General features: G+C 31.9%; 2 protein-coding genes and 1 pseudogene across 2 annotated transcripts; 2 read left to right on the top strand and 1 right to left on the bottom strand.

Annotated features, from left to right (window-relative positions):
- The first annotated feature begins 21396 nt into the window (after positions 1-21396).
- On the top strand, positions 21397-23744 carry LOC139498560 (uncharacterized). Its single transcript, XM_071286997.1, has 2 exons — positions 21397-21549; positions 22260-23744. The coding sequence occupies exons 1-2, from the start codon at positions 21521-21523 to the stop codon at positions 23137-23139; spliced, it is 909 nt and encodes a 302-aa protein (XP_071143098.1). The 5' UTR covers positions 21397-21520; the 3' UTR covers positions 23140-23744.
- A 14913-nt stretch (positions 23745-38657) lies between these two features.
- On the top strand, positions 38658-55982 carry LOC139498559 (RCC1-like G exchanging factor-like protein). Its single transcript, XM_071286996.1, is given in 12 exon segments — positions 38658-38783; positions 45957-46178; positions 46695-46792; positions 47757-47886; positions 48338-48466; positions 50783-50901; positions 51324-51408; positions 52641-52910; positions 53740-53789; positions 53791-53914; positions 54939-55024; positions 55890-55982. Coding segments are annotated over 11 exon segments (1383 nt in total). The 5' UTR covers positions 38658-38783; positions 45957-45964; the 3' UTR covers positions 55968-55982.
- A 2147-nt stretch (positions 55983-58129) lies between these two features.
- On the bottom strand, positions 58130-63776 carry LOC139498558 (perlucin-like; annotated as a pseudogene).
- Between the last annotated feature and the right edge of the window lie 8313 nt (positions 63777-72089).

The following is a 72089-nucleotide window of genomic DNA, read 5'->3' as shown; positions in this document are numbered from 1 at the left end:
ATATGCATGATTGCCAACTCTCCACAAGAGACCGAATGACACAAAAATAAACAACCATAGTTACCGCAAAGCCTTCAACAACGAGCTAAGCCAATAGCGCATAGTCAGCTATAAAACACACCGAAATGATTTTTTTTTGTCCAAACAGTTAATTGAAAAATAGACGAATAATCCTCAAAAGTTAAAAGCAAATGCGAACTTCTTAAAATTTGAATTTTCTAAACCAAAATTAAGATATGGTTCTTGAGAAAAAAAAAGTTTCTATTTTCACTGTCGCTAAACAGCACAATCCGCCGAGCTTTATGGTTTCCCTTTCAGTATCTCACCATGAACTGGACACCATAGAAATAGAGTGACTGTGTTCAGAGTTTCAATGGTTGAAGCCCCATATGACAGTTGGTTCTTTACTCGTGAGCCAGTCTGCAGAAATAGTCGAACAAAATCACATATAAAGACATAAAGCGTTTTGTTGTAGCGTAAAAAAATAATAAACAAAAAAAATAAATGCATAAAAAAAAGTTCTTTAACATCTTCGAAAATATTTCAATTAGAAAAACCAATCTTCCAAGAAAGAATTTGAATCAGATGATACCCATTAATCAATGTAACTAAAGAATTCGTAAAAGTATACAAACGATATCATCAATGGACAGCGGACATTTCAAGAATATTTTCTCTTCTTTTCTAATCTTTTATCAGATATTGCATTAATATGCTGTTTTAAGCTCCCACTGTTACGAGACGAGTTTGCTTTATTTATCAAAACGCACGTGTCAGCTGTGGTGCACTAACTAGCTTCTTCACATGTTTCCGGTCATTTGATACACCAAGGCTGACCAGGATGAAAAAGCAGTTGCCAAATTACTCGCATATCAAAAATGTCCACGGCACAAATAATCAACAGATATCTTGCTGAGAAAATAATATTTATTATAATAACTAGACATATCAAAAGAATCTTTAGAAGTGGAAGAAAAATAATGAAAACCAAAATTAGCACTGCACACCTTTTTACGTAGGAGAAAACATTTCCGTAAAAATGTTGTTTTGAACTAAAACATTTTGCATTTTTTATTTAGGAGCGTTGTGATATATAAAGAAACTCGTATCCAATTAGTATTCAACTCAACGAATAAAAAGACAGTTTACGATTTTGTGTTTGTCAAATGGTATTTTTTGTGGGGAGACTATATTTCACATTTACATTTTTAGAATCAAATATACTAATACAAGGTCAGCGAAATCTATTCTAGTACTCAAACTATTCTGACATCACACCTCCCCATGAAGAATAGTGATAATCTATATTATATAAATGTTTTGAATGTGTAATGAATACTAGAAAAGTGTGCTCCCCTACACCTAAAGAGGGACCACATGTTGAAGCCATGCTGTTAAATAATGGACTTATTATTATAAAGCACGTGTTAAATGGTATGAAATACACTTGTTCCTGTAAACATTTACACAATAATATCTTAAACTTGGTACCAAATTGGAATCTAATATTTAAATCCTAAATCTGAGCTTTTGACAGAAATTGGTGACTTTATAAAGCAATCATTAGAATTGCGAAAATGAGGTCCATGTTCATCAAAGGCTACATTAGTTACCATTTATTACTATGTTTTTTTTTTTTTATGTTTATATTTGTAATTCTTCACTGTCTGTATTAAATGTTGTATTTGTGTTTGCTTGACCCATATGGGTGTATTTTTACAAATAAAAATTATTATATAATATTAATGATGATTTAATCGACTATTGTCAAGTATTGAATACAACGGTTTAAAAAAAAATCAGATACAAAAAGGAGGCGGATGAAGCAGAGCGAGAAAGGACACTATCGTCGTTAAAGAATTATTTTTACCAAAGTACAAATAATGGTTTACTCTATTCCACACCGAATGGTGCATACTAATATACCTTCCAAAACAACATACACTACTCTATATGATTTTTTTTTAATTTCACTATGTATCTAGTATAAAACTATACTATAGGGTTTCATTCCCCATAATAGCCATGCATGCATTTAAACTTCGTTTATAAAAGTTTCTGAAAAAACAAAGACTCTTTGGATTAAACATGAATTGAGCTCAGCTGCTAACCAGAAAGACTAAAAATACAATGTCCGTACATTCGAGTAGCGCGGGCTAACATTGCACATATTCTAATAATATTTTTTTATAAATGAAGAATTTGATTGTACGTTTAAAAACAGTATTCAACATAGGATTAAAAAAGAAAGAAAATGTGGATTGTACAAAGTGAGATCCATAGTATGCTTAATAAATTTATTTTACACATTCAATACGTGTTTGACAGATATCGAATTAACTTAGCTATATTTTTGTGTTCTTCATTGTAAAGAAGGAACATTTATAACTACTTCAAGGAATCGCTAATGCTACTAATACACAAAGAAATTGTCCTTGCTTTTTAAGAACATGACATATATAACTGCTTTAACTCCTGTTGTATTTTATAAAGAAACACCGATTATATAAAAATAATAAGGAAAGCAATAGAAACTAATCTAAAGCCAACTTTCTAGTTTATTACAATGTTCTTTTATTTAACCTGAAAAGACGATATATATACATGTGGTGTGATACTAAAATGGCAAAGCTTATTATTGTTTTCTGAACAGCACTAGCTTGATTCTTATATCCAGATATTGGTCTCTGCTTTATTTGATCATGTGTTTCAAATTCCACAAGAAAAAGCTGCCATGATATTTGTATTTTAGACCCAATTGATTCGACCAATGTTTGCTTGGGAAAAGACATTGCTGGATGTCCGACACCCCTCGTCACTTTCCGATGTCATCTGCCTGCCATTGTTGACTGATTGACGCACCTTATCTTCCGGTCTAATTAATATCGAAATATAAACAAACCGTAAATCAGATTCTTAATGTAGTAAAATTAACTTCATGATTATGTACCAATATCATTACAATGGTACATGTACGTCCAATTATCTGGAACCTTGATAACTATGATATGCTATCAGTATTTATCGAGACGAACGACAAGTTAGCCATGATTATTAGATAGTTTAAACAATTAGTCGTTAGTTGGCGTAACTGACTAGGCGGAGAAAGCCATAAACCATACGGTCATTAGTGATTGTCAATTCTATAAACATTTACCTGAAAACAGGTTACAACAAGATACTTTTAACATGTCAATACCCTTTCCCAATATGATTTTGGGTTATTCTCCCCATCTGATTTTCTATAATAAATTAAGATAAAGCAATAATAAAATATTAAAGGAGATAAAACGATATTTTAACAGTCGTCGTTTTGAGAAAAAAGGGAAACCAGAACAAGTTAATTTAGCACTAAAATTTAAAAGAATAACTTTTGCACATAATTAATTATATAATGACTAAAAATGGAACCAGCTCTATATTGTATTGCGTTACAATTTCATGCATGAGAGGGTTAAGAAGAAGTTTGTGATCGCTGGTAGTTTGAAAATATTCGATAGAACTTTATGATTATCGTTTGTTCATGTTGTTGTAGCATTTTTTCCTGAGGTATTCAGACAGGTCCTAATGATACAGAAACATTATATTTGTTCCAAAGAACTAATCAAGGATCCATTGATACACCTAGGAAGATGATTTTTCAAAGGTTGATTCTACAATCCTTAAAAGAAATTATACCATATACTGTATATATATATATAAATAAATATATCTTTTTAACTATTTTATGTTGTTGCTTTAGATTGCTTTTTATTGTTTCAAAAACATGTGACATTTTCTATAATCTTTTAAAAAGATGCTATGCAACCGTTTTTTTTTTATGTTTTTTAATAAGCATTCGAAACCCAATGTTTTTCAAACTGACTCGAAGCCAGTTATTAAGCGTCTTCGATTCTTTTTCATCGACTGCATACAGGAATTGTTTGGAAGCACATTTACATATACAAATTTTAATGTATGCAATATAACTTGCTGGACATCTAAAATATATATATATCTGTAAATGAGGGTCTGAATGGGGGGTCTGTTATTCTGTAAACATTTAATTTTCACCCCTTATTTTCTCTAATCTTCAAAAAGTTAACCCCTTTTTTCTCTAATCTTCAAAAAAATAACCCCTTTCTTCTCTAATATTCATTTTTTTCCCCGTTATTCTCTAATCTTCATTTTTTAGGGGCATTATTCTTTAATCATTTAACCCCACCCAAACCCTCGTAAATAGACTGGACTGCTGTGATGGAAGATATACATAGTAAGGAAAGCAAAATGCTTTACTGAGTTGAATGATTTAACGTACGTTTCCAAATATATTTCTAGTTAATAAGATTAAGATAAAATTTTGATTTCGGCGCCAATCTTTGACAGTGGACACAATTTATGCTTGACATTTTTGATAAGAGGTTATGAAACTTATAATGACCGGTGATAAACATTTGATACATGAAACGTTATACGAAACATTTTGTGTTGTGGCATGTTAACCTAAACCATGAAAACAATATCTTTTCTTTTAAGCAGTGATACGCCGCGCTCGGAATCAAACCTTAAGTGTAATCCTTGATATTGCGATAATGACTACCGTAGTTTAGTTTAAACATATTTATTTATAGTGGATTGGGAAACAAATTTTGCAACTTATATTAATCCCTTTCCACTTTGCGGGTGCGAGTGCTGCCTTGTAGTGGCATTAGCCTACTCTTTTTCGAAATCTACAAGGGTGTCTTTAACGTGCAAGAGATATGGCTCCCTCTTAACACGGGTCAGCCATTTATCGCCCCCTTCCGACGGACTATCATCGTTTCCTCAAGACTTCACTCGCAAATGGTGTCAAGGGAGAGCCGAACATTGAAATCCTGAAATTTTCATCCCATATGAGAATCGAACCAGGAACCTTTGTGTTAGTAGTCCGATGCACTAACCACTACACCACGGCTCTACCGTATATACCGTTATATTAAAAAAAAAATACATGTTGATACTTAAAATGTATTTTTTTTTGCATGGTTATGTGAAAAATCCCTTTTCAGTGCATGATCATTGTTAAATACAACATACATTTGTTTATTTTTATTGATACATCTTGTTTTATAGTTTTTCAATGTTCACATATATAGTTGCAAACTTCTACTGAAATACATTTTTTGTATACCTTTAAGTGTCGGTAAATATTAAGTTGAGAAGTCCCAAGTCAGTAGCCTGTAATTCAGTGGTTGATGTATGTTGCTGTGTATAATATATTTTTTTCGTTCATTACATTGTTGAATTATAGGCTGTTAGTTTTCTCGTTTACATTGTTTTGTATTTGTAAACCTCGGTGCCTTTTAAAGCCGTTTATGCAATATTGATTTTGCTCATTGTTTAAGGCCGTACGATGACTTATAGTTGTTAATTTCTGTATTATTTTGTCTCGCTGGTAATCATACCACATCTATGTATCTTTGTAATTAATTGATTTTTTGAAGAAAAAAAGGATAGTGACATTGGTCGTTGGCCTCAGTGAATAATATTTTGCCAATAAAACCACATATTTACCTGATCAAAAGACAGTACTAGCTGTTTTTGATTATTATTGAAATTAAATCGGACATGAAAAGCAAAAAGTCGAAGAAGGCCGGAGTCAAATATATGTATTATAACGCGTTCGAAGTATACGATGCAGCTTCAAGAAACAAAAATCTACATACAGTATATATGTCTACAAAATCTTTCAAAATAGCATTGTTTGATATATTTATGCTTAGTTTATACCAAGCACAACCCATAAATTATATTTTCATCCAAATTAAAACTGACAAAAATGACCACTTTGTAAATAATTTATGAGCGAATGATGAATTCGTATCATTTCGCTAGAGATTTCTGAAAGCTTAACACGCTCATTATCCCTAAAATCCTTATCATGCCTTCAAAACTTTATCTTTTGAATGAAATATTCCATATCTAAAAGGTTTTACTCTTCAAAGAAAAGAATATCATTATCTATTGAAGCTGCGAGTGAAGATGTTAATTAACACATAATTCTTGTAATTATAACGTTTGTTGTAAAACTGTCCAGAGAATCCATTTGTCTTGGTCACTTTATACGAGGAACGATGGTCATTATTGACTTTCTGTTGTGTCTTTGATATTTTGGCTCAAACACACTGAGAAATTAATGATCATTTTGTGGGTATGTTGCAATTTATAGGCGTATTGCTACCCACAGTCTGTTAAAGTATAAAAAAAAACGGAGTCATGATTGTTGTCCTGCCTAAATACACCCAATATCTTCCGAACCAATCCCACTTGCAGTCACCAATTATTTTGTGCTTCGCCTCTTTAATAGTACTAAAACAACATATAGTGTTGTTTTTTTTCGCTTTGAATAATGATATTTGCAACACACAAATTGGGCCAAACAAGATTTACAAACGAAACAACAAATAAACAAGCACCCCTTAAAATAAATAGATAAAAAATATTAACACCATATGAATTAAAATAATCCAGCCGCAAACAACCAAGGGTTTCTCTGTATTTATATGTTTTACTTTGAATTGTTTGGCTTTGCAGTCACCATGTGAAGTGCTTTGTGTGAAAAATGAAATAAATTTAAGTTTCTTTTTTCATTTGAAAAACAGAAAAAAAGCACAATTTTATAAAAAAATATAATGAATTCTTTATTGCAGCGACGTAAAAATATATGAAAAGATCTGATAGAAACGAATATCAAAACTTGAATAGGTAAATCTACAATGACCACAAACTTAATATACTAAATTTATACCATTCATGAAAGTGCCAACAAATGGAGAAAGTTACCAGATTCCGTCTCATTAATAAAATAAATAGCCAGATATATAAACTCGACATAAAATCATCCCTTGATGATTAAATTCCCCATTAAATTCACAAGTTTGCTTATTAAAGCGCCGTGTTAATTTGCCGAGAAAACAGTAACCTTGTTCCCTGGGGAACGTTGTGGTTAATAAGCAGAGTTGAAGAATGAAAAGGGACAGGAACTAGTTTTAATTAATGTGCAATTTGAGGGGTGTCGCTTTACATAATTGCTGACATGTGTTTTTAGTTTGTGGCGCGAAATTGAGAAATGCTTCGAAGGTAATAAATTTGCTTTAAACAAATAGAAAGTCACGCGCATTGTATGTTAGTATATTGAAATACGTGGTTCATGTACGATGACTTTTTGATTTGACATTTTTGGCATTTATTTGCTTTGATAGGAAATTGAGCATATAACAAGTATACAAATTAAAATATTAGAAATAATAATTGAAAGCAACGAAAATAACTAGAAACCCAAAACGTTTTGTAAGTCAACGTTAAAAGTAAATTTGATTTTAACTGTATTGGTTTTTAATGCATTTCAATTACTTTAAAAGAAAACCATAGAAAATTTCTAACAAAACTAATACACAAATTTATATAAATATATATACGAATATAATACATTCGATTTTAGAAGCTAGAGTTTCTAACGAAAATTAAAACGAAAGTAAGACGCTGAATTTTCCATGAAATTTGCGAGTATACCTATACATTGTATATATTTTTTTCTTCCCTGATTGTAATTCTATACTTGATTTTAGTCAGGGTTTTTCTTCGGCTGAACTTCCTTCTTCATTGTACAATGTAAACAAAATAATAATAAAATCTTCTAAGATTCCAAATTTCAAATCCTTATTCCGAACGTGCATATTTCATTTGATGTTTAGTGATTATACATTTCTTAGCACCCATCAGTTTTTTGGTTGTGTATGTGTTTCAAGTAATTTTGACCTCTAGCTTACTACAATTCAGTTGCTAGTGCATACTGTTATATGTATAATATACTAATCGACCAATAACAAACAAATCAGTAATATTATTAAGTCACAGAAAAAGCTAAAAAAATTAATAACCGTGTCGTTTTTTATCTGATAATCTAAATGCAGATGATGCAACTACAAAAAAAAAATAAAAATAAAAACCAGTTAACAATTTTAATCCTTTGATTATCGAAAGGGACATGAAATTCCATACAATGTGAGCGAGAAACGTTCTCTATACGAGTTGAAAAAAAAAGTCAACTACAGTTTTATAAATATATATGCTGTAGTCAAATCCTTTTTCCTATATATGCATGAAAAGCAATTGATAATTAGGATGAATAACTGAATGCAATAAAATAAAATAAAAATTGATCGGACGCAATACAAAACTGTTTACCAGGGGACCACACGTTTTTTGAAAGAAATTCTTAAAAATGCTGTAGACAATTCGACGAGAAGCAAAAATCAAATTTAGAAAAATCGAATCACTCTATGGTTGAACAGTACACTTTATCAAATCAATTACAATTTCAAACATTTAATCGGTTAATTCATTTGAGACCCCCTTAAAACAAACTATCATGCAAATTATCAAAAATTTTAACCGACATTCATTGTTGCGATTTATAAAATAATGAAGATGTGGTATGATTGCCAATGAGACAACTATCCACAAGAGACCAAATGACACAGAAATTAACAAATATAGGTCACCGTACGGCTTTCCATAAATTTTAATCAAACCAATATAATTATTGTAAAACTCTCAATTCTGCAATACATTTATTAGCAACATTACCCATTTTTACACGAGGGGTTCTCGCTAAATAGAGAAACAAGACAGAACCATGGCATGGGTTTATTGGCTTTAGAAATTACAAGTTGATTGTACTAGATCTAGACAAAAAACTGACAGCACTAAATGACTGCCTTGACTGACAGTCACAGGGGTTCCCTATCTAATCGAGATCTTGTTTGCTCCCGATATTTATGTACATAGTTTATATCTAATTTGATCAGACAAAGATCGATTTGATAACATAAGTAAATTTATAATTAAGGTGAAAAACGTGCATCGCCCATTTATGAAAACATTATATTATTCGAGACCCAAAATTACAGTTGTGTCTCCATGGGGTTCTAGGAAATTGAGTTATTTATTTAACATAGACTCCCTTGTCAAAATAAATTTAGATTTCATCATGCAGTTTAGTTGATTATGAAATTAAATAGTTATGAATTTTTTAAACCCATTTAATTTCTAAATCTTACACTGCAATAGTTGTCAGAGAATATCAAATTTTCATTCATATCTTTTAAAGTTACATAATAAAACTCATATCTTAAGATATTAAAAGACAGTTAATGTAATTCATGATCAAACTATTAAAAATCTGCAGCTGCACAATACGTACGTCTTAGTGCATTAACGAGATCGAGGCTTTCCTTAATTCTTCCAAACTCACTAGAGACCATGTTTGACATTTGTGAGGACTGTAAGACAATGAAGATTTATTGAAGAAATCCGTGAAGACATTGATAATTATGATAGTTTTTGCAGGCACAATATTTGAAAATTTGCAATTTGTATCATTAATTATTGCAACAGATGTAATTTTTATACATCAAAATGTTAGCATTTTTTAAAAAGAGCCCAAATACATTCAGTTCCATATTCTTATATTTTTTCGAAACAATAGATTGTAGATTCACAGCTTGTTCGTCGTAAATATTTCTCAACACTTTCAAACCAAATACCTGAATTTCTCTGAGATTTTTATATTTAATATCTACTATCATAACCATAAATGTTAGTCATGAAAAGATGAATTTTCCTGTTTCTGTCTTATTAACCTATATCCGCCTACTTTTTTCGTATTTGATTATAATTGGTTCTTTATCTAAATGCTACTTAACATTTCCAAAAATATACAATTGTTGCCTATATTTCAGTTGCATACATAAAAGTTAAAAAAAAAAAAAAAAAAAAAAAAACAACAAAAAAAAAAAAAAAAACGTGTAAGACCTAAGAAGAAAATTTCTTTGAACTATTGATACATTTTTTATTTATCATAAAAGGATTTAACTCTTTTCGTTATGAATTCGACACTAAACATAGAGCTCGTATGCATACACCACAAGATAAACATGTTCAGTCTTGTATTCATAAAAGAAAAAAACTCAAAACTAATCCACTAATTTCTCGTGCATGAGTGTGCCTTCACTAAGTATGAATTATGAAAGACACATTCATTTTACGTCATTTAATCTAGTTGATATGATAATTGTTTTCTCGTATCTGCATAATATTTGACTATCTTATATTTATATTTTTTTGTCCTCCGCGATTTCTAAAAGAAGGAAGCTTTTTGTCACAAAGGTAGATTTTGAAACAAACCCTAACAAGGAAACATTGACAATTAGATATCCGAATTCATAAACAAGATAATTTGTTTCTCAAAGTCGGATACGTAGGGAAGATTTTTCTATTTGTCAAAATTCGAAATATCCAATGCATTGACAAATAGTAAAAATCTTCCTTACGCATTAGCAGCAAATCAATTTAAACTGTTGGTTCTTATCAGTATTATAAACTAAAATTGAGAAAGGGAATGGGGAATGTGTCAAAGCGACAACCCGACCATAGAGCAGACAACAGCCGAAGGCCGAAGACTAAACTGTTTAGTTTATGAATTCAACGTTGAACGTAGTCCTCGTATTAACATGTCAAGACCTACATGTTCCATCTTATATCTATAAAGGAAACAACGAATAAAAATCAAGAGCATGAAGCTGGAATGAAACATAGTAGCTTTGTACGCGGTATATGGCAGCAGCTAGTACTTTCCATTTTTCTGATATCACATTCATCGAATGAATATTTAAAGCTGTAAACCGGGAGAAAGCCAATAGCATGAATACGTGCACATGAATATACTAGTAAACTCTTTTTGACTCCTTCGATTCAAACATACTTACAAGAAAACAAGTTTGAATATTGTGTATATTATATCCAAAATTAAAATATATCCGATATGATAAGGCAAGTTAAGGAATGAAATAATGTATTAATAGTATCCAGATCCAGAATAAAGAAGGAAGAAAATATATTGAAATCTCAAAACTTCAAATAATCAACTGAACAACAAAACTTTTATACACAAATTGACAAGAACCCCCATCTCATTATTATTATATTCTAAACTTTTATCAACTTTGAATAGATATAGGGAATCTATAGTAATTTGAGTGTATGATAAAGGCAAATAAACTGAAGCAAATCTGATATATTTTTGATAAATTTATCCTATACCTGCTACAACTAGCTCATATTATAATAAAATGTTGTCAAATATATGATAACGCTCATTCAGTATCATGGATTTGTGTATCTACAGACAAGAAATACACGAACGCACTGATACCCACTGATATCCACTCTAAAATTGGATCCAGTGTGCGCTATTATCTCAAGAGTTATCTCCCCGCTCAGGGATAACGCCAAGAATTTGGATAGAACGAGAGTACCAAGCAGATAAGTTACATCCCGGTTATCACGTGACATTATCTAAGTCCGACACCCTATATATCTACCGATAAACAATATCTATCACGTTATTTGTAAATTATTACTTATATAATGATCAAAGATCACAAATTACGTAAGCAGGGATCGTATGATAATGGCGTATTACTATTTCAAAAACTCTTTTGAATGAACGTGCAGGTGTCAATATAATGATCTATTGCAAACATTAATTTTACTAAGAAGTCCATTATTTTTATCTCATCTTTTCCATTATAATTTATATCCATAAAACATATTGATTTTCTAGCTGGTTTAATGTTTTAAAACAGAAAGGGACGAATAATTCTTTAATTCCAACTACAACATAAGTAGAAAACAAATAAAGAATTAAGACGTTACTAAGTTGTAAAACTTGTGTCGGATCTATATGTCATTTGAACAATAAAATATGTTAAAACTATCAAATAAAGCAATTCAAATGCACAGTTTTAGACCTGTGCGTTTTATAAGGAGTGTAGTTTAGGTCTAACCCAAATTATAAAATGTAATTTTACTCTTCTAGTTAGTTGTCAGGTACCAGACTTCTAATTTAATATGCCAGACACGCGTTTCGTCTACATAAGACTCGCATCAAAATAGTTATAAAGCCAAACAAGTTAAAATTGAAGAGCATTGAGGACCCAAAATTCCAAAAAGTGATGCCAAACGGCTAAGGTAATATATGTCTGGGAAAAGAAAATTCTTAGTGTTTCGAATAATTCATAAATTTGTAAACAGGAAATTTATAAAAATGACCGTATAATTGAAATTATTGTCAACACCGAAGTGCTGACTACTGGGCTAGCGCAGTTGCTGGTGGACTATTTGTATTAAGGATACCATAGGCAAGTATTCTGTGCCTCGATCGTAACTGGGATTGCTTATATCAAACCTTTATAACATGTTTGTTATTGGTTAACAAACTCCTTAAACGTTAAGGTTTCAATTCCTTCAGACAAAGTTGAACTTAGATGGGTCTAACTGTTCTTTAAATTTATCTCTATGGTCTATATATATCCCTGGCTTTGCAATGATTAATGTAAGCGTTCGTTGTGATGGTAAATAAAAGTTCTAAAGACACACAAAATTTGTTTAGTGTTAATTTATTATTCTAAAACTAGCAAACTGTTTTGGGGCCCTTTATAGCTTGTTGTTCGGTGTGAGCCAAGGCTCCGTGTTGAAGGCCGTACTTTAACCTATAATGGTTTACTTTTTTAAATTGTTATTTGGATGGAGAGTTGTCTCATTGGCACTCACACCACATCTGCCTTTATCTATTCAAAAATAGACTAAAGTCGATAATTTCAACAACAATTTCAAAGAATTTCTATCAACACCAAATTTCCACACAATCAAAAAGGAACAATTCACAAATTTCCTCTTTTGGATTTGCTTTCTTCTCATACTTGATATGCCTAAAAGTTATAAAAAAAAAATCAAATTTAGTTACATGTTTTATATACTAGTACTTGTATGGCAAAGTTTTACTATTAAAATGTATTCAAATACATATATAGATTTTCTAATAAAACTTTTCAAATATGCACTGCTGTAGAATTATTGTCTTTCCGTATGCTTATTCACCGGGCAGTTTTTCCGCTAGACTGAGATGCTGGTTCACTGCTCGACTATCGACGAAGTATGAGATTGGGTCATGACTATCGACGAAGTATGAGATTGGGTCATGATGCTTTTTTTCAGCATACAGTGATTTTTATCAAGACATCTTTTGCTAGAACTTCCCACAGCGCAAGTGCAAGGTAAAAACTGTGATATAAGAAAAGGTAAACAAACTTGATAGAAGATAGTATTAACCGATTCTGAAATTTAAAACAAAAACACAAAGTTCTTTATCAATATTATGACAAAGTTTAATCAACAGATATGTTCGCATTGACCACATGCAAAAACAAATCTATATCGCTCTTTCGCCTCACTTATTTTCCATCAGTCTTTGATTCGGCGTTCTATGATTGCTTACTAGTATCAAAAGCTAACGATGATGGGTGCACTTCGTCACCATAACCCAACATTCATGTGCAGGTGAAAATTTCGTTGGATGAAATACAATATTATATTGTATGGATTGGTAATAAAAGCGTGCGCATGTATAAGCATTTAGTGGTTAAATAATTTCCTCAGCATAATGATAACCAGATACTTCGTTTCATATGACTTTGATAACACGATGGTTGCCTTTTGTGAAACGGAAACTGTGTATATATACATTTGGAAAAAAAGCAACATGAGTTTAATTCAGTAGTTGGCGTTGTTTGCATGGCGTAAGTCATATTTGTTGGCTTTCTACTTTAAATTAATCTCGTTTGTAACTTTTACACATTGTCGAAGTTCACACGATGACCTATAGATGTCTACATCCTGACTCTTTTGTCTCATACGGATAGTTGTGTCAATGACATACATACCATACCTCATTTTCAAAATGCTTTTGTGTTATCCTTTAAATTGATATTGCATATTTCGTGCATTCGAACTATTATAAAGTAGCTTTCATTTCTTTCTATTTTATTTTATTTTATCTCCTTTCGAATTCACGTATTCTTTGTGTGCAACCCTACCGTATCATCGGGGTTGACTTCCGGTTTTAGGTTAGTTTCGTGTAGCTCTATCTTTAGATGCCGGAGTTGTGTTTTGTTACTGTTTGTTGTCTTTTAGTCGTTTTTGCGTTTAGTCATTATATTTCTTGATTCAATATTTTGCACTGCCCTCTTTTTGTGTCGATTTTTCATATTCCTCTAGGCTTGTTTCGATCTTGCCCTTTTCCCAAGATATCACTTTATGTCAATCAATCTGTCTTTAGTGAGAATTTGAGATCGGAATTATATTTAAATATGAAAATTAAAGAGAATGGGATTGCATATAAACCATATATTTTGTTGCACTTCAGTGTTTCTGTTGTTTTGTTGTTTATCTCTTATTGTTGATGTTTTTCCCTCGGTTATAGTTTTTAGTTCGGAATTGTTTTTCTCTCGATCGATTGATGTAGTTTGTACAGCGGTATACCACTGTTTCCTTTATTTATAGATATGTTTTATCTGGTCTTATACGGTTTTGAAATCTCTCATGTTAAGATTTATTTTTTATCTTATACTCTCTTACTAGTATTTGTTTCAGACATATCTGATCTGTTTCCATCATGCTAAATGTTGTAGTATTGATTCTATAATATCCCAAGGAAATAAAAAAAAAAAAAAGATATGAAGTTGTGGTATGATTGCTATTGAACCCACAGATACAAATATAGAACAGCTATATATAAAACGGAGTGTCTATTGTTTCGGCTAGCCGTATTCAATGAACGTTTTGAGAATTTGAGATCGGAATTATATTTAAAAATGGCCTAATGAAAATAAGAGGGAATTGGATTGCCTATAAAACAAATATATTTGAGACAGACCCCAGAACAATAGCGTATGCAATTAAGTGAGAAACAAACTGTAATAGAACGGCGAACTGTAATATGATAGTACATAACTAAAGCAATAACTAAAAATCATGGAAACGGTGCTATACGTTCCATTTATTTCTCAACCCGAGCCAATGGTCCAACACTCATGAAAATGGTTATTCGAGAAAAAAATAAAATACATCTGGCTTATCATTTGGCAGACCAGACCTGCTTAAGATCCACCAGTGGCTCTCGAATAAAAGCAGTTAGAAGATCAAATCAAAGACAGAGGTGATAACATCGGGTACATTAACCCAAGGGATCATTTGAAGGAATATTCTACCCGAAATGTAAATGTTTAAAATTCATCCATAACGGACATTAATTAAGTTAGTAACTGTGTCAAAACAATAATTTAAACTTATGAGTGTTCTTAATCTAGGTAGAAAGGGCCTGCTAGTAATTGAAATTGAGATTTGCCAACTTTATATTTTTATTTTCAATGCTGGTCAACTTATTTAGCTTTTCAAAATGGTTTAAACGGATCACCATTGACAATACTCATTATGAGTTTATATATGAATAAAAAGAGCGTTTTTTTCCTTTTTCCCTATAAAATATACCCATTAAGAATATCTTGATTCAAACCTCAAAATATGGAATATAAGAAATTGAAATTTCTAACTATACAAATTCAACTGGAATGCAGAATGTGGCACAGTTGTTATCCATTCGTTATATATATGAGCTTTTGAAATTGCCATTTGGTTCAGGACTTTCCTTTTTGAATTTTTCTTCGTGATAAACATGTTTGATTTTGACTTTTTTCAAGTAAACATAACAAAAGTAAATGCAATTGTCAGCATTTCTAAACAATGAAACTATCCAGCATAAGACGTCACAAATGCTGCTCAAATGTGAACATAAGGTCCATGATTTTTAGAAAGCTCTTACGAAATAACGGTAAGTTCAAATTATTGTTATCATTATAATTTCATCATCAGTTAATTTAATTACAATTCATGCAGGTTCTGAACGCTTCTTTTGGTGACTTATGATACAAATATTATGAAGTAAAAGCATAAATATATGATTATACTTGATTTTGTCTTGATTAAGTCGAATTCTCGTAACAAGTCTTACGATTTTCAGTTATGACATTTTTATATATTGTTAATGTTCACATTTATTCAGTTTTTATTTAACTTTCCCGTTTTTTATACTAAAACAAAAGATAAACCATTGTATTGATAAAAAAAGTCTAAGAAAATCAAACAAAAAATCAAAAAAATAAATAAAAGTTCATAAAGCCCTACGCAGAAATCGACAGATTAAGCAACATGCATTCGATGAAAACCGATTGACACCTTACGTGTAACTCAAAGTTTTAATAGCAGTAAGTTGAATATCTGTAAAGGACATCAAAGCATAATGAATGCGTATTTCATGATCCGTTTTATTCAAATACTCCGAATGCTTTTCATTTGCGCCAATTGGCATTTCATTTGCGCCAAAAAAATCTTTCATTTGCGCCACAAACCATATTTCAATTGCGCCAAAAACTAAATCTTTCATTTGCGCCAATATTACAGGTAAGTACAGGTAAATACAGTTAATAATAGTATAAAACATAACATTTTTCAAAAAGTCTTTTAATAATGAAGAAACATACTCCTCAGAAATACAGGTAATAAGATTATACAACATCATACAAGTTATGTAAGATTATACAACATCATACAAGTTATGCTAAAACCTCGATAATAGTATAAAACATCACACAAGTTATGCTAAAACCTCGATAAAATCATACAAGTAATGCTAAAACCTCGATAAAATCATACAAGTAATGTTAAAACCTGAATAAAACCTTGGTAAAATCATGAAAGTAATGTTAAAACCTTGATAAAAACAGAAAAGAAAGCACTATACACTGGAGTACATTACTGAGACATTTGTTAGCACTATAGTAAAGTTACAAGTCTGTTCTGGCACAAAATTTATATGCAACGGTCTTGATGTAGTCATGCCTTGAAATTTCCTCTCTTAGGTACATGCCATGTTTCTCCATAAGATAGTCAGTTTTCTCTTTCTCCCATCGTCGAACTGCAGCCGGTGTGTCCATAGATCGGATTTTGATGTATGTTGTAGCCTGAATCTTCTTTACAACGTCAACATAAATAAACATGTTTGGATGTTTTGAATAAAATTGTTCATTAAAATGTGCATGGAATGACTCCGGTCCATTGTTGGTTCGTTTAAAATTAGCAGTGGGTGTAGCAGCCCAAAATGACGGTGGATATCTAGATTCCGGGCTTATATAAGTTTCCAAAACATAATCAGCAAATTTTATGCATCTGCTATCAGTTGGAGATTCAGTCATAATACCATCTACGAAGCAGTCTTCAATTTGATCAGGCGGTAGATATGGTAACCCAAAAAATGATGATAACCATTTACCAATTTCGCAGGTCTTTTCCTTATACTCGGTACTTAATCCAAGATCTTGAATTTTCCGCCACCAATTTTGGCCAAGGTGAAATCTACAGCAATCGACTCTCAGTTTTGTATTAGAAATGAGTATGAACTCACACATATATTCAGGGGGAGTTATGTACAAACAAAAACCAAATAAATCGTAAATAATATTTAACTTGCCGTTATATTACCTGTCATACCTGTAAAATGGCGCAAATGAAGGTGTTTTTTTTGGCGCAAATGATATATAACCTTGTGGCGCAAATGAAAGGTTTGATTTTTTTAAAATTGGCGCAAATGAAATGCGCCCCCTAATTTACTACCATTGCACCAATGCATACATTCGAAACCATTTGAATGTGTAAAGTTCCATTTAGATCAATTTACAAAACACTTGCCGTGTGCGATGATCTCATATAGATTTTTTAATCACTGACAGAACAATTTTATTATTATTATTTAACCATAGACGCAAGGCGGACTTTGAGACAAAAAGGTATTTAACAAAAATACCGAACTCCAAGGTAAATCTGTATGTACTTGCTGAATTAATGATTCGCATTCTTTGTATTATAATCTTATGAATACATATTCATTTTTCATACGACCGATCAGAGGGTATGATACTGCAGAACATTGGAAAGTTGACACCTGGAAAGTTGAGATCATCAAGTTTGTCATAGATTCTATAGTTTATAGAACAGAGGCAGAATACAATATACTAACACAGTAATTCTTCTTATAAAATAATCGACATAACGACATAAATGGACAAATATATTCAAGTCAGTAACTCGTACCAATAAGAAAATGAATTCTAATTTGGTACATTTATTCGTACAAAAACATAAGCTACGGAGTTTTTTTTTTATTATTATCGAAAACATCTAACATCGGTAAATAACATAAATCAAACTAGCATTCAGATTAAAGATTAAACAGCACAAATTAAAATGCATAAACTACAGATCATATCAGAACAGTTTTAATTGAATAACATTCAAAGCACTAATACAATTTAGAACAACAACTTCAAGAAAGATACGATCAATTCCAGGACTGTGCAGGGATTTTAATGTGTGGAAAGCTATTCTCAAACCTAACATGGCCAGAAAGGTTGTTGCAATATTAACAGTTTCTCACACAGCTATGCATGCTAATTTTAGCGGTTGACTTTTCGAGATGTATTGTGAAAAATTAAAGCAACATTATTATACAACTGTTTAAAAGTAATCGATTCGGAGAAAACAAATTCGGGATACAAACTAAAACCGAGGGAAACACATGAACCATAAGAGGTAAACAACAGAACAACAGAAACACTGAACTGCAACAAACACGCTATTAACAGGGTTTAACATTTAATTAATACCATGAAAAAGCACGTATTGATTCATCAATTACTTCGATCGGAAGTTTTAAACGCTATTGTTGTCGTCTTTTGAAATACAGTGAATGCTACTAAAAATAATTTTCAAGCAATCATTCGTAAAACTTCGACGGTCTTCAAGCACAAACCTAAACGCTCTTTTTTTTGCTTTATTTTGACAAGAAACTTTAATACTAGTTGCTTTTATTTCAATGAAATTAATGATAATTAACACCGATAATTTTAATAACATAACTAAAAGCTATGAGCTCCAATTGAAGTAATGAAAAGTGTTTAAGCCCTTGTAGTACTCTTAAAGTTCTTGAAAGGTGTAAAAATATGAAGAAGGTAAGTAGAGTGCAAGTAATATATACAAAGTGCGTGCTTAACCTGTCTCACTTTTCATAATTACAGGCATCTTTTATTTCATACTTAATTGATTTTTATTAAATATACCAAGAGGACTTAAAATGCACTACGATATGGTGCTCCACAATCAGCAGGAGTCCATATAAAACACACACAACACAAAGTGGTCAGCATAATCAAAATTTGAGGGGTTGAAAAACTATGAATAAAAAGTTACCGATCTTGTTATAAATGATACTTTGGAACAGCTGTAAGTAGAAAAAATAACCATGTTCATTAATACTTTAAGATGTTTTTATATTTTGACATGGCGGCGCGCGACCATATCTTCAACGATATCATTTTATCTTACACCTTATCATTGTATCTTGATTCATGTGGCTTGATTAGAGATTTTAGGAATTTCAAAAGATAACCGATCTTAAATTATTTCCTCACGTGTACAAGCACCTCGTCATTTAAAATAAACGTGAAATATTTCATTACGAACACCGGCACGATTTTAATAGGATATGTCTATAAAACACTAGAATCTGAACGATCTAAAAATCCAGTGCGGTTCAACAAAAACCTGACGAAACACAGATTTTCTTCATTCATATGATTGAGTACAAAGTTACGTTCATGGCACTGTTTATTCCAACTCAAAATATCTTGTAAATAAAAAAAAATGTTCTGTTTTCATTCATTCATTCAACGAACAACAATTATAAACAAAAACGTTTTCGATGTTGTTTCATTTTTTTGCACAACAATTTTACAGGATTAAGAGACAATTTTTTAATAGAAATATTTTCAATATCGCGATTACGTCCTAAACTGTCTTTTGGTTCCCTTAAATGCAAGTATGCTTCTTTCTTTCTTTTGAAACTCTCTTTATGTTAAACGATTCTATTTACATGTTAGATTCATGTACTGTTTGATAGTTTTTATATCAATTGGGATGCTTCGAATTATGAATGATAAACTGATATTTGTAGCGCCATGTATTTTTTTTATATGCGAGGCATCAAAATGTATGCAGGTCCAAATCTTCCAAACAAGTTTATACTTATCACTCTACCTGAGATCGTTAACCCCATTCACAAGTTTTTGGTGGATATTTTTGTATGCTCTGATTTGTGTTTTGCGGTCATAAAATCAGTCTGTGTCGTTGTTTGTTCTTGATTGGCAACGATTTCGATTGTGACTATTTTGATTTCAAATAATTTTGATTTTTTTTACTTTTTCTTTCTTTTCTATTTCCACTTGGTAATGGTTTAATCTATAGCATCATCTCTTGGATCTTTCCTTTTGTGAAAATTTCTCTATTTGTTCCTGTGTGGTCAGCTGTTTTGATCTTTCAATTTTGTCTGTGACTTAAGATTTTGGTGGCAACTAGTGACGATGTATTTACTAATGGTTGATCCTTTTAAATACATGGTTTTGTCGGTGATCTGTTTTATTTCTCAACTTGTTGTCTGGGTTATTCGTCCATGAATTTTTAGGCTTTCATATTTGTTTCTGTCATCGTCGTTTGTTCGTGTTATTATCAGCTGTTTAATTATTGTTTTGTATTTGAGTTAATCGTAAGTGTCGATTTTTATCTTTTATCTGTGTGTTAAAATTCACTTCCGTAATAATGTACTCTCCTTCATTAAAGAATTCTATTTGTATTGTCCTTCGTAAATAATTTCGTCAATGTCGTGCAATACTTGTTTCTTTCACCTTCATTCACATATTTCAGTGATTGCATATACATGTATATGACTAACTATTAATGATCATGTCTTGAAAACGTGTATTTGTAACGTTTATTTGTGAAAGAGTAAAACAAATATACGAAAGGGGAGGAAATAGAAAAATTACAAAAAAATACAGAACTCCGTGGAAAATTCACAAAAAGGAAAGTCCCTAATCAATTTGCAATATCAAAAGCTCTAACTTATCAAAGGAATGGATAACAACTGTCATAGTCTGGACTTGATACAGGCATTTTCTTATATAGAATAAGGTGGATTTATCCTGGTTTTATAGCCAGCTAATCCTTTCACTTAAACTTAAACTTAAACAGTCGCATCAAATTCCATTTATATTGACAACGGTGTTATTATCTAAATAACTATAAAAACAAACATATATATGTAACAAAGAAGCACTAAAATGCATATTGACAAAGCACAATAACACAATGGCGTGATGTATAAGTACAGAATATGCAATTCAGTCACTCATAATGTTAGCATGCAGTACAGTGCATTAAAATTAGGGGGGAAAATCAAAACAAAATATTAGAAAAGAGATAGTCTTCAGTTACATTTAGTATAAATTTGAAAAAGAAAATACACGAACTTGACATACTTTAATTTGCTGTCGGAAGTATTTGCTTGATACAGGAAGAATCATATATAGAAATAGGAAGTAAGCCATGTAAATTAAGGTCATATGATCAGTAAATAGTATATACTTTTATGTAATACAATTCACATTTGGTTTGCTTCAATGTAATATCAACAAAACTTATATACTGAAAATCTGTAATGGAGAGGAAAATTTCGTCAAAATGCAAGTATGTATTCTGTAACTTACGATTGTGAATAAGAGTTAGCAAGTTGAACACATTTTGAACGCTTAACAAATACCATATAAATGTCGGCACAACAATTAGCTTTAAGTGTATATATACGTAATGTAATAACTATGCATGTCTTCTATCCTATAATAAAAAGACAGGTCTTGATGTCTTTCCTACCCCACCCCAACCCAATCGAGCTGGTTTTTTCTTTTTTAAATTGGTCACACATTTTTCATATTAGGGTCTTCTATAGCTTATGATAGGGTATTGGTTTTTTACATTGATGAAATTTTGTATACATGTATCCTCATTCTTGCGTCTGGTGCATGGATATTTGTTTTTTTTATTCCTCATTGGTAGTCTTTACACGTCTCCTTGATTTTTTTACAAAGACCCGATGAACGTGAAAAGAGAGATAGAACACATTATAAAAATAACGCGCAGCTGAGAGGGCGATAGAACAGATTGTTACCCCTCGACACAAACATCGTCAACATTGGCACTGGATGTTCTGTTGTAATTGTCTTTCAAATTTTTAAATGACAGTAATAAACTATGGGTTCATGCATATTACGAACATCCGTTGGACGCATCAAACTTAGCAAAAGCATAGAGTATAGTGTATGTAATATTGAACTGTTTTGAATTCTGGATTTCAGGCATTCATAACATCGAACATTTTGATATCACAATTCTTATTGCAGATTTGGACCAAATACAAAGAGAATAGAAATAAAACCAACAGCAATAATAGATATGAAGATAATCCCAGGTGTAGGAATTATTGTTGCCGATTATAACAAACGCTTAGTTGTATGGGACATTAATCAACCTGGGATACAAAAGTCCGAAATAATCCTTGATGCAAAACCATATGGCTTAGCAGTTATGAATGAAAATACTATAGCTGTTTCAGTTGATCATACACACATTCAAGTAATAGATGTTAGCAAAGAACAAGTATTACGAACTATAGAAGTTGTTTCAAAAACAATAGAGAAACCTAGAACTCATTCACAATCGTCTCGAAACAGTAGGTCTGAGCAGGAAGAAACCGAATTACAGCCGATAACTTATAAAAATTCCGAAGTGAGATTGTGGGGTTTAGATTATTACGCGGGAAAGTTTTACATTGCTGCAACAGATCGAATAGTTGTGATCAACGAAACATCGCCTCCTTTTGAAAACATAATTAAAATCCCGAATGGTTGGATATTTTACCTACAAATTCACGATGAAAAAATATTTTTTACGAACTATTTGGCAAGTTCTTTTGTGTGCACAACAATCAATGGAGATATTGTTTTTGAAGTTAACAGTTCTGCACTTAAAGGTCCTTATGGGTTTGAACGGATAACACAAAATACTTTTATGGTGACCGACTGGGTTGCAAATAAAGTATATAAGATTAAGGAGGATGGAACACATACGGAGGCCGTCTTATCAAAAGTGGACGGCATATTCAAACCTAGAACAATTTTATACGCGAGAGAAAATGGAATGTTATTAATAGCTTGTGACGGAGGAAAATCACTTCTTCAAAGAAAATGTCGGGAAAGTTTTATCAATATAAATAAAAGATGAAGTAAAATACCGTTTTCGTATTCTTTAAATCTACCAATATCGTAAGAAGCTATTTCGTCACAAGTAATATGCAGTGATTAATCTAATAGTCATTTGCAGCGGATTCAGTCTGAAAATTGGACCTAAGAGAAGTTTGAAAAATGTAAAACTTATGTAAAGATAAAACGCCCCTCACGTCAATCAACCGAAAACACCAGACAACAGCGATCCGAAATGATTCCATGGAGGCTAACAACAATTGAAAACACTCTACTGGTTATAAATTCACACGATAACGTTGATAATAACTTGATTGGAAACACATTTGTTAGGTTTTCAACCAATAACTGGCATTCCAATGGAAACCAACTGTGCCCATCTTCTCGTTGATTTTTCCTTTAATCATATAAGGGTGACTACATACTGGAACTTCTTATGAAGATAGAAAAGTAGAAACAGTATTTTTTTTGTCGTAACTACAATTCCGTTCCCTTTCCCCCGAATGTGACATTTCCACATGTGGCGCAAGATCGGTTGAATCTCCCGGAGCATCACCCCAGTTTTTTTGGGGTTCGTGTTGCTCAGTCTTTAGTTTTCTATGTTGTGTTTTTAAAGCGTTATTCGTTTGTTTGTCTCATTTTTTAGCCACGGCATTTTATTTTATTTTCGACTTATAAGTTTGAATGTCCCTTTAGTACCTTTCGCCTCTCTTTCGTAAAGGATTTTATGTAAATAAAAACCGAAATCTCATGTGTTCCTCTTAATATAGCAGATGAGAACGGATGACTTAAAAAGCTTTGTGTAAAATAGACTGAAGTGTAACTTTAATAATACATCTTGTCTAGCTTTTTTCCTCACGTACCAATCGAAATTTATCTCAAAGTTCTACGAACTATATACGTCTCTGAAAATATTCAATTGTACGTATATATAAGCTGCTATTCCAGTGTATTCCAATGTAAACATGTACAATGTAAACACATCAAAAAAATCTACAAAAATGAACAAAAAATAATGAATTATTATGTTGACGGATAATACATTTTGAAAAAGTATGTTCCTTAAAGTGTTTGACCTGAGCAGTTTTCAATCGCGTTATATTCCTACAACGACAACATGCACCTACCAAAAGCTCCCATGATAATGATCATACTCTCAAGCAAAACTTATTTTAAAATCAAAATGTGTTCATAAATATCTTAAATGTATTGCATTTGAGTTTGATCACTGAATCCTCATTAAAATTCAGGCCAGTATTTTATATTACCCAGTATTGCCCAGTATTATCCAATAAAACCCGGGTTTTCCCCGTATTTCCCACTGCCAACCCTGATGCTTAACGACGTAAAGCAACTATTGATTTTGTAATCTTCATTATAAGAAGAGTGTTACTTTTTTAATGTTCCCGCTTTACCTCTGAATAAATCAGTTTCGCTGACACAGCTAAAATTTGGTCACTTATTATTTTTCTTAGTCAGAGTTGTCGTTCTTAGCCATACGTAATATTTTAGGCAAAACCAATAAATTCTGTAGAAAAAATGTTTTGATATTATCAGTACAAATATATAGCTGCAAATACTTTGTTTAACTACCATAAGTTAAGAAGAAGTCACGCAGCTGAATTAGTTTCATAATATATTACTTAATTTTAAACATTTTTACTAAATCATGATATAAAACACCTTCTATCACATTTCAGTATTTTTTGTCACTCCCTCTTAATGTGTCTCTTAAGAGGATACGAAATATCATGCATCTGTTATCATCGTAAAGACGTTTTCATTAATCTTTCTCTAGATCTTAAAAGAAAAACGTTATCGCTCCTAATGTTCCGTAAATTACATATGTGAATAAAAATCAACACATTTCTGATGGAAAGATTGCGAGACGGTAACGACAAAAATTTGTTTAAGCGTTCAATTAACGTTTTATATAAAATGCCACGTGACGGAATGCTAAGACCAAAACATATCGGTGTGGAGATGAACCGAAAGCACGGAAATCTTATCTTCCCTTAGCGATTCATTTACTTGCAATCACCTCCAAGGTGGTAAACCTGATTATCTTAACAGATAAATTTCTCTTACTTTTGCTGAAAATGCATTCATGTAATATACATCTTTGTCAAAGTCATTATAAAATAATGTATAAACATTGATAACTATAATTTATCATCATCTTTACAATAACTATGATGGGTTTTTTTTTCGATAGTAATTTACAATATGAAACTCAGTTGAAGAAAAACTTGATGAGATAAAAAAAAAAAAAAAGAGAGAGAAAAAGACAGACCTTATTTATTCAACATGGAAATGTGTCGTACTGCTAATACTACTTTCTTTATTCTTTCATTTTCTTCATTTCAGTCATAAAAGGAAAAACAGATCGGAAATGTACCTTATTAAAGTGAGAAGATGTTGTATGAGTGCGAATGAGACCCTACCGACCAAGTTCAATTGATGTGGATGTAAGCAGTTATATATATAGGCAACAGTTCAATTTTAAATAGTATCTGCTTCTGATTCAGATGGCTTCTTATTGTATTACAGAAATGGAATTGAAATTAAAATTCAATTTGATATTTGTTAATATATTTTTGTCTCGTTTTTCTTTCGACTTTTGTATTTCTTTTTTTGATACTTTTCTTTCTCAATTTCTTCTAGTTTTGCGGTTTTTTTTTGTTTTTGTTTAAACATTCATGGTTTCCAATTTTTTCTGGGTTTATTCGGTAGCGTTCAGTGTCCATCAAGTGATTATATTACCAAAATTGCATAACTGTCATATTCCTGACTTGGTAGAGGCAATTTCTTATTTATAAATTTGTGGATTAAACCTGTTTTTTTATTTTATTTTTGATGCACTTTAGTGTTCCTGTTGTTCTTTTGTTTTTTCTCTTGTAGTGGATGTGTTTCTTGGTTTTAGTTTGTAACCTGGGTTTGTTTTCTCTAAATCGAATTATGACTCTTGAACATCGGTATACCACTGTTGCCTTTATTTATAGCTAGCTAACTTTAAACCTCTGACTTGTATGTCAGTCGCATAACATTCCATTATATTGACAACGATGTGTTAACACAACAAACAGATATAATAGGTAAAAATGTCAAAAATAGGGGTACATCAGTCATCATTGTACTCTAATCATAATCACTATACAAAGAAACAAATATGTCAACAAAGATATGAAAAAAGCATATGGACAAAGAAAATAAGAAGAAACGAATGACAAGAATACAAAATCTTACCATACCACAATAATACAATGACGGGATGTATAAGTACCGAGCCACGTCAAATGGATACCGCCAAATATAGGTTAAACAGTAAAAGTAATAATTTACAAAGACAAATAACAAAATACTATAACACGTTAAAAATTATAAACAACGAAATTACCATGGATCTATAATTCAAGACGAACGTGTTTTATTAGAGAAGGTGATACGGAATATTTAGCAACAAGGTCTTGGTACCTTCAGATAAACTTTTTTTATACATCTTATTTGACATCTCCCTAGTTATTCAACTGTCTGCTCAGACACTGGTGATTTTTCAAAGTCTGAGTAGCAGCTGCACGCTCCCGAATACCGAATGAGTTGGAAATGTATATCCCATGTACAGCTGAAGTTAGTATATTGCTACTAAGGTTGGCCAAATTGGTAATTAAAAATTATAATTAGTGGATTCAATTAAACATACCGTTGTTGAACTTTGTATATATGTAATTTGATGTTAATTTACTTGTATTATCTCATCTGTTTGGGTTTATTCATGATATTGTTTATATTGTCGATATGAATCTAGCTCATCGTGTGTTGTTGTTCCAACCTTGCTGAAAGGAATAGTCATTGTTCCATAATTCCATAGTGACTGTATTTATTTCTGAGTTTTGCGTTAGGTAAAACATAATATATTAATTACACAAATCAGCTGTTTCTTTACCAATAAGTAAAATATTCTAGAGTTCTAATTTAAAACCGTTAAAGCTTTGTTTTATCAAGAGTCGGTTACACATGTTCATTAACAAAGACGACGACTTTTTACCGTTTTGAAATGTCTTGCCGATTGCTACTAAAGTGAGTTTCATCAACTTCATACTTTATTTGGCCTTTTAACATTTTTTGTATTCGAATATCAGTGATCAGTCTTTTGTAGACGAAACGGGCGTCAGGCGCAAATATAAAATTTCAATCCTGGTATCTATGATGAGTTTATTTGAATGATTACTGACCTTGTCCACAGTCCCAGTCAGTTTGCAGTATATTCACACCTCACACGACCATGTTAACGTTGTTACATGCACACTACCGTTTTTCTTTTCGTCTTGTTTTGTACAGACTGGCAGGTACAGGAACTATAAATAACTATTCACAACAGAAACATACACAGACAGCACTTACAAAAAAGAACCCCTTTCTACATACTAGTATAGGTATATCCTTTTTTAATTAATAAACAAAGCTGTGTGTTCTCTATCAGTGTTGTGATTATGATGGGGTTGTTAAATAGGACTACTTACAGTGGCGGATCCAGGGGGCGGGTGTTGGAACCCTCCTTTTTTGACCGATCAATGCATTTGAATGGAGATAGTTGAATGGAGACATATAGTTGGAAGCCCCATCCCTTTTTAAAATTTCTGGATCCACCCTGACTTATAGTTAACAGCACGTAAAACTTAATAATATGATCCGTCTGTACATTCAATAGTATTAAAAGCAGTTTTAGAACTTTCCATTTCTATGTGGAATTATAGCAACGGCTCCAGCATAATGGAGTATATATCTCAAAGTGATATTATACGATATGTAAGAGCTTGTTTATCCTCTAATGGTTTCCTCGATATAGGGTTACTGCTTGCCCATGGATATTTTCCAATTGTCGTCACCGAACTGATATCAACGCAACTTACACTTTTATATGTGTATTCAACAGAAAGTCGGTAGCTTTTTAATGAGTAATGAAAGTTCATCGTATTGGTGTATTATTATACATCTAAATACGCTGGAACTATCCTGTTGGAGTCTATTGTTGCATTTGTGTACATGCATTGAGCTTGAAATAGTTAGGTATAGATTTCAAAGTCAACCTGACACCTTAAACCACAACTTGAAATCCAACGAGGGTCGATTTAAAATTTAATCTAATCGACGAAAGAAACAATCTTCAAGTTTTCCTTGAGGACTTTCTAAATATAAATAGGATATGCATCAGCTTGAATTATATTCTAGAAATGGTGTTTTCTATGATTTAGCTAATGTTCATGTTGCTCATTCTTTTGTTTTCTATGTTGCGTTTTGTATACTGCTGTTTTTCTTTTTCTTTCTTTCTATTTTGCCATGGTGTTTTCAGTTTGTTTGAGTTTATGAGTTTGTGTGTTCCTTTAGTATCAAACGCCTCTCTTAATTCTACTGCAGAACCAAAAAAGAGACTCTAAGAGTGTTCAATCTAACGCCGTTAAAAACCTTGTCTATGTGAAACTGCATTTGCATAAAAGGCTTGAACGATAAGTATTCACATTTAATTGTATGATTCCGTTTCAATTATTAAAGGAAGCCCAAATTACCCAAAAAGGTTTTTTTTTCACAGATAATTATTCCTTTACAATTTTCACAAATTTGAAAGCAAATAGGGATCACTGTTTCGCATTGAATTCTAAAATTGACAGATGCAAGCAGTTTGATTTCTATTTATTGTATTTTCCAGTAAGAATGGCCATTGTTAAGCAAATGTGAATACATTCAAAACAATCAGTTTCGCAAAAACATCAAGTAAAAGTACAAATTTATTCAGACAAGCCATTTCATAAACTCATGTAGATGTTAAGAGCTTAGAAAGGTAGGCCACACATTGCATCTTCCATTTTAAGGAGATATTTAAGGCATTTGACTCTGTATGGAGAGATGCTCTTTTGTACAAACTTTATAATATGGGGGTAGGAAAGAAACTTTTTAACATTATAAAACATCAATATGATGACACTGGGTCTTCAATTAAATACAAAAACATGGTAACTGATATGTTTAATATTACAAGAGGGGTAAAACAAGGTGATTCACTGAGTCCTACTTTATTTAATATATTCATTAATGACATCACAGAGGTCTTTGAAAATGACTTGTGTTATCCTCTAAAAATCATAGACTCAAAACTAAGTTGCCTGCTTTTTGCAGATGACTTGTTAATTTTTTCAGAAGAAACTAAAACAGGGCTACAGAATAGTCTCAACAATTTAGCTTTATACTGTGATAAATGTCAGATAGAATTGAATATTAAAAAGACAAAATCTATGATATTTAATAGGACATGCTCTAAACTAGAAAAATCATTTTTAAATTTTAAAAACAGTAACATTGATAATGTATCAGAATACTCATTTTTAGGCTTATTATTTAAATGCAATGGCAACATGTCTCATAGTACTAAAGAACTTGTCAAAAAAGCCCAAAAAGCATTATTTGGGTTGAAAGCTTACACAAAGTCTTTGAATAATTTACCAGTCAAAGTTGCATGCCACCTCTTTGATTCCCACATAAAACCAATAATGATATACAACTCTGAAGTTACATATTTAGACACATATATATCTCTTTTTAGAGCAAAAAATAGAGCTTTAAATTCTGGAAAAGAAGTAGATAATTTAAGTTTTGCAGAAAAAAGTCCTATTGAAAAATTACACTTGCGTTTTTGTAAATTTTTTACTAGGAACTAGAAAGAATGCATCTAATCTTGCAACTAGAGCTGAATTGGGGAGACTTCCTATAGAATTTAATATTAAAACACAAACTTTATTATATTTAAAAAGATTTGAATGCTGTAAGTTAAATCCTCTTTTGAAAGAAGCTTACACGCTTGGTAAAGACTCAGAAGGAGTATACTCCTGGTTTACATATGTAAAAAATATTTTAAGTGAACTTAATTTAGATATAGCACAAATTCAACAAAATACTAGTTCAGACAAAAAAATAAATAATTCATTTAAAGTTTATATAAAAACAAGCTCTAAAAACTACTTTGAAAATTTGATACATGATAAGATGCAAAACATTGATGAAAAAAGTAAACTTTATTTAAATAAGAATCTTAAACAAAATTTACGTTTTGAAGACTATTTAAGAACATCAAACTTTACATATAGAAAATTAATAACAAAACTAAGAATTAGTGACCATAATTTAAATATAGAAAAAGGCAGACATACTAATATTCCTAGAGAGCAGAGATTATGCCTTAAATGTAAAACATTAGAAAACGAAAAACATTTTATATTAGATTGTAAATTAAATATGGAACTAAGAAATAACTTTTTTAACAATTTGGATTTTAATTTTTCTGTTAAAGATTTATCTGATGAAGAAAAGTTGATTTTTATACTCAATCCATCAACACCATCACAAGTAAATAAATTGGGGTCCTACATCTAAATGTCATTAGAACTGAGGACAGGGGACACTGGAATATTTACTGTAAATGAATGATTGTGTATATATATATATATATATGTGAAATATAGTATATTGTTTATTATTTTGTATGTCACAAACTTAATGTTTAAAGTTACATGGCAATAAATATTTGAATTTGAATTTGAATTTTATATATGTGATCATTCAATTGACTAGCCACACGAGGGCGTGTCCTCTAGATACCACGGAAGTACATTGGTACATCTTATAACCAGGTAGGTAGATATAAGATAAACAACAGAGTAGTACTTTGAATTCTCCGTAAATGTTATGTATCCTAGGTATTAAGATAAACTTAAGCCCATAAATACTAAATTTGTCAATCAAACACTGTGCACTCTAGTTGTATCAGGTGACATTTTAGATAAAAATACTCAAAAAGTATTGTAATTTCACACACCTCTCTTCATTATTATGTCAAGTATTTTAGGAGTCGAGGGAACAGTTATTTTGTATACGAATTTTCTGAAAAAATACAATTACTATTAATATGATTTGTCCATGCATACTATAAGCAAGGTACTCCAAAGATTTCTGTACTGGATTCTACAGATAACAAAACATTTAAACAGTTTTTTTTAACTAGATACCAGAAGAAAAACATAAAGGATATCCCTCTAACAAACATGCACACACTTACACATTTTATATTAAATCGAACTTGCATGTAGGTTAACTTTGAGTTGGAAACGCAGATGCCTGTCTTTTAAGTCTTGTGCTAAAAGGCTAATTTCAAGCGATAACCTTGATGGTTTTTTCTAGTTTAAAGACGTATTAAAGAATATCAGATACTTTTTGGACAAGAACTTTCCTTGTACTATTTGATGAAATGTATTGCAACAAAAAAATGTGTTTCCATGCATTTTTTTGTTTAAACAACATTTGATACCGATCTAATTACGTGCATTGGAAAAAGATGGCTCAGATATAAGAACACATATAATTGAAAATGAATATGCACGTATATGAATTTGTATGTGATCTCACTCTACATGAAAAGAGTCAATTTCAGATTGAGTTGTAGCTAAAAGCGACGAAGACATTATTCAATTGCGTCTTTTAAGTGTCTGCGAGAATTCTCATCAGGACGGCATGATGACAAATTAATTATAATTATATATATATCGTTTGAAATCAATTGCATGGTTTCCCAGATGCGTATCCATCAGGATTTTGAAAAGGGGGCCCGCTGGTTCCTCAACTTGACAAAATATGAAGTGGAACAGTACAAAGTCTAGCTTAACTATAAATGAAGCTCCATAAAGGGGACGGGCACCTAAATCCACATCTGGATCCATACCGTATTTTGAACTGGGACATCCAGTCGTGCTTTTATTTTAATTGCATGTTCATTCATGACTGTATTTTACACAAAACGCTTTAAAAAGAATTCTTTGTAAAATAGAATTGCTTGAATGAAAATATTTCAAAAATAATAACAAATATTTGTAATCACAAGGTAGTCCAGAAAAGAACATATGTATTTCCTCATTTTGAAGTGTCTTGTCATGTTTAGATAATACATTGATGATAACAAGACTTAAAAAAGTATACTTTGTACTTATGTTTAAAATTAAAGTATACTGTTTTGTATTAACACGTTGATAGTAAAAACAATTCTTTCCTGCTTCGGTCCATTTACTTTTTGGGGAAACGGTCCATATACTGCCATAAGACTTTCAGTGTTTGGAATCATTTGTGTCTCATTTTGCTTTTAAGTTTGTGTTTGTTTTTTTTATCATACTGTTACCATTCGGTTGTATGCCTTTTTGAAACGAATTTAATTACAAAGGGGGTTTATGTTGCAGAAACTATGATAATAAGCCTGACTTAAGTCAGGAGCCTTGTCATTTGTTATATACTATTTTGCATTATTTTGGAGAATTAATTAAGGTAATGATGGCATTTCTTCAACACGGTGCCTAGGCTCACACCGAACAGCAAGCTATAAAGGCATTATGTATGTCTTAATTCTACGCGGCTCGAAACCCGATAAACTATTATTATTTAAACTTAATATTTAAAGTTTGTATGGCAATACAAATTTGATTTAATTTGAATTATATTAGTTTAAGAATAATGTTAAAAATAGAAATACAATAAAAAGAGTAAAGCGGTACTGTTAAAAGGTAAGAATGTATATAATAACTTTGATAGGTCCTTAATTGGTTTAAATGTGAACATAATAATAAGAACCTTTTGACAATATAGACAAATGCTTCCACTAGAACATACATCTTCGAAAAAGAACCAGCAAATTGCATAAACAGCTCTAAGAACGATCTCAAATTATATCAAACACCCAAAATACACAACCATGGCGTTAACTTATTACTGATTTTAATTGACTATTCAGGCAGAACCTATATCAAATAGAAGTCAACACTGGACTTTTCGACAATATGCAAACGTTGTTTATGATTAGTCGTTATTAAGATGGTGACTCAAGCAATGACATCTATATACTGGACGGTTTCGTATGGACATGCTGTTACTCATTCCGGCTCCCTTTTATCTATTTCTAGCATGTTCCTGGTAGGAATATTATTTCTTTCCGCATTTTACCTCATCAGTTTTGCATGATTCTGTTTATGATGTTTGTTAAATAGAATTTGATTTTTTTTCGTTTAAGCATTTTCAAGATTTTGCAACCGTCCGTGAATTCTATATACAAAATTGTTTATTCAGAATCAAGTTTGACATCACGTAAACGTGAATGATCTATCTATAAATATTATATACATTATGTCAATGATATGGACAACACCAGGTGAAATGATTACCTATCAAATTATCTTTTATGTTTCATTTTTTATCAGAGCAAGTTTTACAAACTGTTTATTTGTTTATCTCCTTACATGACCAACTATCATGTCAATTACCATTGACGTAGAGTCTAAGGACCGATCGATGTCTGAAGAGTTCATAATAACAATGCTCTAGTTACATACATATTGCATATTGCAATTAACGAGTCTGGAGATCAAATGTTACATGCGTTTTCTAGTAAGCAAGTTTTGTTTGCTTGTGAAAAAAACCTGTAAACTTAAATTTAAGAACCAGACTTTGACGGTGTATATCATTATTATTTAAAGGGTTTATTTCGTTTATAACATCCACAAACATTTGAGAAAATGGGCATATGTATATACATGTACAAATATTCTGTGCACCTGAAAATAAAATCTATCAAAACTATACAAAATAGATTCTAACCGTTTTTTTTCATATTTGACAGAAACGAGATAAATGATTTTCGTTTTCGCTTTGTTTCATTTCATTTTGAACTAAACTTTTTTTTTAAATTTAATTATTAGAATGTGCACCTTCATCCAGTTAGTCTGAACTGAAAGACTAAGGTGCACATGTATGATAATTGCTGGATAGCTTTGACACTATAAATTAAATTATGAAGAAACAAAAAAGAAAACACTGCATTAACGAATATTGTTAAAGGTTTGAAGTCAGATTTATTAAAACTTAACATTAGTTCTGTACTGGACGGAATTGTTTATCTCCACTGAACATTTCTCGCTGCTTTGGCATGAGACCCGATGATGGCCTTCGGCTGTTGTCCGTCAGCCAGTGCTCTTTGGTCGGGTTGTTGTTTCTATGAAATATTCCCCATTTACATTCTCAATATTATAAGTTTACTCTGAGACTATTTTTCTATAGATCACGTAATAAGATCTAAGTCATCTAACTAGAACTGCGGCTACAATAACTTTTTAATAAATATAAAAAAGAAGATGTGGTATGATTGCCAATGAGACAAATCTCCACAAGAGACCAAAATGACACAGAAACTAACAACTTTAGGCCACTGTAAAGCAATATTATGTCCCAGCTGTTATCATATAATCAAGTTACGTAATGATTTGTGCTTATTTTTCATAAATTATTATTCAAATTAATTTGATTTAAGTGGAGTAAGAAGATGAAAAAGTTTCATCCTGGATGACTGGTGAGACAAGTGTACAAAGGGAAATAACTCATTTTCCCCAATCCGGATATCCTTAACAGTCAACGAACATAATTTAGAATGCGAAAATGGCTGGTAAGCGGAAGAAGGGATCCCGTAGACCGCCCTACGTCACGATTCATGAATTATGCATATTCTATTTATAGGCTATTTATAAACGATTCTGAAAATACTTATTCTAAAAATAGAATATTCTCAACATGTACAACTATTAAAAAAAACCAATTCAAAATCATTAACTTTCATGAAACACGGTGAATTTTGCTTTATTTATTTTTTTATCACATGAAAAAAAAGGAAAAAGTACCGCATTACAGTAGCATATCATGCATATATCATAGTGCAAATATATATACAGATTCCTTTTTAAAATACACATGATACATTTCATATAGATATGATCAACAGTAGTATTTAGTGCCTTAATTATGTTGTAAAGACCTGCAAATGTCACATGCACGTGGTCCCATGGCTTTGGATATACTATGGAGTTACTAATATTTTTATTATCCGTTTAAAAGAGTATTTTTATGTAGGCAAATTTAAAAAATGTAGCTTACACATGTTAAACATGTTACACGTACTAAGGCTTTACAGGAGTGTCAGAGGGTGTTAAAACTGGTCTGCGTTTAAAGAAACGAATCTGTAATCTGACCCCCTGTTGTCTGACCATTCTACTATAGCTGGACGTTCTATAGGAACCATTGTTACTTGTTTACAATAAAGCTACTGTTAGCATGGTTAGGGCGTTCTACAGGCTCCCCTGGTCGTTCTACATGATCCCCTGTAGTCTGAACCTCATATATCTACTGCAGAACGTTCTATAGGATCCCTTATATTGTTTGTTTATTATGTATACACTAAAGGACGTTCTACAGGATCCCTTGTTGTCTGAATATTTTATATCTACTATAGTATACAGGGGCGGATGCAGGAATTTTCGAAAGGGGGGGGGGTGCTATCCCAGGGCACCCAGGGCAAAGGGGGGTGTAAAACATATGTCCCGATACGAATGCATTGATCGGCAAAAATAAAGGGGGGGTGCGCACCCCCGGAACCCCCCCCCCCCCCCTGGATCCGCCACTGAGTATAGAACGTTCTCTATAGGAACAAGTTTTTGGTCAGGATTCTTCTGAAAAAGCTCATACCAAATTTATGAAATATATTTTTGGTGTAAACAGAAAGTCAAGTAATATAGCTGTAATGTCAGAGATTGGTAGATTTCCTATGTATTTTACTATAATTTTATCAATGTTAAAATATTGTCATAGACTGGAATGTTTGAAAGAAGGATTATTATTTGATGCATTTATATGTTGTAAACATACAGTTACATAGTTCTTATATAAATACATGGTATTCTATAGTATAGATTATATTCAGAAAGAGATTGAATTACCAAATTTTGACCAATCAATAGTATGTTAAAAATAAACTATGTAAAAGTTCTTTCATATTTTGGAATAAACTGAAGCATCAACCCATTAACTCCGAAAAAGGGAAAAAATTGTTTTAAGAAAGAAAAATATTTAGAATTACAGGACTTCAAAAAAAAGACAGTCAATTTGTAAATTAAGAATAAGCGCTCATTTAAAAATTGAGACAAACAGATATTCAAAAAAACATATAGAAAGATCTGAGCGTCTTTGTTCTAATTGCTCATTCGGTAAAGTTGAAGATGAGCTTCATGTTTTATTAGAATGCCCTCTTTATGATATTCAAAGGGACGATTTTTTCCAAGACATTTCTAACAATTGTTATTATTTTATAAATTTAAATAAATCTTCTAAATTTTTATGGCTCTTGACCCAAGAAAATGTTACTCTATGGAAAAACTGGTCTGTTATATTGGTGACTGTTTAAATGAAGGAGATCAGGTATGAACACTGACACTAAGTCAAGTAAACAATTTGAGAATAAATACATATATAATGTAATTTTATTATTCTTTTATTCACAATATATATGTGGTTTTTGGCTTGATTCTGACCAATGCTTATATTCCAAATATATATGTATATGCCTCTATAATTGTTGTTGTTACCAATTATGTAAATCAATTGTATCTGATTTTATGCCCTTTATGGGCCCTGTAATTTTGGGAAAAAATATATATAGGATCCCATATTGTTTGTTTATAATGTATATACTAAAGGGCGTGTTCTCCAGATCCCCTGTTGTCTGATAAACAAACAACTGGGGATCCTGTAGAAGGTTCTATAGTAAATATATAATGTTCAGACAAAAGGGGATCCTGTAGACTGCCTAGGGGATCCTATTGAACGCCCTTTAGTATATAAATGATTAACAAACAACATGGGATCCTATAGAACGTCTTATAGTAGATATATTATGTTGAGAAAACAGGAGATCCTGTAGACCACCCAGGGGATCCAGTAGAACGCCCTTTAGTATATGAATAATAAACAAACAATATAGGGATCCGATAGAACGTCTCATAGTAGATATATAATGTAAAGACAACAGGGGATCCTGTAGACCGCCCATGGTATCCTGTAGAACGCCCTTTAGTATAAACATGAAAAACAATCAAAAGAACGTCCTATAGTACATATATTATGCTGAAAAACAAAGATTCCTGCAGACCGCCAAAGGGATCATATAGAAAGCCCTATAGTATAAACATGAAAAACAATCGACAGGGGGTCTTATATATAGAACGCCATTTATTACATATACATGTATAATGTAAAGACAACAGGGGATCCTGAAGACCGCCCAGGGGATCCTGTAGAACGCCCTTTAGTATATACTTGATTAAAAAACAATAGGGGATCCTATAGAACGTCTTATAGTAGATATATTATGTTGAGAAAACAGGGGATCCCGTAGACCGACCAGGGGATCGTGTAGAACGCCCTATAGTATATACTTGAAAAACAAACAACGGGGGATACTTTAGAACGTCTTGTAGTATATACATAATGTTGAGAAAGCAGGGGATCACACAGACCGACCAAGGGATCTCGTAAAAATTCCTCTATTAGATACTTCAAAAACAAACAATAGAGTATCCTATAGAACGTTCTATACTTTATATATAATGTTCAGACAACAGGGGATCCTGTAGAACGTCCTTTGCTATATACATGATAAACAAACAATATAGGAGATCCTATAGAACGTTCTATAACTATAAATATAAGGTTCAGACAACAGGGGATCACGTAGACCGCCCAGAAGATCCCATAGAACGCCCTAATAGAACATGTAGCTTCATTATAAACAAATAACAGGGGAAACGAAGACCAGCACCAAAATCACCAACCCCTCACACCCTGTAAAGGTAATGTCTCGTTTCTAAGAACGTGTTAGCTACATGTTTTTTTTTTCAATTTGCGTACACCAAAGTACTCTATTAAGCAGATAATAAAAATATTATTAACTCCATAGTATATTCAAAGCCATGGGATCACGTGCATGGGACATTTGCAAGTCTTTACAACATAATTAAGGCACCACTACTGTGTGTCATATATACTAGTATGTGAAATATCATATATATCTTAAAAAGGAATATGTATTTGCTTAATGAGGGCACAATGATATATGCTTCTGTAATGCGAAACATTTTCCTATTTAAGACACCATTTCACGTTAAAAGAACAACATCATTGGTCTTACCGCCTTATCATTTCTTATCACGGAAACAAAATTATATCAATTTCGTTCTTGTCCCTGTCTAGTGTTTTTTTTTTTTTTTTAAATACTGAGCACGCAAAATAAGCGTTTGAATCACGAAGCACGTATAAAATTTACATAAAAATTAAGCAGAACATGTTGAACACCTCGCTGTTTTGCACTACTGAACGTAAAATGATAAAAAAGTAAAAACACGTTGAACGTGAAATAAAAAAAACCCAATCACGTACCACGAAAATAACCCTTCATACCACTCTCCATGAAAGTTAATGATTTTGCATCGTTTTTTTAAGATAGTTTTACATGTTAAGAAAATTCTATTTTTAGCATTAGTTTTTTCCGAATCGTTTAAAAATAGCCTATAAATAGAATATGCATAATTCATGAATCGTGACGTAGGGCGGTCTACGGGATCCCTTCTTCCGCTTACCAAAATGGCTGCGCCCATGAAAACACAATTTTATATTGGATTTTATCTCAAATTTAAAATAACACCATCTTTGACTAATTGTTATCAAACGCCTGACTTAAAAATTAACTAGGAGAGGAAAGTTTAAGTAAATAATTTTATAATTCATCGTCAGTACATTTAGATCTAATAAGTTCAGCCTTTTTTCAACTGAATGTTATTTTTACCGTGTGTTCTTGTACTGTAGTTGTGCTGTTCTATGAGTCACATACATGTTCATCCTGTAATAGTCTAAATGGGCTTGTCCTAAGTCAAGAGCCTTTTAATTAGTGGATGTCATTGTTTGCTGTCTGGCATATTCTTAGACGAATCCATGAGTGACCAATCGCCCCACTGGCAAATCGCCCCACACCACAGGCACTAGACGTTCTGTCAATAGTATAAAAATATTGACAATTATTTTCTTCCAATTGCCAATATTTTATATATATGGACACTATTTTCTTCCAATTTCCAATATTTTTATACTATTGACAGAACGTCTAGTGCCTGTTCCCACACCTAATCGCCCCACTTTTTCACAAACTCGCCCCACTTTCTAAAAAATCGCCCCAATCTTGTTTACCAACTCGCCCCACTAATAAAAAAGTGTAAAATCACATTGCAAATAGGTTGGACAACATGGACAACATGCCCAACTTATGAAAAGGGTTGAAATTTTGCTGAAATAAGGTCTGCCAACTCGCCCCACTCATGACAACTAGATAAACCACGATGAATTTATTGGTGCCAACTTGCCCCACTTTTGAAAAAAGATGCAATCCCGTTGTATAACTATGTCCCTGCCCCACTTCAATACCTATGAAAACCTTAGTGAAGGGCTATAAAATCAAAAATAATGTTAAATTGTTAATTGAAATCCTTAAATTGTATGATTATGATACAATTAACAGGTTTCTTTTCAATTGTTATACAAATATAAACTAAGCTTACAAGTATAAAGTTATTCTCCAATAATGATACGAAAATGTATTTGCAATTATATTTTTTAAAGAACTTTAAACCTCATTTGATTAAAAAAATATTGGTTTAATAAATTTCGTTTTTTTTTGTTTTTTTTTTGTATTCTGTGTAGATTAGTTTTCATTTAAGTGGGGCTAGTTGGTAGAACTGAAAATTATATATTGAAGTAGATTTTAAATAAGTGGGGCGAGTTGACAGGGGAAAAGTTAACGGGATTTAACCCTTTTCACAAGTGAGGCGATTTTTTTTAAAGTGAGGTGAGTTGGTGAAAAAGTGGGGAGTTTTGTTGTGGGGCATTTTGTCCTGCTTCCTTCTTAGACTTTAGTATTTTATTTTGTGTTTTTGAGTTAAAATGTAGTTTATAACTTAAAACTGACAACAGTTTACACACAGTCCTTTCATTGTACAACGTTGTACTGTTTATACTTAAATAAGAAAAACTGTTGTAAGTGTTTAACCCTCTTGCTGCCAAAGGGACGGCGTCAAAAGGGCGATTTTGGCGGGAATGAAGCAAACTGAATAAAATGCTTTAACAGAGATGCAAACAGTTTTTTTTTCCTGTCAGACATTGGGGCCTTCAGGGTACCAAGTTTTGCCAGACCCATCACATTTCTGCCAGACCTATATTTTCACTCAAAATTATCTATTTTTGTAATATTATGAAAAAAAAAACAGCCCCCCCCCCTTTTTTCCATTTTACCATCCCTTTAGTAGATGTAGACTATAAAAAGTATTATCAGTTTCACCTGAAGAATTTTTTTATTTTTCATGAATAAATGTTAGCAGTTAATAAAAATGAAATTATTACTGTTTATAAATAACAATGAAATGTAACTGTTTTCTGTTAAGGGGTTTCCCGAATTTTCCCGCCAAAAAGCACATGGCTTTCAACAATTGTAAACAAAGCATTCAATTTGTGATCATGGATTACAGCTTTAATTAATTGAATTTGGATATAGATATTCAACTTAAGGTACAGTCAGGCAATGTTTTTAATTTTTTTATGGATTAAAACTAATTTGAAAGAAAAGTTTAAAAAATAAAACAATTTTTGACATCAAAACAACAGACGATCTGAAATATATTATGAATATTCAGTGACCTATATATTTTTGGAACTCTGCTAGGGGTCAAAGTTACATCATTTTTCAAGCCAATGGTGTGTATTATCTGTTACAACTAATCAACTGCGTTTGATATAAATATTTCAATAAATTGAGATGTCAAAACTTACCATTTCAAAACAGAAATTTATACTGCAAAAGGTTTATTTTTTTATTTTTTAAGGAGGGATATTTGGAAGTTGTGTCAGGCTATAATATTTATCATTAATACAGTTTGAACTCCCGATTTCTATTATGTAATCGAAGCCTTGCATGTTGTTCTATCTAATCATGCAACATGGTTGTAAAATCACAATTTTATAAACAAAATACTCTGCTGGGACCGACAGGGAAATCAGTTTTGGCTGACCCAAGCAGACTAAAATATTGCCGGCCATCAGGTCCTGCAGAGCAACTAGTTTTGCCGGACCTGCATAAATTCTGCCCCTTAGGTCCGACAGGTCCGACAATTAGTTGCATCTCTGCTTTAAAAGTATACTTAAAAAGGGTGTCAAGAAATGATACAGGATCATAAGCTTGTTAGTACTACATGTATAATACCAACTGATTTAACCTGTTAACTAATTATCTACATGTAGTTCGTCATTTTCATGAAAATGTTGCATTCTTTCGAGAAATTTGTTTTACATTTTTTGTCATACATCTATCAATTAGAATATCTCATATAAATCAAAAATCTTATCCCTGATAAATTATCATAAAAAAGGTAACTGTTATACTTGATTACATTAAATATTGATATTCATTCACAATACTCCATACACGCTTTATTTAAAAGAACTAGATAATTTATTTAGGGCTCAAATACTACGCTTGACATACATCAGTTAGGAATTTTTTTGTAAAAGTACACACATGTTAACCGATGTACTTGTATTGCCATACGATATTTCAATACATTTTAAACCTGTTTCATAATGGAAGCACTGCCTTAAAAATGTTTATTTTCTTTCGAAATGGGGATGTTAAATTAGTAGTAGACACAATGATTTCTATTCCTATCATATATATCATAGATATCCTTTCCCAGTGGCAACCTCTTTTTTCTGGCATTTACCACAGATCTTTTACTTTGTAGGACTCATTGAGCAATAGATTTATTGTATATTGAATTTCAGACGTCCTTAATATTGCATGAAATATTTGCCACTGAATGTTGAGAAGAGAACAATTTATCAATTAACAGATTTAAAGATATTTCGTATATATATGTCAATTACAGTGTGTACTTTATCATAGTAAATGAAAATGAATTATTATTGATTCAGGTTCACTTGTAGACAATAGAAATTCATTTTAGAGAATTTCTTTCCTGGTTTTTACTATGTTTTTTTTTAATTCGTATTCTCTAAAATTTTGACCAATAAGTGTTCAACAAAATTGTAATAAACATGATTAAAAAATAAGCAAAATGAATATGGATAATAATTTTTACATAAAAAATATTTCGCCTACCGAAACAAGAATTGAAATCATGATAATTTTAATCTGACACGTTTGATACTTTACAACAAGAAGTAGTTCATAGAATCATAGAACAGCTGCTCGGAGATTTTATTAATTTTTATGTATTTGTACACGCTTTGTTTTTATTTTCATTTTCATTGAGTGCTGCTGTTTTGCCGTTTATATAATGATATGAGAGATAATTTTTAGTATAAATAAATATTTTACTATTTTATAGGTGGTTAAGAAACATTTATGCATTTCACTTGACAAAGATAAAACAAAGTGGCCTTTAAAGCTAGTATAGCAATTGGTATATTATTTTCACTTTATTTTAAAACAAGAAAGATGCTTGAAAAAAAAATATATTCCAAGGTTAAAAGTTGTATTTTTAAATAATCTTGTATTAAAAACATCGTTTATGACAATCTTAGAACATATTTAACTTCCATAAAATTAGTTATGCATCGTTTTCATAATTACGGCTACATTGATGTGGGAAAAATTATGGACGGCGGGAAAGCGCAGTTCTACAGATAGGCAGAAGTTTTGCAACGTCATAGATAAGAAATGTCAAGATGCTTTTGGCGCGACAAAGCAAGGAAAAAAACTCGGCAGCAAGTGGGTTAAAGAATGAAAATAAACATTATCATGATTGGGTACTAATATGAGGCAAGCATTACCCGTGAAAGGGGACGAAGTCTTTATGAATTTTTTTTTTTGTATCTTCAAAATCTGTTGAAAAAAGAAACAGAAACACCGTAATGTTTCTGATTTTGGTTCTGTTGTAAGGGATTTTACTTGTGACGTTATTTAAGTTATGACGTCATGTTCAATGTAAACAAAGAAACGCGATCATCAGGTAACGTTGATTCATATCAAAGACAAAGAATTATTAAAAATGAAATTGGTATTGTGTTCCTTGAGTTCCTATATTTTACAAGACTACTCAAAGTGTCATGACAACAAGACTGGAAGAAGGAAGTTGATTGCTGCGTTCTGCGCAAATGTGGAAAAAAAAAGTGACAACATGATTTTGAGTTCATTAGTACAACGTACAAAAATGATTTACATTGAAAATTTCGGAATTTTCCCGATTTTTTTTTTTATTGATTTTTTCCACTGTTATCATGGTTATAGGGGACAAAAAAAAGTCCCCTTACTAAAGAGAGCCCGGGTGAAGAAAAAGCCCCCGGGGAGACTCCCCAGAGATGCAACTAATCGTCGGACCTGTCGGACCTAAGGGGCAGAATTTATGCAGGTCCGGCAAAACTAGTTGCTCTGCAGGACCTGATGGCCGGCAATATTTTAGTCTGCTTGGGTCAGCCAAAACTGATTTCCCTGTCGGTCCCAGCAGAGTATTTTGTTTATAAAATTGTGATTTTACAACCATGTTGCATGATTTATAGATAGAACAACATGCAAGGCTTCGATTACATAATAGAAATCGGGAGTTCAAACTGTTTTAATGATAAATATTATAGCCTGACACAACTTCCAAATATCCCTCCTTAAAAAATAAAAAAATAAACCTTTTGCAGTATAAATTTCTGTTTTGAAATGGTAAGTTTTGACATCTCAATTTATTGAAATATTTATATCAAACGCAGTTGATTAGTTGTAACAGAGAATACACACCATTGGCTTGAAAAATGATGTAACTTTGACCCCTAGCAGAGTTCCAAAAATATATAGGTCACTGAATATTCATAATATATTTCAGATCGTCTGTTGTTTTGATGTCAAAAATTGTTTTATTTTTTAAACTTTTCTTTCAAATTAGTTTTAATCCATAAAAAAATTAAAAACATTGCCTGACTGTACCTTAAGTTGAATATCTATATCCAAATTCAATTAATTAAAGCTGTAATCCATGATCACAAATTGAATGCTTTGTTTACAATTGTTGAAAGCCATGTGCTTTTTGGCGGGAAAATTCGGGAAACCCCTTAACAGAAAACAGTTACATTTCATTGTTATTTATAAACAGTAATAATTTCATTTTTATTAACTGCTAACATTTATTCATGAAAAATAAAAAAATTCTTCAGGTGAAACTGATAATACTTTTTATACTCTACATCTACTAAAGGGATGGTAAAATGGAAAAAAGGGGGGGGGGCTGTTTTTTTTCTTCATAATATTACAAAAATAGATAATTTTGAGTGAAAATATAGGTCTGGCAGAAATGTGATGGGTCTGGCAAAACTTGGTACCCTGAAGGCCCCAATGTCTGACAGGAAAAAAAAAACTGTTTGCATCTCTGGGGAGAAGAAAAAATGCCAGGAGAAGATAAAAAGGGCCCTGGGAAAATATATAGATAATGTATTGGCATGACACAACTTTGTGTGGATGAAATAAGTTATGCACATTGATTTTGTTTTTAAATTTAGACAAGTATTTTGCAAATTAAGATTATCATGATTCTAGACATTTGTTATAAAGCACAAAAACAAGTATGAATCTTTAAAATTTAACAATAATATATGAATACTATTTCGAAAGACATATAATAACACTCTTTGCATGAATAATTCACGTTTTTGTCTGTAAGGAACATCTGAAAGTCTTCCAATTCCAGCCCTACACATTGTAGAAAGTACCAAGTATCACAATTGTCGCAGCAGATGCATGCAATTTTACAACTTTTACAGCATACTCCACAAGGCCAGAATATCATATTTACTTTAGCAGTGGGTTTTTCTCTTCTTAGTGACAGGAATGTTGAAACCCTTTTGCTATCTTCCACCATCATTTCAAGTGTGTTTAATAAAATACAAAACTTTGAAAGTGTTCACCATGTAGAATATTAGACCTCGTGCACTGATTTTTTTAACAAATAACGAAATATATGTTTTGATCAATGACAATATCGTTCATGAATCTTTTATATACTATTTTTTATATTTACTTACTAACTTATATATACATTTTTGAAATCTAAAATGTAAAAGTGCAACAATACTATCTTAATACTTTAGATATAGCATCAAGCATATCCCCATTTATATTACATGTATTAACGTGGTTAAGGAAAAAACAAGCAAAGGTTATTTTTTTTTTATTAAAGGAAATAAAATTGAGAATGTAAATGGGGAATGTGCCAAAGAGACAACAACCCAACCACAGAAAAAAACAACAGCAGAAGGTCACCAACAGGTCTTCAATGTAGCGAGAAATTCCCGCACCTGGAGGCATCCTTCAGCTGGCCCCTAAACAAATATATACTAGTTCAGTGATAATGAACGCCATACTAATTTCCAAACTGACACAAGAAACTAAAATTAAAATAATACAAGACTAACAAAGGCCAGAGGCTCCTGACTTGGGACGGGCGCAAAAATGCGGCGGGGTTAAACATGTTTGTGAGATCTCAACCCTCCCCCTATACCTCTAGCCAATGTAGAAAAGTAAACGTAAAGTAAAACATGTATTGTTATAAAAAATGTTTTTTCTTTTTCTTTTCAGAACGCTTTTTAGTAATATAAAATTCTGTTGTAATTGTTGTTTTCATTGCTATCTCATCATGTTCATCAACATAATTTCAAACCCCACATCTCATTGTATCATGTTTATCTAAGTTATCAAGTTCTATGAGGTTTTGCTTTTGTTTGTATGTATTTTTACAGGGAGTAATTTCTTCATTTAATACTGCTAAGTTGTATCGTATTTTGTTTTATTTAGTGTAGAAGACCGCTTTTAATTGATATGTTATGTTTATTCCACAGTTAATAGAATGCATCCTTTAAGAGGTTCTATTTGCTTGAACTGTTTATCAAAGTGGTCACCATGGAGACGAATGTCAACAAGAAACACTACAGAACCTCCATTATCAAAGAAACAGCAGAAAAGAAAAATGAAGGAAGAAACAATTACACAATATGCTGGAGATAACTCTAAGAGAGCAGATAGAGTTTATGCCTGGGGTTGTGCTTCAACAGGGGCAATAGGTAGGTCAAATTATTATCTTTGGAACTATCGACTAGAAAGCTCTCAAAAAGAAACAAAAAGACAAGAAGAGACATCTGAAGGTTAACATACATGTACATACTGTGCATACTGGTATGCTTCTTTAGATCCATAAAGAAAAATTATATATTGAGACCGTTGGTTTTCCGTTTGAATGGTTTTACACTAGTAATTTTTTGGGACCCTTTATAGCTTGCTGTTTGGTGTGAGCCAAGGCTCTGTGTTGAAGGCCGTACCTTGACCTATAATGGTTTACTTTTATAAATTGTTACTTGGATGGCACTCATACCACATCTTCCTATATCTATATACAAATTGTCCTGATTCCAGACTATAAAGATTAATCAGTTATTTCATTATTTTATTGCAATACTGGTTTATGATTTTGTTGAGCTTGTAAGGGGTTTCCTTCAATGTCATGGTCATAAATGAACCTCTTACAAGCCAAAGGAAATTGCCAGCTATATATATCTTATTTGTTTTGATGTCTTTTCCAGGAATTCCATCATATTTAAAGCCTGAGAAAGGACAGCATCCAATATACACAGTAAGACAGCCAGCCAGAGTTAAATTTATGGACAGAGCTAATCTCAAGGTAGGATATAAATAGAAAAAGGTTTCAATATGACATAAAGTTTATTCTAATTCTTTGAATATTCTTAAAATACTTAAATACGTGTTCTGGAAATCAACCATCCAACCGTCTTTGATACTTTGTTGAAATAAGAAGTTAAATCACAATAATACTGAACTCCAAGGAAAATTTAAAACAGAAAGTTCCTAATCAAATTGCAAAATTGAAAGATAAAACACATCAAACGAATAACTGCCATATTCCTGACTTGTTACATGCATTTTCCTGGTTTTATAGGTTTTATGTCATGTTAACGAATGAACTTCTTACAAGCCATGAATGAACCTCTTACAAGCCATGAATGAACCTCTTACAAGCCACGAATGAACCTCTTACAAGCCACGAATGAACCTCTTACAAGCCACGAATGAACCTCTTACAAGTCACGAATGAACCTCTTACAAGCCATGAATGAACCTCTTACAAGCCATGAATGAACCTCTTACAAGCCATGAATGAACCTCTTACAAGCCACGAATGAACCTCTTACAAGCCACGAATGAACCTCTTACAAGTCACGAATGAACCTCTTACAAGCCAGGAATGAACCTCTTACAAGCCATGAATGAACCTCTTACAAGCCATGAATGAACCTCTTACAAGCCATGAATGAACCTCTTACAAGCCATGAATGAACCTCTTACAAGCCATGAATGAACCTCTTACAAGCCATGAATGAACCTCTTACAAGCCACGAATGAACCTCTTACAAGCCACGAATGAACCTCTTACAAGTCACGAATGAACCTCTTACAAGCCAGGAATGAACCTCTTACAAGCCATGAATGAACCTCTTACAAGCCACAAATGAACCTCTTACAAGCCATGAATGAACCTCTTACAAGCCAAAGGAAATGTTGTTGTTGTTCACTAACATACTAATCATGCCAGTACATTGCTTAGAAATGTTTTCTTCTATTAACAGGTCACCAAAGTGGGTTGTGGGTATGGTTTTACTGTTTATGTCACCACAAGTTTCCGTGGTAACAGGTTATATGGCACAGGAATAAATACAGATTCACAAATTGGTTATCATGAGTTTCCAAGAAATACAGGTATTTAAACATAAAAAACATGTAGAAGGTGTAATATGTTAAGCATTTAATGTTGCATTAGGTTTTGGATTGCAAATATGTTGGCCTTGAATATCACTGAGGATACAATAGTTGTTAAAATACCCATCTAGTTGAGTTAAAATTTGTACAGTTAATTTTATTACACACATGTAAATGTCTTTTGAAATATATTGTTTCCATAGTTTAATTGACATTAACATGATTAATGAGTTTTTGAAAACAAAATTTTGATGGATGTTTGAAGCATTCAGTTCAAACATTTTTTAAGTAGCATTAGTATTTTTTTTTCAATTTGCAGAGTGATTTCTATATATTGCAATAACCATTCCTTTCGAACCTCTGTTCATGCTGTTTGTTTCTTTTTTTCCTATTTTTGAAATTATTGAAGTTATGCTCTTATGTTTTTCTATATTCCTATAAATACTTTCAGGTCGAGTGTTAGACTATGTGATAGAACCAACCCTGATAGATCTCCCACTTGATCACAGGGACACAACTAACATAACTCAGGTAGCTTGTGGTAGAGGTCATACACTGATACTCACTGATAAAGAAGGTGGTAAGTACCAGTTCATAGGGAAATACTAACATAACTCAGGTAGCTTGTGGTAGAGGTCATACACTGGTACTCACTGATAAAGACGATGGTAAGTACCAGTTTATAGAGACACAACATTTTGAGGTTGAAGTCATACACTGGTGCTCACTGATAGTGAAGGTGGTAAGTACCAGTTTAAAGAGACACAACAGTTTGTGGTTGAGGCCATACACTGGTACTCACTGACAAGAATGGGAGTAAGCACCAGTTAAAAGAGACACAACAGTTTATGGTTGAGGCCATACACTGGTACTCACTGACAAGAATGGGAGTAAGCACCAGTTAAAAGAGACACAACAGTTTATGGTTGAGGCCATACACTGGTACTCACTGACAAGAATGGGAGTAAGTACCAGTTTACAGAGACACAGCTGATTGTAGTTGAGGTCATACACTGGTACTCACTGATAAGGAAGAGGGTAAGTGCCAGTATAAAGAGACACAACAGTTTATGGTTGAGGCCATACACTGGTACTCATTGTTAAGGAAGGGGTAAGTACCAGTTTACAGAGACACAGCTGATTGTAGTTGAGGTCATACACTGGTACTCACTGATAAGGAAGAGGGTAAGTGCCAGTATAAAGAGACACAACAGTTTGTGGTTGAGGTCATACACTGGTGCTCACTGATAGTGAAGGTGGTAAGTACCAGTTTAAAGAGACACAACAGTTTGTGGTTGAGGCCATACACTGGTACTCACTGACAAGAATGGGAGTAAGCACCAGTTAAAAGAGACACAACAGTTTATGGTTGAGGCCATACACTGGTACTCACTGACAAGAATGGGAGTAAGTACCAGTTTACAGAGACACAGCTGATTGTAGTTGAGGTCATACACTGGTACTCACTGATAAGGAAGAGGGTAAGCACCAGTTAAAAGAGACACAACAGTTTATGGTTGAGGCCATACACTGGTACTCACTGACAAGAATGGGAGTAAGTACCAGTTTACAGAGACACAGCTGATTGTAGTTGAGGTCATACACTGGTACTCACTGATAAGGAAGAGGGTAAGTTCCAGTATAAAGAGACACAACAGTTTGTGGTTGAGGTCATACACTGGTACTCACTGATAAGGAAGGGGTAAGTACCAGTTTAAAGAAACACAACAGTTTGTTGTAGAGGTCATACACTGGTACTCATTGATAAGGAAGGGGGTAAGTACCAGTTTACAGAGACACAGCTGATTGTAGTTGAGGTCATACACTGGTACTCACTGATAAGGAAGAGGGTAAGCACCAGTTAAAAGAGACACAACAGTTTATGGTTGAGGCCATACACTGGTACTCACTGACAAGAATGGGAGTAAGTACCAGTTTACAGAGACACAGCTGATTGTAGTTGAGGTCATACACTGGTACTCACTGATAAGGAAGAGGGTAAGTTCCAGTATAAAGAGACACAACAGTTTATGGTTGAGGCCATACACTGGTACTCATTGTTAAGGAAGGGGTAAGTACCAGTTTAAAGAAACACAACAGTTTGTTGTAGAGGTCATACACTGGTACTCATTGATAAGGAAGGGGGTAAGTACCAGTTTACAGAGACACAGCTGATTGTAGTTGAGGCCATACACTGGTACTCACTGACAAGGATGGGGGTAAGTACCAGTTTAAAGAGACACAACAGTTTGTTGTAGAGGCCATACACTGGTACTCACTAATAAGGAAGGGGGTAAGTACCAGTTTAAAGAGACACAACAGTTTTGTGGTTGAGGCCATACACTGGTACTTATTGTTAAGGAAGTTGCTTAGTACCAGAAATTACATGATCTATATAAAAGCTTTTGCTCAAAGAAAAGAGCTGAGTTATCTAAATCATTATCTGTCAACACTGAGGGTACGAGTTCAAATCCAGCAGGAGGTTCGCTTGACTCCAATCTTAAATGCTACTGCCACAAAATTGCACAATATTCAGTAACAAGTACAATTGCTTTCATTTGTCTGTCTGTCTCCAAGGACGTTTTGTTTTATGGTTAATGTTTTGTTGTTGCCTTCCATGTAAATGTCTTCCAAATAAGATAATGAACTTAGCATTAAAGTGGCCCATTGTTTCTCTTTTAATAAATTTTTTAGTTTCTTTGGAATATTTTGACATTTTAAGGATACAATTTTGAAAAACGGTATATAAAAAGTGATTTTTTTTTCATTATTGGTTCATAAATAATATTTCAGAAATTCCATGTTTTCTACAATTACAATTTTTACTGACCAGTACGAGTATTTTGATCACACCATACACTCTAACTAGATAGATATGTCTTTGTTATTTGAACAGTATTTACATTGGGGAACAATGCCTATGGACAGTGTGGGAGACCTATAGTGGAAGGGGAGGTATATGGACAGAATCCTAGAGTAAATAAAATGAAAGACATTCCTGACAACATTGCTAAGGTAAAATTAAATGCATACATGTAACAAATCTTATTTGCAGGATATATTTATACATTTCAATTAAGATGAAGGCTTAGTTTGTCAAATTTAAATTTAAATTTTTTAAGAAAGATAATAAGCATTTTGTTAGCATCACAACCTTAATATGATAATTAAAATCCTTTCTGTCATCAGAAAACCAGAAAATAGAAATAAGAAGACAGCTTCTTCTAGCTTGTCTAGACTACTTATGTTATATTTAAGCATAGCATGGGTTTTGCCTTGAGATAGAAAATATTGCACTTTATAGTAATACATACTATTCGTATATTACAATTAAATTTAAGGTTTATACTTAGTAAGTTCTACTAACAGAAATGTTCTTTCAATATTTCCTTAATACATAATCCTAAATACATGAAATATGATTTATAAATTTACAGATAGTTTGTGGCCACGATCATAGTTTTTTGTTGACAACAGATGGAGAAGTGTATAGCTGTGGATTAGGTTGTGATGGACAAACAGGTATATCATTATTCAGTCCAGATTTTCAAAATAAAATGTTGTAATTAAGGTAGATGAGTAGTATAACTCCTTCTCAGATTGTAAAATGAAATAAAAGTACACACTCAATCTAGTTCTTTGCTGTAATCTGCAAATTTTGAAACTGAATAATTATTTTAGTGTATAACTATTGTTTATGAATACCAAATACTTGTTAAAGTTCAACTTAGCCATATAAGGGGAGATAACTAATATACTAAAAAAAATATGACCTTTTCTGTTCACTTGTAGCAGGATTATTAGTTTGGTGACACCATTTCTTATTTTCATTTCGCTAAAGCATGTTATAAAACCTATCATCTGTTTTTTTTCTTCAGAATTCTGTATATCAAAGATTTCTTTCTATTTACAAAATCTGTTTTTTCATAAATAATCTATGCACAACTTTTTGCTTCAAATATAGCACAGTACCCTATACTTTTTATTACATTCTTGAAAAATAAGCATGGCAATACCTACATTTTGGAAAGGTAAAAGAAAACCCTAACTGAGGAAATATGTAGCGATGATCAACCCTAAAAGAGGGGCGTAAAGGGAGGTATCTGCATGGAAGAACGCGAAATAAAATTGCCATTTCACGATGAACAAACAATTAAAAATGTCTTGCACGTTGATCTTTTTACCTATTTCACGAAACACGGAGAATAACGAACCTTGTTCACGGCTGCACGTGAAATAAAAATGGCAAAACACGTTGCACGAAAATAACCCTTTGCCACCCTCTAGACAGGCATTTTAGTATTCTAAACTTTTGGAAATGACAAGGTACATGTATTATGGTGCTTAGTTTTACATCAATTTTGAGTTGATATTAAATATCTAATATATTGAACATTAATCCTTAAAATTGATCATTTGGGGGTATGTCTTCCAATAACATGGAATAGAACAATTCATTCATTATGGAAATATTTACAATGTTGGTTCTATAAAGTCAAGGTACCTTTTAATTCTGATGATTTTTCAAATTGTTAATTTATATCACAGTAATGGACTTAGTTTGTCAAAATATAGAAATTTTTTGGTTCTGCTCAAACAGCTTTTAGACATTACTTTTGAATATTTAATTATCAGCTTTGATGCTCTGAGACTTAGAGACTATAGTGATAGAAATTAAAGGGTTGGTGTATCATGCACTGCTGGCTCAGTTTTTTTTTTATGTTTATATAAATTTAGATTCCTTTTCTCTCCAGGTCTGGGTCATTACAGAACAACTTCGCAACCAACCAAGATAATAGGAGGGATAGATGGAGTTAAGATTACTCAAATAGCATCAACTGGGGATTGTGTGTTAGCATTGTCTGAGGATGGGGATGTGTTTGCATGGGGGAATTCAGAATACAACCAGTTGTCAATAGTTACAGATCAGACACAGATTAATACACCTAAGTATTTACCACTGAAGCATTGTGGGAAAATTATAAAAGCAGCTTCTGCTGGATCTAAATGTGCAATAGTCAATAGTAAGTACGCTATTATGGATAACTTAAAAATAAAAAAAAGGTTTCAGAAAATTCAATGAAATTCCATCAGATTTCTATTCTAATAACTTCATTATATATTTTGTTTGTAACTTTGAAGCAACTGTCAATACTTAGAACAGCAAAAACAGTTTTGCAGATGTATTGATTGTTTTCATTTCATGTACATCACACTTTCTTTCTCAAGGTAAAAAATAAAACATTATTACTTTTGTGTAAAACTTTGCGCAATATTTTACCAAATCCCTTAATTTTGTCATTTAACTATTTACCAAATAATGAAGTATTTGATTAATATTGTTAAACTGTAAAGACATTAAAAGAAAAAGAAAGACATTATTGTTAGGTCGTTTATCAAATATCAATTCAAACATCATAACGGACCAGTAAATGCAATAAAAAATTAAGTGAGTGTCCCTATGAAAATTGTATATTGAAATTAAACAATTTTGTAGGATCATAATTGTTTTACATTTATGAAATAAAGCCAGTAAAATTAAAGTTAATTTATAAATCAGATATGAAATGTTTGTTTATTTTCAGCTAAAGGAGAACTACTGTTAACAAACTTATTTTTGCTATCAATTTATTTCAGGACTTTCTTGAGGAGAAACATATCGAAATGTTAAGTGGTTCTCCCTTATATAAATACATCAAGAATATAAGAAAACCTTGAAAATAGGTGGCTACAAAATTGTCTAAAAAGGGATACATACGAAATGAAGTATCCCTGAAAATAAGTTGGTTTACAGTATTTGTATGGTGTCATAGTATTCTTTTTAAAGATAAATAAATGTTTGTTTACTTTCAGCTAAAGGAGAACTTTTTGTATGGGGATATGGTATACTTGGTAAAGGTCCAAAAGTTAGAATCGGCTGCAGAACCAGAAATGATTCCTCCCCCATTGTTTGGTTGTAACGAGTTAGAACCAGATGTATCAATTATAGATGTTGTATGTGGCCTTCATCACTTTGTGGCACTCACAAGTAGGTTATGTTAACTGATGTTATGTTATGTATACATGTACTATGGAATCATTTGTTTAAGTGGGAACAAAGTTTGGGATTTAGGAAAACTTGCCTTGTCATGGATATTTGAAAACTTGTTTTTGACACAATCTGCTTACTTGATTTGAGGTGTTCACAATTTTTTGTCTCAACATTTACAGGCTTTAAATTGAATTATGTATCAACAAGCAGTGATTGCAGAAAGGTGATTTTTGAATATTGCTTTTCAAAAGTTTTTCAACAAGTCTAAAGTTTTGAATTAATGGAGGTTGTGTTTTGTGCAATATGTTTGGTTAATTCTGTCAATCAATTATGTATAAGATGTAGAAAGTCTTATAACAACAACACTTTAGGGGCTGCTGCAAAAATTTATTGATCAACACTACATTTTATGTTTTTTATCATAACAACCCTGCATACCCGAGGTATCCACTTTAGGTAATCTATCATACTACTGATTCACCAGGCGTTGGTTCTCTTTCGTTTGTAATTGAATTATGTATAAGGTAAAACTTTTGATTTCTATCAATGACATCTAGGAAATTTTTCTTTTTATCTATCTAGCAAATATGGTTATCTATCAACTCCATTTTTGGCTCCACCAGCGTTTGGGGTTCTTGGTAAAAGACTCAGTTGAATTCGGAAGAAAACAGAGCATTTAACTAAAAAAAATGCCTATATTATAGCTTGTGTCTGTATCATGAGTGTTCTATCACTTACCAGAAAAAGAAAGTCATTTGTTAATTCTTTAGAAAGTCAAAAAAGCAATTGTAAGAGTTTACTTCAATTTTGATAAATATTTTAGGTAGTGGAAACATAAAACTATTAACAACTGTACATGAACTCTGAATTAAAGGATTACAATAATAAGAGCAGTTAACAAACATCTTTATACATGATTCATCAGTATTCATTCAATAATAAGCAATAGTTTAAATGAAATGCAAACACAATGTACATGGTCTTACTTATTTAAATGTAGTTTAACTTATTGAAATTTCAGATAATGGCTCTGTATATACATGGGGCAAAGACAAACACGGATGTTTAGGTCTTGGCATTCAGAGAGATCAGTATTTTCCTTTGAAGGTGGGTACGAAAAACTTTGTCACTTAATTTTTCAAAGAGACTCCTTTTAATGCATGGCTGATATTGAATAGAGAGAACAAATTCTATTTGGGCCAGCTGTCTACAATTATATTCTCATGTAAAGTAATGATTTGATGAATGGATGGTTTTGACAAGTGAGAGAATCAGGTTATTCCACACTTTTTTTCATGCAGTCTGGAATTGTTATTATATATTCTCTTAAGTAAAACATTTCTGGGTGTTCAAATAATGAATAAATTATTTCTTTACCAGAAAATAAGAGATACATTTTTATGGCGGAAGGGGGATTAAGTTTTACTCTAGTCCATCTGTATGTCTATACGTCTGTCCCAAAGTTTGTTTCCATTCTCTAACTTCAGTTTGACCCAACCAAATGTTATAAAACTTATACACAATGCTTATTACTACATAATACAGATCAATATTGAAATTTGTGGGTGTCTCTTTTACTGTTCTTGAGTTATGCTTCTTTATGAACCTAAAAATTGCTGTTTTATTTTATTTTCTCTTACTAAGTTAGCATAAACCAAATCTTATAAGACTTATAGACAATATTTATTACCACAAAGCTCAGATCAAGTAAAAATTTTAGTAGCATCACTTTTACAGTTCTTCAGTAATGTCACTTTATAGCTTTATAGGGTATGCAAGTGGTGGCATCATCAGTGTCCAATGGACACATTCCACATTTATTTATGGTTGTATTGTAACCTTGTGCGAAGAAAATTTGCCTGGCTTGGATGCTGGAGGACAATTTGTTTTGTCAGTAACGTATTAATGCTGAAATAATTGATTTTTGCCTCATTCATTAGATATCATCGAAAAGAATCAATTTATTTTGCAGGTATCCATACCAGCAGAGACTCATAGTATACAATGTGGAGTGGACCATACTGTTGTGTTATGTAAATCATTTTGCTGAGGTTTATCACAATACAGCAAATTATTCAATGAGTTGTTTTATGTAGTAACTACATGCTTCTATTGACTATGATACAAAGGTTTTACCATATAGTGTGGAATGAACTATTCAGTTTGGTCCTCATAAATCAGTTTGGATTGCTGGATGACTGGATGGCTGCATTAATTAAAAAGTTATGGACATGATGAAGAAAAGAATTCTGGTGCAGTTTAGAACTATTTGTCAAACATGTAATATAACATGGATTCATCATATGACAGTCATGAATCATAGAAATTGTCAGATAACATTTTATACTGCCAAAGATATCTGTGATAAAATTTTAAAGTGATTTTTGTTTATGGCTTTTTTTCATCTAGGTGAAATGAAAATGATAATTTGTAGGAACAGATTACATGAGCTATATTGGCAAAACTTTTGGAATATTAGGCCTTAAATGCTCCATATCTTCGTACTTTATTTTTCTTTTTAACTTTAAGCATTAAGTTATACATTTGTACCCTTGTCCATTCGTACGTACATCCCAAAATTGGTTCCTATTCTCTAATTTGCCTCAATGAAATGTTATGAAACTTATACACAATGTTAATTACCAAAAAAACACAGATCAAGTTTGAATTTTGGTTGTGTCACTTTAAAGGTTGTAGTTATGCCCCTTTTTAAATGGAAAAATTGCAAAACTTTTAGTTTACGTTCTCCAACTTAAGTTTGCCGTAACCAAATGATATGAAACTCATACACAATGCTTATAACCACAAAATACAATCATGTTTGAATATTGTTAGGTTCACTTTAACCTTTCTAGAGTTATTATAAATGACAAAATTTTAGTTTCTGTTCCCTTACTTGAGTTCGCCTCAACCAAATGTTATGAAACTTATACACAATGCTTATTACCACAAAATACAGATCGACTTAAAATTTTGGTGGGGTAACTTCAACCATTCCTGAGTTATACTCTTGTCCTTTTATAAAGATAAATGGAAAAATTTGCAAAATTTTTAGTTTCCTTCTCTTACTTAAGTTGCCTCAACCAAATGTTATAAAACCTATACACAATGCTTATTACCACAGAACAAAGATCAAGTTGAATTTTGGTGGCGTCACTTTAACCATTATCGATTTATGCCTCTTTATAAATTGAAAAATTGCAAATTTTTAGTGTCCGTTCTGTAACTTAAGTTTACCACAACCAAACATTATGAAACCTATACCCAATACTTAATTGTCACAAAACTCATTTCAATTACAAATTTGGGTAGCGTCACTTTTATAATTATTGAGTTATGTCCCTTTATGATGTGTTATGCAAGCAGGTCATCATCTGTGTCCATGGGGACATATTTTCCATTTATTTATTTAAGTGCCCCTTATGAGTCTTTTGTCGAAAAACCTGTTTGGCTTACAAAACTATTACACTGGTATCTATGATTCCAAATTTGACATTGTATTATCTAATAGCAGTGAGCTCTTCTTGGCATGAAATTGAGAATGGGCAGGTTGGTGCATTAAGGCTGTTCAGTGCCCAATAGTAGAATATAGGCCATTTTCTCTATCTTTATACTTTTTGCCCATTATTCTCTATTCGTTTTATTTAAGCAACTTTTTATTCTCTATTATTTATTGTTTTGGTCCATTTTTTTCAATTTATTATGTTTTGCCAATTACAATATAGCTAAAGGTATGATACCAACAGCCAGGTCTGAGATCTAAGTTATCAATAACTTTATAAATGTTTGAGTACCAGAATCAACTTTATTAATTTTCAGTAGTTATTTACTAATATGTCATCTTCTCCAGCCAAGGGTTAGGATCCAGTCCCCTCTTCTCCATAGAACTTGATTGTAACCCTTGACTAGCAAAGATAATATAATGTAGACATCTTGACTGTCCCTCTGGTATCTTTCGTCCTTCTTTTAAAGGGGATCAGTTGCCTCAGGGCAAAGGAATTTCTGTTGAGCATGAAGAGGTGTTATATACTTTTATCTGAATAAGGTAACTGCAGAAATTGATATCAAGTATACTTTTCTTTAGCAAAAAAAAGTACAAGTGCCTTCAAAGGATTACGTTTATTTAAAGTCTCTTTTCAAGCTCATATATGCCAGTGCATGAGAGAGATAGAAAATGAAATCCTGTACACAAGTGTTTATATTGTTACAGTTCTTTATTAATAGTGATCTTAGATCTGTTCTACCCAATTATACCTCCACCAGTCTCAAAGCCATTTCTGAAAAATAAGTAATTAATGCATAGACAAGTCAGTGAAATGAAGTACAGGAAATCGAAATGTCTCAAATTTTTTACAAAAAAAAAACCGAAGAGAATTTATTGAATAAAAGAAGTACACACAAAAATCATAAACATAATGGGACAAATTTAAAACTTTTACTTTTGAAAACAATACATGGAGAACTGAAATTATGAATAAAAATGTCTATAGATGTTCCAATCAAGAATTTTAATCAAACAGTATAATTCTGATTGTTGTACATGATAGAAATCTGTTTTATTTATCTGGCAGATGTGTTTGTCCTTTTGCCGTTTACAAGTTGCCTTGGTGTTGTCGTTTTCTTCTTCAATTTATGATATTTATTGTCCCCTTGGTGTTGTCTTTTGGACTCTTTTTCTGACATTTTTTCAACCTAACTTCGGTAAATTTATATAAAGGCATGTCGAACTTTTTCAAGTAATTAATGTTTGTCGGTACACTCCTCCAGCGAAATATATGGCTCTGTACTAAGCGTTACACAAAGTGAAGATATCTATCTATCAGAATAACTTAGTTTATAGTTCAACTTATATTCAAAATTGATTGCAATTGCTTAGATCTGTGTTGCAAACTTACTGTATAATTTTCAATAAGATGGTTACTATACAGACTTCATACAGAAACCTCATAGGTAGAGTTAAATGAAGTTATGAGTGTTCTCTAACTTTTACTTTTTAGCTATGAAGACGATGTTTTCTCACTAAATAATTCAAATGTTGATGACTATGTTGAACGTGTCTATCCCATCGAACTTGCGATACAGTTTAAGCTGCCTCATATCTTGACTAACTTCTAGAAATTAACAATATTGTGTTTTGACTAAGATTTCTCGGATTGCTAAATAAACTCACAGTGAAGCTTTTGTGTTCTTCCAACTGTTTTAGACAAACGAAAGGAAAAGAATGAAGTGATATCATTTACTAGGCCTCTCATCGAAATTGTCATCACATCTCCCTTTATTCATATACATATGTACATGAAAAAGTTAGCAATGTACGGACTCCGTTGTGGAAACGTTTCTGTTATATTTGTTTACTTACGATGACTTGCATATGAAGTTCTGTTGAACTTGACATTGATAATCATTCCACAGAACGCCAAACGTGTATCGTATTTCTAGACAATGTTCCTGTGTTCCTGCATTGTCTGGTTGTCCTGGTGCCCATCTCCTAAAGTTTTGTGAAGAACCAGTTTTATTTTATTGCAAATTTGTTCACCGTTTTGACAAAATAACATTGTTTAATGAAAGTAAAAAATTGACGGCCCAAATCAAAACTTTTGGACTCAAGGAAATAAAAAAAAACTTGACCTGCTGTCGATTGTTGATTCGCAGATGTCTTTTACTATATGTGACGGTTGGGTTAAACTCTCAGTGACCTATATGACCGTTTGTATTTATTTCAAAATACAAGATAAATGTACCACATTTCCATGCTTGTTCCTAAATTCAGATTTCAAATTTTCGATACGAATAATGTGAATTACACCAAACGCTGAAATATTAATTGAAAGACATCCTATACACAAGATAAACATGCTGCTTTTGAAAAATACACTTCCTAGCTTTGTGCTCAAAAGAAACGTATTCGTGTTATCCTTTCAGAAGAGTCGACAAAGAACAGATTCACATTTAAAGATATCATAAAATCACATACGTATATCCTGTGATAAGACGACTTTCGCCTTCCTCTGACATTCATCGCCATTCTCCTTCAGTCAAAATGTCACTACCATCTAACCAGTAATTTTCTGGTGTACCGGCCGACACTTTGAAAAAAACAAAAACACATATGTGGATGTCACATAAAAAAGGAACGTTTGGTAACGACGAGTCCGTCAGAAAATTACATAGTTTAATAACCTGAAATAGTTATTTACAGTATTTGATCTTTGTAAAGACATTAAACCCATCGCCTCTTAGATAGACGAGTCTCGAAAGCATGCAAGTAGTAATGCATTTGTATATCTCATATAAATTTCATATATTTTCTGAAATAAGTAATCAGTTGACGCTCTTTGACATTAAACACCCACCGGTCAATCAATTTGAAAAATATCTTTTTTAATTATACACCATTTTGAAGAAATAAAAAACCAAACCGTACAGGTTATTTCACCAACACTGTACATGATATAGATCTCTATAGCTAATTAAACAATAACAATAATATAACCAGAAAGAGTACAGAATAACTTGTTCCTGCTTTTGATTGTGATGAATTTACTGTACCAGTCTAGAACCTTTGAATTAATTAAACTTGTTCCCAATAAACAGCGAAAAACAAACTGTAAATCTCAGACAATTTTTAAAGTAATAATGTACGCCAAATGTAAAAATAACAATTACATACCATTTCCGTGTACCTTTCGTAATTCACTCTCTATATATGTTTCCTCCTCTTTGCTTTCTATAGTTGCCAAATCACCACCAGCAACATTGCAATATGTCTGTAAATATAAATCCTTCATAAGCACTTATACATTTTAAACAACATAAGTATTACTAACTGTTGTGTTGTGTTTTATTTGATAATATTATATTCCACCCTTTTCTACATAAGAAAATGCCTGTTCTAAGTCAGAAATATGACAGTTGTTTTCTATTCGTTTAATGTGTTTGACCTTTTGTTTTTGCCATTTGATTAGGGACTTTCCGTATTGAATTTTCCTCGGAGTTCTGTATTTTTGTGATTTTACCTTTGATGTGTTTTTTATATACACAAATGAAAATAATCTAAATAATATTTCTCAACTGGCACATCACCAATTATGCACAAAAGAAAAAAAGAAACAGGCAAAGAAACTTAATTTTGGGGGCATCCAATAAAATAATTAACTAAGTAATCATGACATATTGGATATAAATATTTACCAGTTATTTTACAAATTGTATGCGAATTCAGTGAATATTCTATATGAGCCATAACATTGAAAGAAATCTGCGTAACACATACTGTAAAACGCATACCCAACTATATCAGTCATATTCAGGACCGATAACTCTGTCGATAGATATTATAGGGTATACAATATTGTTGAAATCAGAGCAATCGTATTATATGTCTCTGTTGAAATGTAATCAATAAACTATTTTTTACATATGTTAAACTTTATATCGATTCATTGAATGCCTGGATTCAGCTTAAAATATTGTATAAAAAAATCTATTAAATTATATGCAATGAAATCTCGTTGAATTTCCTATAAAATAAAAAACAATCCATTTGAATTAAAATTTGAATCATAATATTTCTTTAAAATAATTATGGAAAAATAAAAATATTTGAATATCTTTTAAACAAAAACTATTTTTTAAAGACATTTTCATAATAATCATATTTTCTTAAAGTTTATTATGATAGATACTTCTTCGGGAAATTAAGAGAAAGTTTATTTGTACATTTATGAAAACTTATGTATATCCCAAAATTTAAACTCTGGTTATACATGTTTACACAGGATGTTTAATGTCACCTGGTTGCTTTTGGTTTGCACGTCTACCTGACAATATATTGTTATGTAACATTACAACCCAAGTCAGAGTTCAACTGTTCTGTGAAGGGATGAAATTTTAAAGGTATAGAATATTTATCTATATTAATTGTTGGGCATTGGGGTTTTTTTTCTCATGTGATGAAAACATTTTTTGTTCTAAAAGGGATGTATAAAATAATATTTCCAAAGAAAGATAAAATATACAGAAAAACACCTTTGAAAAAAGAAGAGAAAAATTTTATTATAATTTTATTGTAAACTATTTTCTGGTACAACAGTATATCCTGGATATCTGTCAAATAAATGTTCCCGTGTCACACTTAAAATACTTTGTTTGTTTATCAAGAAATTTTGAAATCAGTCATATCGAAATATCACCAAAGAAAATCACAGAAACATCAGAGAGTCTGCATGCAAATATTAATATAATCTAGGAAAGTCTTACTATACAAATCCTTGATTTGTTGCAACATTTCCATATTATGGGATATACATCATCCGCCATTTTGAAAAAATCCTGAAAAATTCTCTTTTTTAAATCGACATTTGACCGACTTTGACTTGAAATTCAACTGTTTTAAGTTGTATTCTTCGCCAGATATATGTTTAAACATACTTAATCGATTTGCAAAGTTTGTTTTTAATGTACGGAATTTCTTTATTTGTTGTACAAGTAGACATGGGTATCGGTAATTTAGCATGGAAGCAACAGAGAAATTACTAGAAAAGTGCATGTTTTTACAAGTCTAAATTGACTGACTTTAATCAAAAATTAAACTGTTAGGACCAACATTGTTTGATAGAAATATGTTCGAATATCAAGGATTGATTTGCAAAACTTAGAAAAACGGGTCAGGTTTATGAGAAAATTAAACTTTATTGAAGCATCTATGCATTTTATATGGGAAAATATAATACAAAATGGCGGCTAGAATACGTCACAAAAGTCACGTGATGTCTAACTTAGTTGGATATGGAAATATTTTTGCAAGTGGAACGATACCGAGATTATTTATCGTTGCAAATTTTTCAACCTCTGATCGTCTCATATAGGAATATATAAAGATCTTAAGATAATCGCAAAAAAAAGTCTCGCGAAATCAGACAGAAAGAGGTAGGCGCGAAGGAATATATACGCGAAAATAAGTTAATTCATGGAATATTGCAATTTACCTTTGCTTCAAACCAAGACCCCCTAACCTTACTAAATATTCTGTAACAGTAATCTCCGTGTAACTTAAATGTGTATGGACAATCCGCTTGGCATAATGATACTAGAAAAAGAAAATAAAAGATAATACAACACTACTTCATTACGGTTTTGAATATTAAGCTGTATACACGAACAAATTAACATAATATATCTTTAGCATCACCGAAGAGACATTTATTGTCAAAATGTCCAACTGGTGCAGAAAAAAAATAATGTTGATACACATAATGCATACTTAACAGTTTTACGGCTTAATATGAAATATGTTCAATCGGTTAGCGATAAAACCAGGTTTTCTGCATAAGAAAATAGCTGTACCAAGTCAGAAATATGTCAGTTGTTATCCATTCGTATAATGTGTTTGAGCCCTTGATTAGGACTTTCCGTTTTGAAGTTTCCTCGGAGTTCAGTATTCTTGTAATATTACTTCTATTTTTTAACAGCTGACCTAACAAATTTAAATGCCATATCTTTAAATGGACGACTATGAACGTCTTGTATCATGATTATGTAATGTAATTTTCAAAAATGTTATTAGAACGAACTTATTTTATACACGGAGAACAAATTCTTATTTACACCCAACTTGTGCATTTATGCATATAATTTTCAATGATAAAGCATAGTTTTGATCAAAATAGACTGTTTAGAATTAATTTATGAAAAACGATGCCCCACATTAGTTCTAAGGTAACAATCAACACGTCAAATAAATATGGTAATTCAATTAATTTATAATTAGTTAAATGATGATCAATTCGTTTCAATATAAAAACTTACCACTTAAGGTCAAAAGCACTAATAACGATATAGAGTACGTCGCCATAGACATTCTGACAGGAAACAAGTCGAGATTATTTCAAGATATGATGTAGGTCAGTTCTTATCAGGTAAATGTATGTGCCATTATGGCCATTTGTATAAATACATTTTCAGATTGATTTCATTTGTGTAACGCCAAACGGTAAACATTCCCCATCAAATAAATCCATAAAGTAGTATTTGTAAAGTTGCTATAAGGCCGGAAATGACATACTCAGGTTAACTTAAACTGATGATCCTGGTAATGGGAAAATCAGACTATTTTGAACCATGAAGCCTGGTAGTTACAAATACAAATACCATACTATCTTGAATGAATAAGTTTGATAATGAAAGACTAATCCTATCTTGAATGAATAAGTTTGATAATGAAAGACTTATCCTATCTTGAATGAATAAGTTTGATAATGAAAGACTAATCCTATCTTGAATGAATAAGTTTGATAATGAAAGACTAATCCTATCTTGAATGAATAAGTTTGATAATGAAAGACTAATCCTATCTTGAATGAATAAGTTTGATAATGAAAGACTAATCCTATCTTGAATAAATAAGTTTGGTAATGAAAAACTCAGTCTATTTAAAATCAATAAGTTTGGTAATATTAAAATCAATATAGTTTGGTAATGACAAACTCGATCTATCTCGATAAGCTTGGCAATGATAAAATCAAACTATCTTCGATATATCAACCTGTCAACGATACAAACACAAAGTCTTACATCTGCCAAAGTGGTAATGAAGTACACTTACAGTTTTGGTTCAACATATCTGGTAAAGAAGTTAACAGACATTTTTAAATCAATAATTAGATAAGTCTGTCAATGAAGTAAACAGACAGTCTTTAATCAACTTGTCTGCTGATGAAGTGAACAGACAGACAGACAGTCTTGAATAAACAATTCTAATAATGAAGTAAACAGACGGTCTTAAATAAACAAGTCTAATAATGAAGTAAACAGACAGTCTTAAATCAACTTGTCTGCTGATGAAGTGAACAGACAGACAGAGAGTCTTGAATCAACAAACATTGTTAGGAAGTAAACAGACAGTCTTGAATCAATAATTCTAATAATGAAGTAAACAGACGGTCTTAAATCAACAAGTCTAATAATGAAGTAAACAGACGGTCTTAAATCAACAAGTCTAATAATGAAGTAAACAGACAGTCTTAAATCAACTTGTCTGCTGATGAAGTGAACAGACAGACAGAGAGTCTTGAATCAACAAATATTGTTATGAAATAAATAGACAGTCTTGAATCAACAGGTCTGGTGATGAAGTGAATCACTAAGTTTTGTCGTGAAGCAAACAGTCCTGAATCAACAAGTCTTGGTCATGTTATCATGGAGTAAACAGACGATTTTGAATCAACAAGTTAGGTAATGAAATAAAATATAGTCTTAAAACAATAAGTCTGCAATGACGTGAACAGATAGTCGAAAACAAACAAGTCTATTAATGACGAAATCAGAAGGCTATAATGAATAAAGTGCCCGGCAATGATATAATCAAACATTCAGTAATTTTACAACTTGATAATTCCATTCTTGACAGAGACAGACAGACAACTTAACATTAACCAGTATGGCACATTCCGAGGAAAATTTTAAAATTGTTTGTACGCACATTGAACGACAAATTTATGTGACGTATAAAATTTTCTGACGTCAGACACTCTAATCAATAAATGTGTTCGTAGATAGTAGATGTTTTTGTGTTCTGTTAAATTGTTCCTTTTAAAATTGTTAAACGATGATGACTGATGTACCCATATTTTGACTATTATATTTATTGTGTCTGTTTATTTAACGCATCAATGTAAAAATGTCGGAAATTGATGAGACTGTCATTAAAGTGAGAGGGTTATCGCTATAGAACCAGGCTTAATCCACCATTTTCTACATTTGAAAATGCCTGTACCAAGTCAGGAATATGACAGTTCTTGTCCATTCGTTTTTGATGCGTTTTGTTATTTGATTTTGCCATGTGATTATGGACTTTCCCAATTGATCTTCCTCTAAGTTCAGTAATTTTGTGATTTTACTCTTTACACTTAGATGGTTTAAATATAAACGTATAGTAAAGTCTAAATCAATAAGCCACTTTGACCAATAATGTTACCAGGCAGTCTAACTAAATAGCCCGGTAATGAGAAAAAGAGACAGCCCAAAATTAGTGCATCTCGTATATAAATAATCTGACTTTCTAAAATCAACAGCATTGACAATGACGCTTTGTTAATTTGTCAAGAAACAAATCTGTTAAAGAAGTATGCAGACAGTATTACAAATATGTAATCATATGTCTTAATACAATACATTCTTGTAATGAGGTACTTAGTTACAAGACAGTAACGCATCACCCTGATAAAGAGATACCCAGATATTTCCTAAACGAAAGATCTGAAATGACTTAAAACAATTACCAAAAAGACTCTTTTGTCTTATGTTTTGATTCCTTTACATGGTTTATTACACTACGGTCTTTTTTCATAGTAAGAGTAAAGTATATAATTTTGGCATAAGTTTTCCCTGAAGAGATGTTGTTTGTAGAAAAGTTCATCTTGTATATTTTTTGTGGGTCCAAACTAATACTGATATCAATCATTTATGGGTGTCTGCTCATTATGTTGCGTTTACATTTGTGGTCGGCCGGCTTCCGTCCCTGTTTCATCATGATCTCCGAAACAATAAAAAAAACCCATGACCAGTATAAAAGTATTGCAATTAAAAAAATGGATTAACTAGCACAAACCATAATCCATAACAAGGGATTTGTTCATAGAGTGTTAAAATTTCCTTCTTCTTTGGTAGAACTTATGGCGTTCCCTTGAATATTGCAAAAGATGCTTCGAGATTTCATCGTAGAAAATTACGTTAAAAAACATCATAAGGAATTAACGAAAAACCCTTATGTTATGTATTTACTGTTCTATATTTAAAAGTTAACAAATATTGTCTATCATGCAAACTCATGAAGTAATAACATCGACGACAACAAAGTCTAGGAAACCACCTCTGATATCAGCATAAACTTCACCGGAATTAGCAGCGTGTACACAATTATCTGCAAATAAACCACTGTCCCAGGTTAGGGGGAGGGTTGGGATCCCGTTAACATGTTTAACCCCGCCACATTGTTTATTTATGTACCTGTCCCAAGTCAGGAGCCTGTAATTCAGTGGTTGTCGTTTGTTTATGTGTTACATATTTGTTTTTCGTTCATTTTTTTTTTACATAAATAAGGCCGTTAGTTTTCTCGTTTGAATTGTTTTACATTGTCTTATCGGGGCCTTTTATAGCTGACTATGCGGGATGAGCTTTGCTCATTGTTGAAGGCCGTACGTTGACCTATAGTTGTTAATGTCTGTGTCATTTTGGTCTTTTGTGGATAGTTGTCTCTTTGGCAATCATACCACATCTTCTTTCTTATACATCCCAGTTTTCCTATCAACTTGTTGGTTGTTATTATGTTGTGTCAATTATATCGTCATAAATTGGTCGTTTGCAATAGAACAAATTATTAAAAAAAACTAAGGATGTTCTTATCCCAGGCATAGATTACCTTAGTCGTATTTGGCACAACTTATTTTAACTTTAGATCCTCAATGCTCTTCGACTTTACACTTTTTTGGCTTTCTAACTATTTTGTTTTAAGCGTTATTGACGTGTCGTCTGTAAACGAAACGCACGTCTGACGTATCAAATTATAAGCCTGGTATCCATGATAACTAAATACAGTTTTTATTTTATTTTTTACAATAAATGTCTAAATTTGGCCTCACAGCAAATTATATTCAAATACAGTGGTTTTAAATTGTCTAGAGACAAATGTTAAACGAAAGAAACACAGTTCAGACTATAATAAATATTCAGACTATTCTACGTGATTTTTCGCCTTAAAACTATTTATTTGAATTTAACCAGACTGAGTGTATTTAGTTTTATGTTTGTTAATTATGAAAAAGAATGGGAAAACGTGCTACGAACTGTTGAATCTGTATTCATTTTTTTGGGTAAGTTAACCTGATTATCTGGTAAAGTTACATTTTAACAATTAAACACACCAGTGTACTTTTGTATGATAAAGCCAAAATTAATAACTCATTATGACATCATTGGATATTTTACTTGTGTTACACGACGGCTATTACTAATGAAAAACTAACTGGTTGATTTTTCAGTGTGCAGGTATTTGGTGCGGCTCGGGTTACTCGTAAATTTGATGTTTTCTATATAGTGAAGTTTGTTTTTTGATTTTTCCTACTTTTAAGATTACAATAAAATACAATACAATAACATTTAGAAATAATCAAGAATATCGATAAATTAAAAAAACAATTCACTTGAGAAAAAAAGTGCCAATTTTCACTATCGTTACTTACATGCGCACATTTTCATATATTTACTTTCCGTCAGAAGTTCCAATCAAAAGACGTAGTAAAAACAAGGAAATAATCCATTTCATTGTAAAATATAACCTCTCTTTCTCCTAACATCAAACATAATTCAGTTTATAAAAGCGACGAACATACGCCATTTATGTTTTTGTTTTAAAAAAAGATAGTTGCTTTAAAGGATTGATACTATGTACATATTTAGTTGATATCTATGTAAACCCACTATTTTATCTTTTAAAGAAAAAATATTTCCTTTAAATTCCATTAGATATTGTGAAATTGTCGTGAAAACATGCATCTTATTTAAAAATATCTGTACAAAAATATAAAACAAAAAAATAATCAAAGAGGAAAAAAACATAAGATAGTTGGAAAGTGAATGGAAACCTTTTCTTGATATAGGATTATCGATGAACAGCTGAAATTCGGTAATCCCCAAGTGTCTTAAATCAACGAATGCCACGATATGACAAGAAATAATACATAATAAACAATGTTAAATCCTTTATCTATTTACAGGTTTTTGGGATACATGTACTGCATTCAGGGTTTCAGTCTAATTATATAACGGAATCATTTTAAAGCGACTTTTGTTCCAGACTTGATCCGCTAAATCAAATTTCTATTTCCTTCCTATAAGATTGAATTGGACTAAACATGTAAAACCTGACCGGACGTAACGTAACTTGTAGTTATGAATCGATTACCAGTGAAAATATTGGCCTGCATAGATTTAAATTGAATTTTGATTTGATCATAATTATCACTTACTATTGAAATTGTTTGATTCATATTCGTTATTATCAAAAGTTCTCTTGAGTGAACTATCGATGGTTCAAAATGGCTTTATATATAATTTACAATCGTAATACAATTATAACATTTATAAAGATCCTAATGCTATGCAACAACTTGCGCCTGGTGAAATAGCTGAGAGTTATAAAAATAATATGAGTATTAGATCTCTTTGCATTTTACTTGTTTTATTCAGGGTGATTTTGTTTCACTCTTAAGATGAATGATATTCTTTTCCATATAATATGCGTTTTATAACAACGAGAGCTGATTGGGAATATCTAGTGTTTGAGATTTGTGAGAGGTCTCAGCCAATCACATTAGGATGTGCATTACAATACAAATATTGAAATCGATAAAATGCATGATATTCATTTTGTTGCAGAACTTGTTACATGTCGTCAATTAATCACAAGACGAGCACTGAAGCAATTTGAAAAAGAATGTGTCAAAAGTACACGGAGGCCCCACTTGCACTATCATTTTCCATGTTCAATGGACCGTGAAATTGGTAAAAAAATCTAAATTGGCATTTAACTTAGACAGATCATACCATAGGGACCATGAGAACTAAGTTTCAAGTTGATTGGACTTCAACGTAATCAAAAACTACCTTGACCAAAAACTTTAACCTGAAACTTGCACTTCCATTTTCTATGTTCAGTGGACCGTGAAATTGGGGTCAAAAGTCTAATTTGGCTTTAAAATTAGAAATATCATATCATAAGGAACACGTGTAGTAAGTTTCAAGTTGATTGGACTGCAGCTTAATCAAAAACTACCTTTACCAAAAAACTTTAACCTGAAGCGGGACAGACGAACGAACGCAGAGACGGACGAACGAACGGACCAGAAAACATAATGCCCCTCTGCTCTCGTAGGTGGGGCATAAAAAGGAATATTTTCATTAAACAACAAATCCAATATGTAATGACACAATCATTACTATATCAGTAAATAGCTTTAATATTGCAACTTGTACTCTTTATGGTTGTGTTCAGTTTTTGTTAAACATTTGTTGCTTCGGAAACCTTCTATGAATATTAAGTCCAAAGTATTCACAAGAACTCCGGTACAATAATATATGTATTATTTAAACTTTATACACGTGAAAATAGTATTTTAATACAAGGGGATTAAATCAAATCTTAAAATATTATTTCTAAGCAGTATTCTTAATTCTACATTACTTAAAGAAAACTTTGAACAGCCACGAGGTAATTGATAATTATATGCAGGTCTGCTTTCTAATGTGAATGAAACATCATCAATGAATAAACAATAGACTCATGTGGAATGCATTTATTATTTACATTTATCATCAGAATGTCTTAAATATTTACAATATTCCATATTGAAGAAATACTTAAAATTTCAAAACGTTTACTCCAATGAAATTGTAACTATAACCTCCGCCATCGCCACCGTAATATGTAGAACTGGACGCTGGTGAACAATAATTCAACAAAGTACACATCCCTGTTTCCCAGTTAAATGACAAATTCCTACAGGATTCGATGTTATAACTACACTGTATTACACATTTCATTTTATTTTCAACAATGAATTTCTTACTCTCGCCACATTGCAAAAAACGTTCAGGTCCTGCGATTTTAACTAGTTTAGAGACAAAAGCTACAACGAAAAAATAATTCAAATATATAAATTATTTACATTTTAATTATAATTCAATTTGATGATTTTTCTTACAAAATAAGTAAACAGTGAATAACAGAAATGTATTACAAATTATCCCAACAAGTCAAGTTAACACCAAAGTACGATTTGGGAGTATTCGCAAGCACTGAAAGCTCGTCAAAAGCAAAAAGCAATAAATAACAATAAAGCATGCATCAAAGACTAAAACCAATTAAAATACAACCTAGCGATTTAGTGTTTTAAAACGGCATAGACTGTCATGGATTGTCTAATGAAGAAAGTGTCGACAGGCAGTAGGATAGTAAGGATTTAGACTTATGATACATATGTACATGCATCATGTTATAGATAGATCAAGCAATATCTAAATAGAAAATGAAAATGCCTTTCTATATTCATGCGCTTGATCAAAGAGTTTGACAACACTAACATTACAAGAAACTCGTATCTATGATGAGTTCATTTGCAACCACTGGGTCGATGCCACTGCTGGTGGAGATTTATTTCCCCGAGGGTATCCCCAGTCCAGTAGTCAGCACTTCTGTGTTGACTTGAGTTATCATTGATATGTTCATTATTATAAATTAACTGTTAACAAAACTTTGATTTTTTGAAAAACTAAGGCTCTCCTACCTCAGGAATAGATTACCTTAGCTGTATTTGGCAAAACTTTTAGGATTTTTTAGTCCTCAATGCCCTTCAACTGCGTACTTTATTTGGCCTTTTATAACATTTTTGATTCGACTCTAAAAACCATTAGTCAGTAAAGACTGAAAAAAACCTTGCCAGTGTTTTTTTCTGATTCTGAATTGAATCCAAATAGTTTAATATCTCCTTACCGTTCGAAGATTTAACTGGAAAGATCAGTATACACATCGAAACAATCCATTTCATTTCGAGAAATATTTTATCACTCCTTCTTATTTTGAATATGGTTTGAATTATAGTGAGCGTAGAACGAAATTCGTCGTGTTGTTAGGATCACTGTCAAGGCTTATGGTAATATGACCGTCATCCTAATTTAAAGCATCTAAGAAACTCATTAGAACGTTGTAAATATTATCGTGTTCACATGAATTTCATTATAACAAATGGACAAAATACTGAAACAAACGTACTAAAAAAAAATTTGAAAACCTAAGATGTTGTGAAAATCAACACTTATCACTTATTACACGACATCTGTGTCGAGTTTTAGCCGCCTAGTTGTCTTAGTGTGAGACCAATAGGAAATAACAAAATCACAAACCCTTTCATCTTACATTCCTATTCAATCTCTTTTGTTACACTGTGTTCTTATGTTTCTATTGGCGTTTAGCATGCACGTCATTATATAAGTCTTATGATTTGATTGAATCATATTATATAGACTTCAGTTACCTCCCTTATTCCATATTTACTGTGTAAGAATAGTTTTTATTCCATTGCATGTTGATTTTGATAGCGAAATCAACATTTGATTGGTT

This window comes from Mytilus edulis, chromosome 12, assembly GCF_963676685.1.
Source record: "Mytilus edulis chromosome 12, xbMytEdul2.2, whole genome shotgun sequence".
In the NCBI taxonomy this organism is placed as follows: domain Eukaryota; kingdom Metazoa; phylum Mollusca; class Bivalvia; order Mytilida; family Mytilidae; genus Mytilus; species Mytilus edulis.
The sequence above is the reverse complement of the archived record's forward strand: the minus strand, read 5'-3'. Positions and strand labels throughout refer to the sequence as shown.

Coding starts and splice junctions, on each gene's coding strand:
- LOC139498560 (XM_071286997.1), top strand. CDS start 21,521: ATGGAGAGGAAAATTTCGTCAAAATGCAA. Junction 21,550..22,259: donor AAAATTTCGTCAAAATGCAA/GTATGTATTCTG, acceptor TTCTTATTGCAG/ATTTGGACCAAATACAAAGA.